Source organism: Telmatherina bonti, assembly GCF_933228915.1.
Source record: "Telmatherina bonti genome assembly, chromosome: 15".
Lineage (NCBI taxonomy): Eukaryota > Metazoa > Chordata > Actinopteri > Atheriniformes > Telmatherinidae > Telmatherina > Telmatherina bonti.
Genome location: NC_136613.1, coordinates 9,089,981 through 9,162,069, shown reverse-complemented (window position 1 = coordinate 9,162,069; position 72,089 = coordinate 9,089,981). Strand labels below are relative to the sequence as shown.

Here is a 72,089-nt window from a genome sequence, read left to right as displayed (position 1 = left end):
GTTGAGGTGGCTCGGGCATCTGGTCAGGATGCCTCCCTGGAACACCTCCCTGGGAAGACCCAGGACACGCTGGAGGGATTATATCTCTCGGCTGGCCTGGGTACGCCTTGGGATCCCCACCACAGAGTTGGAAAATGTGGCTGTGGAGAGGGAAGTCTGGGCTTCCCTGCTTAGGCTGCTGCCACCATGACCCGACCCCGGATAAGCGGCAGAAGATGGAGATGGATAGATGGCATTTAAAGCAAAAAGTTCTTACTTTGCAAAAGCTACAATTCCTCATCCCTCACTGGAAAAGGATGGCAAGTGTTGCTATGGCAACACATTGATGGCCATGTGTACGGCTGCAGTGTTGTGGCTCATGTTGCAAATAGTGCTGCCACATAGAGAAAGCAAAAATATCACTAAGATCACATGACCTGCAAATTTTAATTTTCACACACTTAATAGTGACACACATGAACACCAGTGATGGGAGAGTGCAAATTTTAATTTTCACACACTTAATAGTGACACACATGAACACCAGTGATGGGAGAGAAAGGTTTTATTTGTTTTAATCTTGAATACTGGGTCTGTAACAAAGATGGAATTGAGATTGAGTTGAATTAGTGAACAGCCATCATAAATTTTTCATCACTTTTAGAACTGTGACTCTGATCTCCACTGTCCCTGAAACATCACAACTTCTATCTTTCCATCATTAGTTCCAATTCCAAATTCTAAACTTGGCTTTGTTTATTTTTCCTAAACCCTTTGTGTTTGTCTGTGTGAGGAGCATGGAGGACAGATGAGTGACTTTTGAAAGCAATCTGCCTTTGCACCAGCTACAAAATTCGTCATGAGTGTGTAGACTTGCTTCTTGATAGTCCAACTGACACTCCACACTCAATGGTTTGGGACAGTCCTTAACATGGCAAAGCCTTATTATGAAGAAGGGCTAGTCTGTGAGATGCAGTTTGGGATTGAGCCACTGTCTTATGTAGCGGAATAGGCCTCTACTAATTTATTAATTTATTAATTACCTCGGAGCACCACTCATCACTTTTAATTAACCTAAGATTCAGGCGGATGAGACACCTGAAATACTCTCATTTCAATGAACAGTCTCAATTTAAAGGAGTAAATCCTAAGAATGACATTAACAAGGAACACTGAAATTAATTAAATGAGATGGAGCAGGAAGAAACTGGTTGGAATTAAGTAAATAAATCGGGATGATTATCTTACTTAAATCTTTGATAAGAGCGTGTTCAATAATTCTAAATTTGGATAAGAATTCAAATTTAATTATTTAATTAGAATTTGATGTACTGGTTTGGGACATCACAAATGTCAGAGCGCTATCAGATCCTACTTGAACGCTGAATCTGGAGTGAGGTCGAAGCGGGTGGTTGGTTCCCTATTAGGCGCGTTTCCGGGGGATTGGATCCCTGGAGCGTCAGACGGGTAGGTCTGTGCAGCTACTCTGGGCTTCTGGGTCCGTTCAGCGGAGTTCCAGAGCGGCGTGATGATGATCCAGATTGTCCAAAAAATAGATAGTTCCAGATTTTACGTGTTAAGACGCAGTGGGAAAAGTTAGAGCTACAGTTCTAGTTAATTACTGATCTCGAGGAAAAATACTGGTTACAAATAAACACTTGTTGTACTTTCTCCCGTTCGGAAGAACGGAGAGGTAAAAGCTTATAATGAAATAACTAAAAAGAAAAGAAGGAGAAAGACTAAAGAAACTAAACAGAAGACAAAAGCTTAGACAAAGACAAAAGAAGACAAAAACTGAGAAAGTCAGGCTGCCAGTCTAATTTAAACAGACCCGCCTTTGGAACTTCCAGCCAATCATGAGTTGTTTCTGTCAGAGGCTGACCAACCTTATCCAATCAGGTCAGCTGTAGTTCCTTCCCTCTGCATCTCATTTATGTGAACAGAATACCCACAATTCTTTGCTTTGTTTGACTCCAATACACATCAAGTCACATCCTTTCAGAGTTATGCAGATTCCTCATTTGCTGGGGAAGGAAAGCATTAGCTTATAGTATTACTTTCACACATGAAAAGATTGGCTACATGTATTTTTATTAAAGGTGGATTAACTCTTTCTCCGCCATTGACGAGATATTCCGTCATTCACCTTATAACGCTTCCCCGCCGATGACGAGATCTTCCGGCAATCCGTGTTTTCGCACTTAAAATGTGGGTGGGGCTGCGGCTGATTTAGTAAATAAACACAAATAACTGGTATCATATAGCAACACAGTAAACGACACTATCACACTTATGATTGACAATGCCGGCTCCACAGAAAACGTACTCCGCTACAGAGGCCCTCAAAATGATTATGGACTCTGACAACTCGATCTTTGATTTGTCAGAGGAGACTGACAGTGACAGTGAAGATGAAGATGAGAGGGAGATCGGATGCCGTGATGAGGGAGAAATTGGACACCGAAACGAGAAAGAAGTCGGGGGAAGTGAGAAACGACACAACGGAGGGCACGGACATGGAAGATACGATGATCACAGCCAGACCGAAGTAACTTTTAGGGGACGTGACAGGAAAAGATGAGCGAGGAAAAGACAAGCGTCAGGTGTGGGACAAGACGAAGCGCACCTACTCGTCGTCGTGATGACAGTGGCAGTTCAGGTGATGACATGGAGTGGAGGGCCTCAAGGCAGAGATCTCAATCTGGGCTGCCAAATGCCAGAGGCTCAAGAAGTAAGACATTGTTTTCTTTAGCATTTGAATAAATCAATGTATTCTGTTGTTTCCGCTGATTTTCGCCTTGATTTGAATTATGTGGCTGAAACAGTGATGCGGCTAATTTATATATTTTTACGGAATTAGGGAGTCATTTTGTGCTTCATGCACACACCTTCATCATGAAAAACATATGATATGATCAAAACAGCCTTCAAGAGGCAATCGATCTGGCTGCTGGAAAAGGAAAAAGAGCTGCTGCGCTCAGTGCGGCTTTTATTTAGTTGCGCTCTATGGCCAGACAGAGACAGACAGACAGACAGATAGATATTTGTGCTAATAAATATGTTCACATATTCACACACACACACACATATATATATATATATATATATATATATATATATATATATATATATATATATATATATATATATATATATATATATATATATATATACATATATATATATATATATATATATATATATATATATATATACACACACACACACACACACACACACACATATGTATAGATAAATAGATTTTCTTCCTTCCTATTATTTATATTATTTATAGATTGAAATCAAAGGACAAGGACGTGTTCATATTTTTTTGTTCAATTTTTGCAGTGCTTGCTTGAAGAAAGAGAATAAGATGTTTTTAAAAAAAATGTTTTGTTTTGTTTTGTTTTTTTTTTTACAAAAATGACCAATATTCAACAGTTGATAACTCAAGAATGAATAAAGATAGAAAAATAGTTTCTTCATTATTTGAAAGATCAGATTCTCTTCTTTCTTTTGATAAATGCAGTGTTAACATACTTCAAAAACAACATTTTCAGCCGGCCTTCAAAGATTGCTGGATATTATCAAAATGCCTGGCGCTGGCTAGCAACTAATTCACAGTTGTCTGGCGGGGAAAGAGTTAATTAATTGTCATGACTCGTCCTCATCGGGTAATCCTAAAAAGGAAAACTCACATTTTATTCATTCACATTAGTAGCTTAAGAGAAGTCTGAAGCTTGGAAAGCATAATCAACAATTATTTAATGCAGTGTTTATGATTAATATGCGTGTGTGATCAGTTCAAAGAATTAAATCACATATCAAGATAAAATAATGGAAAAGAAGAAATTCAATCAAGAACAATTAACCACAGTCATTTAGACGAAGTTAAATCATTTGGACCATTTGAAGAATAAGATCATGAGGTTAAGCATCTAAAGTTTCCTTCAATTGGGGAAAGAAGTTTTGATTCCTTTTCAGTCTTCTTCTCAGTCAGGGGAGGGGTTGTTCTGGTGCCATGAAGTCTGGTACTTTGATGAAAGGTGTCATTTTTGACAAGAACCAGGGTTTGGTCAGATGCAACTCTCGGCATCCCCCGACCTGCAACTATAAATTGTTAGATGTTTCACTTAGAAATTCTCTTTGTTGATACAGCCGCCTTCTGTAGAGAAGGCGGCTATATATATATATATATATATATATATATATGTATATATATATATATATATATATATATATATATATATGATGTGAATGTGCTTTTAAATGCCGTTACTCCTAACACTTTTTAGGGCCCTTGCAAAACCTCAAAAAAGCAGCACCACTGGCAACCATGGAGGCAGTGTTGAGCTTTTTAGCTGATGTGCAAGAAAAAATTATATCAAATTGATTTTTTTATAGGTACAGTATAGGCACACTAGAAATATTGAATTCAATATCTTGACTGGCAGATAGCGAGGTATCAACTCCAGGCTATTGTTATGCTCATCCCAGGCCCCAACCAAAAATTTTTCACATTCACATTTCCCCAAATGAAGCGAAATTTCCGAACAAACTGACTGGGATTCCAATCAATAATGCTTATGTGAATGGAGCGTGTGTAAGGAATAGGGTGGGTAGGGTGGGAGTGTGTGTGTGAGTGTGGGTGTGTGTGTGTGTATGTGGCGCACTGGGGTGCAGGCATGGCTGCCACTTGGTGGCAGTTCGGGGGTCCTGGCTCTCCGTTGGCAAGGGCTGTGCCCTCTGCCTGTGGGGGTGGGTGGTTGCTTATGGGTTCTTGGGGTTCCTTGTCTAAAATGAGCATCTGGTGCCCTCCCCTCTGCCACCTCCTGGGTGGGTGCACAGTTGGCTCCGGAGTGGGGTGGAGGGTCTGTGCTTGGGGGTGGGTGCTGGTTGCTGGGACTTGGGTTCCTCCTGGTCTGCCTCTTGCCTTTGTGTAATTGGGATCACATTGGCATGATCACTCTTCTCTAAACACGTTCCGCTCTGTATGTTTTGCATGTGACACAGTCACTGAGTTATCCTGCAGGTTTATTCATCAACAGCAGCTAGTTTTCTTTCTGTGTTTCTCATTTATATTTAACATGTTAATTTCTGGTGCGCCTGACAGTTGTTGGCTTTGGCCTCACACAGGGGGACCATGAATCTGCGATTGGCTTGTGTGGGTGTGTGTGTTTCTACATGCATATATATATATGTGTGTGTGTAGAAGCGTATGTATATGCATATCTCTGCAGGTCTCTTTCTTCTCTCTCTTTACGTACAGGGTGTTTCCTATGTTTTCTCTTCTTTTTCAGTTCTCTTTCTATCCTGTTTCTATCCTCTTCGGTCCGGTCCAGCAGTATTATGCTAACTCTGTAATACAAACAGTTATAAGAATCCAATATCCAATATCAAGGGGATCATTATGTCTATAAAGTTCACCTCGGTAAAGTAAATTTGCACAGCAGAACACAGCATCCAGACGATTATTGTGCTTGATTAAGACAAGACGAAAAAAAGAGAAATTTTTTTTTAAAAAAGGCTGATGTGAATGTGCCCTTAAACTACGCTTGGTTGGTGTAACGGGGCTCAAATTGTGCCAAGAAAATTTCCACAAACCCTTTACCAGCATCCAGCCTGAACTGTTAACATAGGCAGGATGGATACATGTTTTATTGTTGTCTGTGTCAAATTCTGACACTACCATCTGAATGTTGTAGCTTACTTTAATGCTCACCAGCCCAGGCAATGTTTCTACAATCTTCTCCACCCAGCACCAGCCAGCTAAGAAGACGGTTTCGCGCAACTTCTGATCAACATTGTGATTCTGTTAATCGGTTAATCTTTTTCCATGAGGTCAAAAACTGTTTACATAAAAAGTCCCTCCACAGTCCATACCTGCATATTCCACTTCAGGGTTGCAGAGCTTATTCTGACACAGTCTCCATTCCATCATCTAGAGCAGGGGTGTCCAGCTTGGTCCTTGAGGGCCACAATCATGCAGGTTTTATGTTTCCCTGTTCCAACACACCTGGCTCAAATTAATCTGTCATTGTTCAGAACTTAAGTTGTTGGATCCATGTAATGTAAGCCAGATGTGTTGGAGCAGGGATACATTAAAAGCCTGCAAGACAGCAGCCCTTGAGGACTAAATTTGGACACCCCTGATCTAGAGACAAGGGATTTTCACAATCTCCAGTTAACTAAGAGAAGAAAAAAAAACATATATTACTACTACTGGAGACACACAACTGAGACAAGGTTTAGAGACTAAATCGACAATGGTGCAAAGCAGCCTTATCATGACTTCATTATGACACCCCTTCAGATTATTCTGTGAAGTTGCTGCACGTTGTCTGGTACCTGCAGCAGACAGTATTCAAGACACATTGATCAGAGTTGGCCTCAAAGTCATTAACTTTTCTGAGTTTGAGTTAAGTATAGTCAAAATCTGGTATGTGTTAGATGTTTAAACATTGTACAGAGTTTGGGCTAAAGCTCATGGAAGAAAAACAAAACTGGGTAGTGGTAGAGCTGAGAGGAGGGCTGTGAGTGTAGATGATTGACATCTATCAAACTCTGACTTGTCGTTAACTAAGAGCTAACTGAGCTAACTCATAGGTAAAAGAAACTAACCAGCTGTGACAAGGCTGCGTTGTCACAGATGCCCACGCCCACACCCACACCCACCTACCTGACTGTGTCCCGGGTCGTCCGGTCCCCAGCAAATCTCACGCAGTCCCATATAGCTACTTTAGTGCGGTCATGCCACCTGTCAGGTAGCAGACTGGTAAGGGTGCACACTTAATGTTTTTGTTGCAATAATTCTTGGGGCTTGGTGTTTTTAAGATGCTCATTCAGAGCAGAATGGGGTGGAAAGTGAGGAGTTAATCAGAGAAGGATTTGTGTGAGTACTAACGGAGAGAGTAATTGATGGTTTGCAGAGTGGGCAGCCATTGTCAATACAAACTTGTAAATAGTGTAAATATTTGGCTGGTCACTGTAAATATTGCTGCACTGTGGAGATTGAAAAGCACAAGAAAAACCACCTCAGAAAAGGAGCCACGACTTTGCCACACCATTGTACAGCATACAGAACCCCATCACAGGTGGTGGCAGCGGTGGGATGGCAAGTCAAGGATGGAGGATGGTGCGGCCTCCGAGGAGAACAGGACTGCGATCCCAGGTGGGACACAGTCTGGATCAGGCAGTCGCTGCAGCGGAGGGAGAGAACGGGCAGTGGAGGACCAAGGGGCCGTCTGAGGAAGAGTAGGTTGCCAATTGGCCAGTTCCAGGGACGTCGAGAGTGGAGACTGGCCCTGTAGCCATGGTGAGGACCTTCCTAGAAGCCCAGTAAAGACAGGACGAGGGCCTACAACAGGAACTGTGGGATCTCCGGGTGTCACTCTGAACCATCTTCCCAGCTGCAAGCATCTCACACTGGAGTGGTAGAAGCAGCGAATCGACACAAAATGGACTTGATCTACCACACCCAGCCAAAGCTTCCCCCATACCAGGCAGGTGAGCACATCGAAAATGACCTGTTACAATTTGAAAGAATAGCTAGAACCTGGAAATGGCCAGAGACTGAGTGGACCTGCAGATTGGTGCTACTCCTGTTGGGAAAAGCCTTGGAGGTGTACACGTCCATGGACGAGGACCAAGCACACTCATACAAGGAGCTGAAAACTGCTTTATTGGCTAAGTATGACATTTCAACAGAAACATACTGGCAGAAGTTTCGCTACACATCGGTGTCACTCGCGCCCACGGAGACGTAATATCGCCTGAGAGGGCTCTACCACCATTGGATCCAGCCGGAGCAGCGCAGCAAGGAGGAGATTGGGGAGATCATCATTCTGGGGCAGCTCCTTTGGGTCCTCTATCCGGAGGTGCAGACCTGGGTGAAAGAAAACAATCCAGAGGACGGGTTACAAGTGGCAAAGTTGGCGCTGCAGTACCTCAACACGAGGAAGGGGTGAGTGTTATCATGGACAACCACCATGGCTCGTTTCGTTGAGGATGTATGTCTTGTCAGCATCACCTGCTTCATCAGCGTGGACCAGACGAGGAGCAGTGGTGTGTCCTCCGCCAGGTATCACCAGCACCGTGACTAAACAGCCAGCATCCAGTAAGATGCTGATTTGTTTCTATTGCCAGCAGGCAGGTCACAAAGCGTCTGTGTGTCCAATACAAAAAACTAAAATCACTGACACATGTTACGAGCCTAGACATGAATTTGATCCAGCTGAAAATGAAGAACAAAGAAAACGAGTGCATACATCTGTAACTGTGAACAATAATACTCTTATTGCACCCATAGACCGTGGGAGCTTTACCTCCCTCATTCTTAAAAAGAACTGGTTCCAGTCGATGATTGGGATTAAATTGTGTGTATGCACAAGGATAAGCATGCATACCCACAAGCAGAGGTGACTGTGTATGTGGATGACCAGCCGTATTTGCTCACTGTTGGCGTAGTGGATAACCTGCCCATGGCCCTTTTGCTTGGCAGAGATCTCCAGGTGTTAACAGACATATTACAAACTACGGATGCTAATTGCGTCACTGGGACTTATCAACGCTATGTTGATAATGCTGTTGATACTAATGTTAATGATGGTGCTGATGCTAATGTTAATGACTGTGTAGTAGGTCCAGTGGTTACCCGGGCCCAGGCAAAAGCTGGAGTGATGCCTCTCCCGGTCTTAAATTATAACCTGTACGAAGGCAACATCAGGGGCCCAAAAAAGGATATGATGGAATTGCAAAAATATAATGATACCTTTCAATTACTCTTTAAGAAAGTGTAGGAAGGTAGGGATATTCAATATATGGAGAAAGACTGTTTTTTCATTAAGAATGAGCTCTTGTATATATGAAATAAAAACCAGAAATGTCTTGTGGCAGCTGGGTATCACGCCCATCAAGACTACACCTTACCATCCGCAGACTGGTGGGTAAGTAAAACGATTCAACCAGACCTTGAAATTGATGCTGTCACATCAGCTAATGGAGATAGGTGGGTGAAAGCAAAGTCATGCTTTTAACCAGCTTAAAACGTGGTTGTGCTGCACGCTGCCTTCATGCAGCCGAACATCAGGAAGCTGTCTTCAAAAGGACACTTTCCAAAATATGCCAAAAAATAAATCTGATCCCCTCACAGTTGTCATGAAGGTAAACCTGACCTATTGAACCTAAAATGTTTTTATGTACCAGACTGTAAACATGTTTATTTCTGCAGTGAAGTTTGTCTTTTTGACATGGGAGTCTACGCGGATTTGCTGTTTTGGATCCTGTAATGTGTTTTCCTAGACCTTTTTTTTTTTTTTTTACAGAGTAAAAAAAAAAATGTCTCTGAGCAAGGTCACCTACCCCAGCTTTAAGTAGAAAACGCCTCATTTTTTTATTTTATATACTAGGTCTTGCAAGTACTCTGTGAAACTAATGTTATGAAGCTCTCTATCAATAAAACAAGAGAAAAATAAAAAACATTGGTATTCAGTAAACCAAGTACAAAACTGGACTTGTTGTTATGCCAGTAAGAACATGATTCATGACTCTTGTGAAAAAGTAACCTTTTCCACCTTGACCTTAGTGCATATTTAAAGGCCTAGAATTTAATAACTAAGGGGTTTAAAGACATGGCACCAGCTGTTGCAGAAAACCCCTGACCTGAGCTTTTGAGTAATAATTTACCTGTTATATCCACCAAGTGCTGTCAAATATCTCTTTCAAAACAAAATCATATTACTGCAACAAATAAGATAAAATACCTTTATACCTATTTAAAAATTAGCTTATTAAGACCTGAATCCACAGTTGTGTTCACCTTCCATTAAAACCATGTTATGTTGTCAATTCAATACTAAAATCTTTAAATTTAAAGCAAAAAGCTCCTGTTTTGCAAAAGCTACAATTCCTCTTCCCTCACCAGAAAAAGGAAGGCAAGGGTTACCATGGCAACACATAGATGGCCCAAGCGGCAACCTCTGGCGGTTAAAAGTGACTTAGCTTTAGCCCGCTTACCTCCGTTAGCTGTTTAGCTCCCGTTAATTCGGGTTTAGCTCAGTTAGCTCTTAGCTACAGAAAGCTTGGAGTTCCCTCGATGTCAATCATCCACCATGACGCTCACAGCCCCCGTCTCACAGCCCCTCTCCACCTCTTTTCCCATATATCTATTTTCTGGGAGAGATGACATGCATGACGCTGCCAAGATGGCAATGGTAGGAACCGCCCACCGAGCTTCAATTCAGCTCTTCAGAAACCTGTGGGTGACGTCACGGAGACTTAGTCCATCTCTTTATATACAGTCTATGAGATGGCCATGTTGTTATGTTCTCGAAACAACACACCGGCCTCCAGGTCGAACATCCGTTCAATCTTCATCCTCTTATCAGTCATAACATACAACTTCAGGAACTCACAACTTGCACTCCCCTCTTTTCCTCTTCCTCTCCCCACTTCCTGCCGCACACCCCTATTTACACCATCCTAAATCACCAACTAGTGGTGCTAGGTAACTGTACAAGTCAGTAGACACAACATCTCCTCTCTCTTTAAGGGAACACTTCACCGTTGCAGGGGGTGTAAACCTGGGGTGAGCTTTGGCAACATGATGTGGTTTCCTTATTCTCACCCTCTCTCCCGGCAGAAAAGGAGGCTTTTGTGCGCCACATTTCGGATCTGTGTAGCGCTGCATGTTTTCCTGTCGGGTACTAGCTGTGTAACATGCAAAGTCATCCTGTGGAGGCAAGGGGAGGATATCTAACTTAGTACGCATCTTTCGACCATACAAAAGTTCATAGGGAGAAGTGGCAGTCGTCGCATGTGGCGTTGCACGGTAGACTTGAAGCCAGTTCATGACTGTCTCCTTCCATGGCAGAGACTGTTGGATTGAAGTTTGAATGCAGGTCCGGAGGACACGATGAAACCTCTCTACGACTCCATTTGCAGTCGGGTAATACACAGGCGTTCTGTTATGAGATATGCCTCTCTGGAGAAGAAAGGAGGCAAAAGCCGCTGAGGTGAACTGGGTACCATTGTCCGTAACAATGTTTTCTGGGTTGCCATGGCGACTGAAAACAGAAGACAGAAACTGTATAACATCACTGGACGTAGCAGTGGGTGAAAAAGCAAGTTCAGGCCACTTCGAATAATAATCAGTCAAGAGTGATTGCAAATCGGCAGGCAGGGTCAGCAGTATCAAAAGGTCAGACAATATCCAGACCAAGTTTCTTCCAAGGTCCAGCTGGCAGTTGAACTGGCTGAAGAGGTGCAGGATACGTACGAGCAGTTTTGTCGTTAGACTGGCAAATAACACAGGAAGCTATGCAAGAGTGGACTTCAATGCCTAACTTTGGCCACCAATAGAGGTCTCTTAAGTGTTGCTTTGTGCGAACAACTCCTTGATGACCCTCATGAGCTAAAGCGATGAGGGTAGGACTCACTTTAAGTGGTGCAATAAGCCTGGAGCCTCTGAGAACATAGTTATCCACTGTCGAAAGTTCATCTCTGAGTTTGTAGTAGGGAGCAAGTGTGTTAGAGACGGATTTAATGGAGGAGGCCAGCCCTTTTCAATCTGGGAGCGCAAAGCAGTCAGTTCTGGGCAAGAAGAACAAGCAGAGTCAAAGTCTGCTACTGGCAGAGAAGACAAGGTTGCCGAAATCAGGCTCTGGGTTCAAAGTGGAGTCTGGGAACACAGGTAAAGGGAGACGAGAAAGGCAGTCAGCTGTATGGTTCTGTGAACCCGGGCGGTAGATAACTTCGTAATCAAAACACAGCAGGCGTGCAGACCAGCGGGCAATACGCATCCCAGCTCGACCAATGCCCTTTGAGCTCAGGAGCGTTATCAGCGCTTGGTGGTCTGTACGGAGAGTAAATCATCGTCCCCACAAGTATGTTCGCCATTTCTCTGTAGCCCACACGCAAGCCAGGGCTTCCTTTTCAACCATTGAATACTTTCGCTCAGCAGTGGCCAGCGTACGGGAAGCAAAGGCCACTGGTTTCTCTGAACCACCGGGTTGCACTTGGGCCAGCACAGCGCCAAGGCCGTAGTCACTTGCGTCCGTAGATATGACGACATGCAGTGAAGGATCAAAGAGCACCAGTGCAGGACTGTTCACAAGGAGCTGCTTAACCTCTTCAAAACTAGCTTGTGCTGCAGGGGTCCATGTAAAACCGTCCTCATCAGCAGCGCAAGCACGCATCGGGGCCACGACAGTTGCAAAGTTGGGCAAAAATTTTGAGTACCAAGAGACCAGGCCCAGGAAAGATCGTAGAGCCCCAGCATCTGAAGGGGAAGGGGCTTTCAGAACAGCATCAACATGCTCTTGATCAGGGAGAAGGCCATCTGCCGTGACAACATGACCTAGAAAACGCAGGGATGGTCGTCTGAAATGACATTTTTCATCATTGAGCACCAGTCCAGCTTCCTTGAGTTTCTGGAGAACAGCACTGAGATTCTGGTCATGCTCAAAGGAGGTTTTGCCATAAACAATGAGGTCATCCAGATAATTTTGGACACCTGGGAGGCCCCTGAGGATTTCAGCCATCATTTTCCGAAAGGCTGAGGGGGCAGAGGCAAGTCCATATGGAACCCTACAGAATCTAAAGAGTCCCTCGTGTGTGATGAATGCTGTAAGATCTCTGCTATCTTCATGGAGAGGAAGCTGGTAGTACGCATTAGCAAGATCAATTGTGGAGAACATCTTTGCGGTTTACAGGCAGCCTTAATAGCAGGGCACTGGGGAAAACTACCAAGGTGTTTATCCGATCCACAACGAAAACAGCTTTGTCCAGGTTTAGGAGCAACGAAAGTGGTACTCTTACCAGACGAATATTTGTACTTCTGTTTTGCACGCCGTGGTTTAGGATGCACAGCTTGGACTGAAGCACTGCAGTCTGATGCTATTGCTTTAGCTTGGCAAACTGCAGATTCAATTTGTGTTGCAAGAGTAATAGCTTTATCCAGCGTTAAATCAGGTTCAAGCAAAAGTCTCTCTCTTATGCTGGAGCTAGAGACATGTTCAATCAACTGGTCACGGATCATTTCTTCTGTTTTATCTTCAAAGCCACATTTGGACGCAAGGTCGCGTAACGCAGCCACATACTGAATAATAGTCTCACTGGATGCCTGTGTGCGCTTTATAAAAGCATGTCGTTCCACAACGACGTTCACTTTGGGCGAAAAGTGCTTCTCCAGAGCAGCAACAGCAGAAGCAAAATTGTCACCTGTATCCGGTAAGGAGTAGAAAATGCGTTGTCCCTCTGTTCCCAAGCAGTGAAGTAACGTCGCCCTTTTTCGCGCTTCAGGCCAGGCATTCCCCGATGCATTAATAACAAGCAAGTAGTTGTTGAACATACGCATCCACATGCTGAAGGGTAACGCTGGTTCACCGGGACACAGTAAAAACACGGGCGGCGGATGGACGTTCACGGCCATGTTTCGTCAGTTGTAGAAAAATGCCCGGTGGAACAAAAGAACGTGGGATCACTCGTCGCCAAAATTGTTATGTTCTCGAAATAACACACCGGCCTCTAGGTCAAACATCCGTTTAATCTTCATCCTCTTATCAGTCATAAAATACAACTTCAGGAACTCACAACTCGCACTCCCCTCTTTTCCTCTTCCTCTCCCCACTTCCTGCCGCACACCCCTATTTACACCATCCTACATCACCACTAGTGGTGCTAGGTAACTGTACAAGTCAGTAGACACAACACATGTTTACGGCTGCAGTGTTGTGGCTCATGTTGCAAAGATTGCTGCCGCATACAGAAAGCAATAATGTCACTAAGGTCACATGACCTGTAAACTTTAATTTTTACACAGTTAATAGTGACACACATGAACACAAGTAATGGGAGAGAGAGGTTTTATTTATTTTAATCTTGAATACTGAGTCTGTAACAAAGATGGAATTGAGATTGAGTTGAATTAGTGAAACGGCGATCGTAAAACTGTCAGAGCTGTGCCAGCTCCCTCTGATCTCCACTGTCCCTGAAACACCACAAGTTGTATCTTTCCATGGCTAGTTCCAATCAAACAAATAAATTCCAAACTTGGCATATTTATTCTTCTTAAGCCTTTTGTGTTTGTCCATCAGTGTGAGGAGCATGCAGAACAGATGAGAAAGGGATTTTTGAAAGCTGTTTTGTATAATCTGCCTTTGCACCAGCTGCAAAATTCATTGTGCGTGCTTCTTTAGGGTCCATTTGCCCTCCATACTAAATGGTTTGGGATGACCCTTAATACGGCAAAGCCTCATTATGAAGAAGGGCTAGTATGTAAAATGCAGTTTGGGATTGAGCTGCTGTCTTAACTCCAAACAATGAGTCCATTGGAGGACTAAAGACTTGAGCAAATTAGTATACAACAGGATTTCAAGAACAAAGTTGATTATATGGGTTTGCTATCATATTGCATCTGTTACCTCTGCTGAAGAGGTCTCAAAAACTCATATCTCAAGTCTGATACTTTTTATGTTAGGAGGTCATAAAAATCATATTGCTTTCAAGATAAAATCAACTTACTGCAACATAATTTTCATGACATCAATGACTGAAAGGGTTGGTAGAAATGTTAACAGCCTTCACAGTAGATGCAAATATCACCTTTTTAATTTAGCCTGATCAGCACACATTTTACTATTTGTTGCTGAACAACCGTTTTGTTTACCGAATGTTACACGCTAACCACCCCTCCTCACAGAAAACAACATGTTTACTTTATGCTTCATTCTCACATGTGGGTCTCCATAGAATTTCATGTCAGATGACAGTGAACTAGTCAAATAAAATGGATAAAAGCCTACGCTTAGAGTTCTCTGTCTCATTTCTGAAGGTGAACACCAGAGACAAGCTGCTGTTTGAAATCATTATCAAGACTGTGTGTCATTTTTTCGCTCTTTGCCAATTCATCTGCTTTTTCTGCATATTAACATTAATTTAATCACGGTCTTAATGGATGATGAATTTAATGGGACATTTATAGCACTTAGTGGACATATAGAAGTGCACAGGTACAGATTTCTCTATTTTGTGACCATGTTTGTAATATACACTACTCACAAAAAGTTAGGGATATTCAGCTTTTGGGTGAAATTTCACAACAAGCCTAAAATGCATTCAAACCTGTACAGGTGAACTTAATGTGATCTTCTCTAAGCTTTTAAATGCACATGTCCAACTGTTAAATGTTTCAATAAATTTTGCACAAGTTGCTGTTCTCTAACAAGGAGCTTAATGGCAAAAATCACGGCAGGTGTGTGATCCTTGAATTGACCAATAAATGTCCTGGTTCAATTAGAGCTGGTGTTTAAACAGTTGTCCTCATCATGCTGTTCACATTTTGACATCATGAGACCAAGACGACACCTAACAATGGAACAACAGTCCCTTGCCATTGCGATGCTTCAAACAGGACGTTCTCAGACAGAAGTGGCCACTGAGCTTGGAGTGTCACAGAGTGTCATCAGCAGGTTGCAACAGAGATATCCAGAGACTGGAAGAGTCACAGAAAGGCCTAGAAGTGGCGTCCTTTGGCCACATCCCGTGCTGATGACCGCTACATTGTGAACACTGCCCTGAGAAACCGGATGATGAATGCCACTCAACTCCAGGCACGTTTAAGAGAGGTGAGAGGCACCCAAGTGTCATGTCAGACCATTCGAAACCGTTTACATCAGCATGGTCTGCGTGCTAGACAACCTGCACGGGTACCTGACCACACCACCAGGCACAGGCATCATCGTCTTGCATGGGCCAGGGAGCATTTACGCTGGACGAGGAACCAGTGGGCCTCAGTGCTGTTCTCTGATGAAAGTCGATTCACACTGAGCAGAAATGATGGCCGGCAACGATGTTGGAGACGTCAGGGAGAGCGCTATGCATCAGCCACTGTTGTCACCAGGCGAGCTTTTGGTGGTGGCGGTGTTACAGTGTGGGCAGGGGTGTCCACTTGGTACAGAACTGCCCTACACTTTGTGAATGGTACAGTGACAAGCCCATACTACCTGAATAACATCATTAATCCAGTGATTGTGCCCCTACATGAACAGCACAGGCCTAATTTCATCTTCATGGACGACAATGCTCCTGCTCATCGAGGCCGCATCATCAGGGAACGGCTGTTGGAGACTGGTGTACCTCAAATGGAACGGCCTGCACTCTCTCCAGACCTGAATCCCATTGAAAACCTGTGGGATCAGCTGAGCCGTCGTGTAGAGGCTCGAAACCCTGCACCCCAGAACCTCAATGACCTGAGGGCTGCCCTTCAAGAAGAGTGGGATGCCATGCCTCAGCAGGCAATAAGTTGCCTTGTGAACAGCATGAGACGTCGTTGTCAAGCTGTAATTGATGCTCAAGGGCACAAGACGAGATATTGAGACGTTCAAATTTTTTGTTGTGGTGTAACTACCATTGTTGTTACCTTTTGTGTTGAATGAATTTTTTGAGATGAGGAAATCAGTAGTGCATCTGTTACAGGCCTCTGTTGAGTCCTGTATATTTTTGCAGGAAGGAAAAGACGCGTGAGCTGTGATCTGTTGGCAGGCAGGCTCTGGTCTGCATTTATTAGCAATCAATTTTCCTATCAAACATTCCTCATTACAAAATGCAGACATTTGTTCAGAATTCTTATGTATACAATCTTACTTAAAACACCGAAAAACCTATGTGCAGTACACTAGCTTTTCTTTAGCACAGTGATTTTGAGCATTTGTCTAACTCAAAGATATTTCAGTTTCCATTACAAAATACTGAAGCAGCACAACATGCTATATTTCACCTGCATCTTTTCTCGATTTTGTAAGTACAAGAACACATATAAACAGTAACATCTCAGTAACAGTCTAAGAAAATAATCACATGTATCCTACTGTTTAAACAATTAGTATAACTTAAGGCCATTTGCAAATAAAATCCAAATAAAAGTCACACTCCGGGAGCTATACATTACACTTAACGATCCACGTGAAGGTCCGCCATCTTAACTTGGAAAACGTGCAACATAACTACTGCTTTGAAACTCAGGGCTCAATTTATATAGTTGTATCATTCAAACAAAGAAAATTCTGACATAACAATTACCAGTTTAATTGTAAATGATTACATTTAGCTTCACGATACATACAAGTCCAAGAAAAACATATAACCAACCTGTATATTTTTGCAGGAAGGAAAAGACGCGTGAGCTGTGATCTGTTGGCAGGCAGGCTCTGGTCTGAGCATGCGCTGCTTCTCAGCAGACCACCACACCCAGCGCTCACCTTGACCCAGACGCCCTCTGCTGTCCTAATATCGCAATTGCACTTACAACAACAGGACTAAAACAGGTGTATTTTTGATGAGCTGAGACCTTCTTCTTAATAAAAAAAACAAATTAAATCACATTTGTGATCCTACATTTGTAGGCGTCACACATCCTTCTACTTAAATGTCTTACTTTTATGATATTATATCACTGTAGCATGAACATATTGCATTTTCCATAAATTTCACCTGAAAGCCAAATATCCCTAACTTTTTGTGAGTAGTGTATACTCTAATTCTCTGCAGTAACTCAACCATCATTTGCCTTGTTTGGATGCACAAAAACCTTCATGAGCCTATGTATGTTTTTATTGCAGCTTTGTTACTGAATTCTATTCTTTACAGCACGACTATCTACCCGAAGCTTTTAATTGACTTTATATCTGAAAAACAAATCATAACCTATTCAACCTGTCTGTTTCAATGCTTTTTATATTACTCTTTAAATGGTGCAGAATTCTTACTCTTGGCAGCCATGGCCTATGACAGGTATGTATCCATATGTAAACCTCTGCAATATGTAACAATTATGGGAAAAAGAACTGTTTCTGAGCTTGGCTTGGTTTGTGCCTGCTTGCCAGATCGCTGTGCCGGTTGCACTGAGTGCAAATGTGAAACTCTGCAACTTTTCTTTGAAAGGAATCTTTTGCAACAATTCAATTTACAAACTTCACTGCACGAGTTCAGTAATACTGTCTGTGTATGGTGTGATTGTCCTTATAAACGTTACTGTAATCCCCGTGCTTTTCATACTTTTTACTTACATGAAGATATTTATCATAACCTACCGAAGCTCCAGGGAAATGAAGAAAAAAGCTGCACAGACTTGTTTTCCTCACCTGCTGGTTTTGATCAATTACACCTGTTTAGTTGCTTATGATGTCATCATTGTAAAACTGGAATATGATTTTCCAAATGCTCTTCGTTTAACAATGAGCCTACAAGTCATTGTATGTCACCCTCTTTTTAATCCAATCATATATGGACTGAAAATGAAAGAAATTTCCATATGCATAAAGAGAATTTTCTGCCAGGAAAAAGGAAGTCAACATGATACATGAGCAGTTATTCCCCTGTGACATGTCTGCAGGGATGCGATCACATGAACTGTTATCATATTTTCTGACAAATTATTATTATTTTGCTTTTTTTTAAAAATGGTTGTTTATGGTTTATTCGGTCGTATATGTACAACATATGTATTAGGACTTGTTAGGATTAATTTATTTTGGAATTGAAGACTTTTTGTTGTTAGACAAAGTATTTAAATTTACGTTTTAATATGTTAAAAAAAAATGGACGAAATTGCAGCCAACACTAGTTGTGGAACTGTTACACAAATACAACCTTACAATTCCCCAGATGACTTTAAAGCTTCCTTTAAACTTGTGCTGCATTACATTAGTGTCCAAGAATCAACTCTTACATTTGAACATCTTTAACACGAAACGTGTATGCAGATGGGTGGGGGTGTGTATGTGGGGTTATGTTGGTGGTACGGGGGAGTGACTGGGTGGGTGTACAATGAGGAGTGTGAATGTGAATAGAGGGGTGTAAGGAGGTATGTGTGTGTGTAGAGTGGGGTATGCATATATGGAATAATGGGTGATTATAGATGGAGCAGGGATGTGTGTGTGAGGGGGTGTGTGAGTATAAAGAACGGGGTAGGAGAGTGTGAGTTTGAGCGTGTGTAAGAGAATGGGTGTATAGGGTGTGCCTAAGGAGGAAGTGTGGATGCGTGTGGGTGTGGGTGGGGGTGGGTGGGTGGGTGCATGTGTGTGTGTGTGTGTGTGTGTGTGTGTGTGTGTGTGTGTGTGTGTGTGTGCGCGCGCGCGCGTGTGTGTGTGTGTGTGTGTGTGTGTGTGTGTGTGTGTGTGTGTGTGCGTGCGTGCGTGCGGGGAGGGTCTTGGTGCTCGGGGAGCGCTGCTGGTGCACTGGGGTGCGGCCTGGCTGCCGCTCGGTGGCGGTCTGGGGATCCCGGCCCTCCATCGGTGTGGGCTGGGCCCTCTGCCTGCGGGGGTGGGGGGTTGTTTCCGGGCTCTTGGGGCCATGGGGCCCACGCTCTGTCTGCCCTGGGTGGCCGGTGCCCGGCGGGGCTGGTCCTCGCTGGTCCGGGCCTGCTGGGGCCTGTTCCCCCTGACTGCGGGGGACTCTGGCTGGGACCCCCCTCTGCCGCCTCCTGGGTCGGTGCATGGCTGGCTCCGGGGTGGGGCGGTTGGGTTCTGCACCTGGGGGTGGCTGCCGATGGCCCGGGTCTCGGGGGTACTCCTGGCGTGCCTCTTGCCTTTGTGTGGGAGGGGTCACACTGGCATGATCACCTTTTCCGGAACACGTTCCACTCTGCATGTTCTGCATGTGACACAGTCACCGAGTCGTCTGCAGGTTTATTCACTAACAGCAGCTAGTTTTCTCATTTCTGTTTGTTTCTCATTTATATTTAACTTTTTAGATTCATAGTTTAGTTACTATGATCTAAAGTTGGCTTGTATGTGTATGTATGTGTGTTAATACTGGTGAGTGCGTATATGTTGTACGTATGTATGTGTGTGTGTGTGTGTGTGTGTGCATAAAGGTGTGTGTGTATATGTATGTAAGTGTATATGTATATGTGTATATATAAATACGTGTATACATATGTGTGTATATATATGTATGTGTATGTATGCGTGTGTATGTGTGTGTATACGTATGTATGTGTTGTTTTCTTTCTTTTTGTTTTTCGGTTATTTTTTAGTTTGTTTTTTTTCTCTCCCTTTCCTCTCCCTTTATCTCTTTCACTTTTCTTATGAGGTGTTTTTTCTCCTCTCTCTTTCTGTTTTTTGTCTGTCCTCTCTGGTCCAGCAGTACAAACTGTACAATTGAAACAATAATACAAAATAAATATAGAAATAAAATAAAAATTCAGAAAGTCAAGGGGATCATTATATCTATAAAGCTTCCCTTGGCAGAGAAAATTTGCTCAGCAGAACACAGCATCCAGACCATCATTCTGCTTGCCTAAATGCTGGACAAGACAAAAAAAAAAAAAAAAAAAAAAAAAACACGAAACATATACATTTGATTGTCATTAACAGAATACATTCCAAAATATTAGTGTTTTATCGTGACATTTGTAATCATTCAATAAAAAAGTATGTTTTTTCCTGTGATTTGTTCATATTGAACATAAAGTTTAATAAAGGATTTAAAAAAAAGTTTGTGTGTGTTGTGTCAATATCAGTGATCAGCCGGATACTAATACATGAATGTATCTGTTCAGGTGGCGCTGAACTAGTATTTAGTAAAAGAGAAAACAAGACCTGCGTGAAGACAAAAACTGTGTTTCCTCCACTTGCAAGTTAAACATGGAAACAAAACTATTTATGTTTTTAGTTTTATATTTTGTCTTATGCAAGTATACTTCAGAAATAAACTGTAACAATGGATTATTGACAGATGAGGCAAAGGACTCTTAACGCGATCGCTATGTATTTACCCACAATGCAATGCCACGCCAATGCAGGAGGAGAATTGTTTTTGTAGTCCGCTTCCTGTATTTGGTCCTGCATTTGTCGGAGGACCGGGTCCGCTTCTTTGGTCCAAAACAAAATTTGTTTGGTGCATTCACATTTTCCCAAACGAAGTGGACTTTCTGAGCAAACGGGATAGAATTTGAATTTGTGAACACAGTATAGGGAAACTCAAAATATTGATTTCAATTTCTTGACTGGCAGAAAGCGAAGTATCAACTCCAGAGTATTGTTATGCTCATCCCAGGCCCCGACAATTTAGTAAACCAATAATTTTGCACATTCACATTTCCCCAAAAGCAAACAAACTAGGATTCCAATCAATACGGCTGATGTGAATGGAGCGTGTGTAAGTGATGGGGTGGGTAGGGAAGGAGTATGTGTGCGTGAGTGTTGGTGTGTATGTTTATGTGGCTGGGGGTGTGTGGGTCTGGTGCTCAGGAAACATGGCTGGTGCACTTGGGTGCAGACCTGGCTGCCACTGAGTGGCGGTCTGGGGGTCCTGGCTCTCCGTTGGCATGGGCTGTGCCCTCTTCCTGTGGGGGTGTGTGGTTGCTTTTGGCTTCTTGAGGTTCCTGGTCTGGCATGAGCATCCGATGCCCCGCAGTGTCGGGCTTTGCCGGGCAGGGCCTGCTGGGTGTTTTTCCCCCTGAATGCAGGAGGACTCTAACTGGGGGCCCCCTTTGCCACCTCCTGGGTGGGTGCACAGTTGGCTCCAGAGTGGGATGGAGGGTCTGTGCTTGGGGTTGGGTGCTGATAGCGGGGTCTTGGGATCTTCCTGCTCTGCCTCTTGCCTTTGTGTAATTGAGATCACATTGTCATGATCACTTTACTCCAAACACGTTCCACTCTGTATGTTCTCACCGAGTCGTTCTGCAGGGTTATTCTCCAACAGCAGCTAGATTTTTACTCCACATGAGTCCTTGACATTGGACCTGAAGCCATCATGCCAGCTCCACCATCCAAACCCCCCCCCCCCATCACAACTCTGGCTTAACGGAGGTTTATGTTAGGTTTTATGTTTTTTTTGTGGGTTTTCTGATGGTTAGCGACATGTCATTTTTTCCCCATGTCTTAAATTCTTGTTATAGTCTCCAGTCTGGTCTTTGTGATGTACTAGTGCTGATTTCTACTCTTTGAACACCTAGTTTCAATTAGCTAATTACTATATCTGATGCTACTTTGACACTCCTGCAGGTTTTTCATGTATGTGCTTTCGATAAGAGTCATTGTGGAGAATTTTGTTGGCTGATGGATCCATTTTATCTATGCCAGGTGTGTTGGAACCATCTCCATCTCCATCTTCTGCCGCTTATCTGGGGTCGGGTGGTGGGGGCAGCAGCCTAAGCAGGGAAGCCAAGAGTTCCCTCTCCCCAGCCACATTTGCAAACCCTGCGGGGGTATCCCAGAGCGTTTGCAGGCCAGCCGAGAGCTATAATCCCTCCAGCGTGTCCTTGGTCTTCCTACAGGGTCTCCTCCCAGAGGTACGTGCCTTGAATACCTCACTAGGGAGGTGTTCCAGGGAAGCATCCTGACCAGATGCCTGAGCCACCTCAACTGGTTCCTCTCGATGGAGCAACTGTACTCTGAGCCCCTCCCAGGTGACCGAGCTCCTCACCCTATCTCTAAGGGAGAGCCCAGCCACCCTGCGGAGGAAACTCATTTCAGCCACCTGTATATGAGATCTCGTTCTTTCAGTCACGACCCACAGCTCATGACCATAGGTGAGGGTAGGAACGTAGATCGACTGGTAAATTGAGAGCTTCACCTTCTGGCTCAGCTCCTTCTTCACCACAACAGACCCGTGCAGAGTCTGCATTACTGCAGATGTTGCACCCCTGTAATGGGGAATAACGGCAAAGACACAGACACGGTGTTGCTGCCGTCACGTCCAGTCTTGGAAAGTATTTCTCTCATATATCAGCAATACATCTTTACATGAACAACAGACATTAATAGAAAAACCCATCTAACAGAATAAACAGCCTGATGACTTCCACTGTTCAAGTCAGCATCACGTTATTAACTAAACAATATTATATTACGGATCACGGTGGTTGAATTAAAAAAAACTAACGTTGCACACAGAAAATACAGTCATATCCCTCATGGCGCAACCTGTTCGACACGATACAGCTAGCAAGAAAATTCTAGCAGTTCAAACTTAGATGAGATTAGTTCTGTGGACGGATTTCACTTCCGACTCATCTTTTGAATAACAGAGAACATAAATACAGATGTAGAATGATTAAAAGAAAACAGAGATTTTACCTGTAAAGGGGAATAATGACAAAGACACAGACACGGTGTTGCTTCCCCTACGTTATCTTAGACATCAATTGAGAGACAATCAGTAGATAAAACTCTCAAAACACAAACTTTAAAGGAAACACTCTATGAAATCAGTGTTCAGTTAAACAATAAAAACAATAATCTGGCCATGGCATATTTAACATGTTATGCTAAAGCACCCTTTTCATAGCTGTTTTTATATTACATGACCGAAGTAGTCGAACACAGATAACTTGATCGGTAATAAGAACATTCACCAAACATTTCTACAAAAAGTGGTTGCTTAAGGATCTTTTTTCCTTTTTCCTTATTACCATTATGAATGAAAGCAACTTGCTTTTTACCATATAATATTACAATTATTATGAATAAAAGCACCTTACTTTTTATCATATAATATTATAGTTCCATTTTACTCCATCAATCCATTCTATCCATTACACAGACGTTGCACTGACCCGTCCGTCGATCTGACACTCCATCCTTCCCTCACTCGTGAAGAAGACCCCAAGATATTTAAGCTCCACCACTTAAGGCAGGACCTGACTCCCAACCCGGAAAGGGCAATCCACCCTATTCCAGCTGAGGACCATGGTCTCAGATTTGGAGGTGCTGATTCTCATCCCAGCCGCTTCACACTCGACTGCAAATCGCTCAAGCGAGAGCTGGCTATCATGGTCAGATAAAACCAACAGGACCACATCATCCACAAAAAGACACAATCCTGAGGCCACCAAGCCAGATCTCCTCAACACCTCGGCTGTACCCGGAAATTCTGTCCATATAAGTTATGAACAGAATCTGTGATAAAAGGCAGCCTTGGCAGAGTCCAACCCTCACCGGAAATGAATCCAACTTACTACCGGCAATGCAGACCATGCTCTGACACCTGTCGTACAGGGCCCGGACAGCTTGTACAAGGGGGTCCGGTACCCCATACTCCCAGAGTACCCCCCACAGGAGCCCCCGGGGGACACAGTCGAACGCCTTCTCCAGATCCACAAAGCACATGTAGACTGGTTGGGCAAACTTCCATGCTCCCTCCAGGACCCCAAAGAGGGTATAGAGCTGGTCCACTGTTCCACGACCAGGATGAAAACCACACTGCTCCTCCTCAATCCGAGATTCGACTATCCGACGAACCCTCCTCTCCAGGACCCCTGAACAGACCTTACCAGGGAGGCTGAGGAGTGTGATTCCCCTGTAATTGAAACACACCCTCCGGTCCCCTTTCTTAAAAAGAGGGACTAACACCCCAGTCTGCCAGTCCAGAGGCAATGTCCATGTGACGCTGCAGAGACATGTCAGCCAGGATAGCCCCATAGCATCCTTAGCCTTAAGGAACTCTGGGCGGATCTCATCCACCCCCGGGGCCCTGCCGCCAAGGAGCTTTTTAACCATCTCAGCAAATTCAACCCTAGAGATAGGAGAGTCCACCCCTGAGTCCCCCGGGTCTGCTTCCTCATCGGAAGATGTGTTGGTAGGATTGAGGAGGTATTCCTTTCACCGACCCACAACATCCCCAGGTGAGGTCAACAGCTCCCTATCTCCACTGTACACAGTATTGATGGAGCACTGCTTACCCCTCCTGAGCCGCTGGATGGTGGACCCGAATCATCTGGAAGCTGTCCGGAAGTCCTTCTCCATGGCCTCGCCGAACTCCTCCCAAGCTTGAAGGTATCCCTCAGTGCTGGTGTTCAACAATGAGTTCTGGCATTACCACCACGACAGGCACCAACAACCTTACGGCCACAGCTCCGGCTGGCCGCCTCAACAATGGAGGCATTGAACATGGCCCATTCGGACTCAATGTCCCCGACCTCACTTGGGACATGTTTAAAGCTCTGCTGAAGGTGGGAACTGAAGCTCGCTCTGATTGGGGACTCTGCTAGATGTTCCCAGAAGACCCTCACAAAACGTTTGGGCCTGCCAGATCTGACCGGCTTCCTCCCCCACCATCTGAGCCAACTCATCACCAAGTGGTGATCAGTTGACAGCTGTGTCCCCCTCTTCATCCGAGTGTCCAAGGCATGCGGCTGCAAGTCCGATGATACGACTACAAAATCAATCATCGAACTGCGGCCCAGGGAGTCCTGATGCTAAGTGTAAATATGGACACTCTTGTGTTTGAACATGGTGTTCGTTATGGACAATAACAAAACACTATTACAGTGAGGAACCATGCCTCCCAATCACTCCCCTCCAGGTCTCACTGTCATTGCCCACATGAGCATTGAAGTCCCCCACCAGAATAATGGTGTCCCCAGAAGGAGCACCCTCCAAGTACTCCAGAAAGGGTGGGTACTCTGCTGCTGTTTCGTGCATAAGCACAGATAACAGTCAGAATCCATCCCAACACCTGAAGGCGGAGGGAAACTACCCTTTCATCCACTGGGGTAAACCCCAACGTGCAAGCACCAAGCCGGGGGCTACTGAGAATACCCACACCTGCTCGGCGGCTCTCACCATGAGCAACTACAGAGTGGAAGAAGTTCCAGCCCCTCTCGAGGGTACTGGTTCCAGAGCCCATGCCATTCATCAAGGTGAGTCCAACTCACCTCGGTGAGTTGGACTCACCTTGATGAAGTTGGACTCACCAACTTGAAGTTGGATGAAGTTGGATAAAGGTGAGTCTAGCCGGAACTGCTCAACCTCGTGCACAAGCTCAGGTTCCTTCCTCACCAGAGAGGTGACATTCTATGTCCCTCAGAGCCAATTTCTGCAGCCGGGGACTGGTCCGCCAGAGTCCCTGCCTCTTGCTGCTGCCCAGCTTATATTGCACCCGACCCCTATGGCTCCTCGCGTGGATGGTGAGCCCATGGGAGGTGGGGCCCATGTAACCCTTTCAGGCTGAGCCCGAACATATTGGAACCATAGACATAGAAGATGGACAAAGCCTCTGTGACGTCAACCATAGGCTCGATTGAAGCTTAGCAGGTTTACACATGCCTTAGCTCATTGAAGAAATACAAAAATGGGCAGAAGTAGAGCTGAGAGGGTGACTGTGAGTGTGGGGTTGGATGATTGACATCTATCAAACTCTGACCTCCTTGTAACTATGAGCTAACTGAGCTAACTCAATGGTAACAGGAACTAACCAGCTAATGGAAATAGGTGGGTTAAAGCTAAGTCATGCTTTTAACCGGCTAAAAACATGGTTGTGCTGCACTCTGCCTTCTTGCAGCCGAACATCAGGAAGCTGCCATAAAAGGACACACTCCCCTCACAGTTGTCATGAAGGCAAACCTGACTATTAAACCTAAAATGTTTTTTGGACCAGGCTGTAAACATGTATTTTTTTGCTGTGAAGTCAGCCTTTTTAACATGGGAGTCTATGTGGATTTACTCTGTATTGGTACCCCAGGCGGATGAGGGGGGGAACTGCAATTTTTGGCACTTCTGCATAGACTTCACTTTTAACCGCTAGAGGCTGCTGCTTGGTTGACAAAGTATAAACCAAAAACCTGTTACTCACTGACCAAAAATAAATTCTACTATAGTAGATGTTTATCAGACAATAATATTACAAAATTTAAACAATCAATTGAATCAATTTTTTCACATCTACCATGTGTTAGCATGACTGAGAGTCCCCCTTTAAGCCTTACTCCTGCTCAGATTGATCAACATGCTGATACTATAACAGCTTCAATGCGTACAACCTTGGATAATGTTGCTCCCCTAAAGAAGAAGAAATTAGGTAAGATTATGAAGGCTCCCTGGTTTAATTCCCAGCTTCGAGCTCTAAAACAGGCATCAAGGCGTTTGGAAAACAGATGGCGTTCATCAGGACTAGAGGAGTCTCACTTAACCTGGAAGGAAAGTTTAATCGTATACAAAAAAAGCCTTACGTACGGCAAGAACAGCTTATTATTCATCATTGATAGAGGAAAACAAAAACAACCCTCGGTTTCTTTTCAGCACTGTAGCTAGGCGTACTAGGAGCCGGAGCGCTGTGGAGCCATGTATTCCTTTCTCACTTAGCTGTGATGATTTCATGTATTTTTTCAGGAATAAAATTGACACTATTAGAGATCAAATTCACAATACTCTTCCTTCTACCTATAATGTTGAGCCTGTTGTGGTCTCCGAAGCATCCTTAGAACCAGGATCTGACTTGTGTCTAAATAGTTTCTGTCCTGTCCAACCCTCTGAATTAACTAAAATAATTGCTTCATCTAAACCATCCACCTGTATCTTAGACCCTCTCCCAACGAGCCTCTTTAAGGACATTTTCCCTTTAATTAATACATCACTACTAAATCTTATCAATATGTCTTTAGTGACAGGATATGTACCACAATCATTTAAAACTGCTGTAATCAAGCCTTTACTTAAAAAGCAATCTCTGGATCCAGAGGTGATAGCAAATTATAGACCTATATCTAACCTCCCATTTATGTCCAAAATTCTGGAGAAAATAGTTTCCGCTCAGCTACATGCCCACCTGAGCAGAAATAATTTATGCGAGGAGTTTCAGTCAGGATTTAGAGCTCATCATAGTACTGAGACAGCATTGGTGAAAGTTACTAATGACCTTCTTATGGCCTCAGACAAAGGACTTGTGTCCGTACTTATCTTGCTTGATCTTAGTGCTGCATTTGATACAGTCGATCATAACATTCTGTTACAAAGACTAGAACAGGTGATTGGAATTACAGGTACAGCGTTAAGCTGGTTTAAATCATATTTATCTGATAGACTTCAGTTCGTTCATGTAAATGACAAGTCCTCCTCCCAAACTACAGTAAGTCATGGAGTTCCTCAAGGTTCTGTACTTGGACCAATACTCTTCACGCTATATATGCTCCCTTTAGGCAAAATTATTAGACAGCATGGAATAAACTTTCATTGTTATGCAGATGATACTCAACTATACTTATCCTTTAAACCAGATGAAACAAATCAGCCCAATAGGCTACAAAATTGTCTCATAGACATAAAGACTTGGATGTCTAGAAATGTTCTCCTCTTAAACTCAGATAAGACTGAAGTAATTCTCGTTGGATCTGAAAAACTCAGAGCTAAATTTTCCGGTTTTGTAATGAACCTGGATGGCATTACTTTAGCTTCCAGTGCTACAGTGAGAAACCTTGGAGTAATATTTGACCCTGACCTGTCCTTTGGCCCACATATTAAGCAGGTTACTAAAACAGCCTTCTTTCATTTACGTAATTTAGCCAAAATTAGGGACATTCTGTCTCGGAGTGATGCAGAAAAACTGGTTCACGCTTTTGTTACTTCGAGACTAGATTACTGTAACTCTCTATTACTGGGCTGTCCTAAATATGCCCTGAAAAGCCTTCAGCTGATCCAGAATTCTGCAGCCAGAGTCCTGACCAGAACCAGCATGAGAGATCATATTTCTCCAGTTTTAGCCTCTCTTCATTGGCTGCCTGTTGAATCTAGAATAGAATTTAAAATCCTTCTCCTTACATATAAAGCCCTCCACAACCAGGCACCACTATATATCAAAGACCTCATTGTTCCTTATATACCAAGTAGAGTACTTCCTTCGCAGACTGCAGGCTTACTTGTGGTTCCTAGAGTCTCAAAGAGCCGAGCAGGAGGCAGAGCCTTTGGTTATCAGGCCCCTCTCTTATGGAATAAGCTCCCAGTTAGTGTTAGGGAAGCAGACACCCTCCCCACCTTTAAGACTAGGCTGAAGACTTATCTTTTTGATAAGTCCTATAGCTAGGGATGGTTAGCATCCCTTAGTTATGCTGCTATAGGTTTAGACTGCTGAGGGACATTTCCTGATACACTGAGCTTCTTCCTTTTTCAATAACAGTGTTGCATCATTAACATGTATGTCTCCTGTCTCAGCAGGTCTCCCTGGCCGGAAGCAGCAGTTCCTGTTGTCTGTTGTCTTTCTGTCCTCTTCCCCCCACACAGCAGAGGCAGATGGCTGCCTGTCCTGAGCCGGGTTCTGCCGGAGGTTTCCTTCCTGTTAAAAGGGAGTTTTTTCCTTCCCACTGTTGCCAGTGTGCTTGCTCAGGATGGGAGATTGAGTTGGACTCAACTCAATCTGTTGGTTTCCTTATATAGACTATTATGAATTGGCCTTCATTATGTTTTCCCCTCTGTCCGTAAAGCGTCTTGAGATGGCATTGCCGTGATTTGACACTATATAAATAAAGTTGAATTGAAAATTGAATTGAATTGAAGAGCAGCCCATTGATGACCTACTTTGGACACCCCTGCCCTACAGGTTTTGAGCGGTATGTGGCTGTGAAAAACCACAGAGCATATCAGAAAGGTGAAAATAACTCCCATAAATAAACCAGTGGAAAGAAACATTAACGATGATATCTGAATGTAGCTTATACGAGTATGAAGAAATATAAAAACATTAGCTGTTTGTCTCTTGTGTTGGCCCTGCGATGAACTGGCGACCTGTCCAGGGTGTACCCCGCCTCTCGCCGAACACTGCTGGGATAGGCTCCAGTTTCTCCACAACCCTTAAGTGGATGAGGCTGTTCGGACAATAAATGAATGAACGAACATTAGCTTCTATGTTTAATAGATTGAATATAGTTTTAGATAAAACTTTGTAATGACTTCCATCTATGTCATCATGCCTCTAGGGTTTGATGCAAAACGGTGTGGAGGGTTTAATTAGGTCCATCAGGATGGCAAAGTCTGATAAAAACAGTCCATCCTCTGAACTCCGAAGACAAACATCTAAAGTCTGTGTGTGTTAAATGTCAACTGATCAGATCAATTTGAGTGAGAACTTGTTGTACTTTATCTTATCCTCTTATCCTCAATCAAATATACAAAGCTGTTTGATTTGGTTATATCTAGTCTTTATTTTAATGGATGCTAGATTAAATGTGACATTTATAACTCTTGGTGGACATGTAGAAGTGCACAGATACAGATATCTTTATTTTCTGATCATGCTAACTGCATATATTTTAATAATATTTTTTAATGCCTCTATTGTATGTCTTATTGTGATTAACAAAAACCTCCATGAGCCAATGTACACTTTTATTGCAGCTCTGTTAATCAACTCTGTTCTTTTCAGCACCAACATCTACCCAAAGCTTTTGGTTGACTTTTTATCAGAAAAGCAGATCATATCCTACTCAGCCTGTCTACTGCAGATCTTTACATTTTACTCCCTAAGCTGTTCCGAGTTTTTACTGCTCGCAGCCATGGCTGTAGACAGATATGTGTCTATATGCAAACCTCTGCAATATCCAATCATCATGACCAAAACTGCTGTAAGTATTTTGCTGCTTTTAGCTTGGGTTGTGCCTGCTGGACACGTTGCAGTGCCTGTTATCCTGAATATTAATAACAAACTTTGCACTTACACTTTAAAAGGAATTTTTTGCAACAATGCAGCTTATAATCTCTACTGTGTGACTTCTAGATTTCTATCTCTTTATGGTGTAGTTGTTCTGTTTAATGTTGGCATTTTTCCAATGCTCTTTATAGTTTTTACATACACAAAGATACTCGTCATAGCCTATCAGAGTCGCAGAGAAGTCAGAAAAAAAGCTGCGCAGACCTGCTTACCTCACCTGCTTGTTTTGATCAACTACGCGGTTTTGTTAACTTATGATGTTGTTATAATCAAACTAGAATCTAGTTTTCCAGAGGTTGCACGTGTTGTGATGACGCTTCAAATAGTTATATATAATCCTATTTTTAATCCACTCATATATGGACTAAAAATGAAAGAAATCTCTAACCATCTGAAGAGGCTATTATGCCAAAGCAAATACAACTGAAATTATTTATGTGAAAGATGAAGCCACTCACAGTCATTTTCCAGTCAATTCTTTACAAGGCCTGGCTGAAATCCACTGGAAAAAGCAGGCCTCTGACTGGGAGATTCTCTTCTAAGTGTCTCCAACTTCATCCAGTGAAAGCACTGACAAACCTACAACAGAATTATGTTTAATGTTGTTACTTTTCTGCATTCTTACCCCTTTACCGTCCCAAATGAGCTAATTATTAAACATCTAGCAGAAACTATATGACAAAACAAGCGTCATCGCCCGTAGTTGTAATGGATAAAAGCTCTAAATTTGAATGAAGATCTGTTTTTTTTTTCTTTTTTTTTTTCAAGAAAAGAAAAAAAAAGAAAGAGTTTGAATGTTTTTTTTATATTGTATTTTGGCACAGTATCCATACATGTCTTTTACTGGGATCATGCAGCCATGATCAACTGGATCTGTAAAAATGCATCAGCATTTTTATTATAGTATTTATTCAAAAGTTGGGCCCATTGTTAATGCGTGTAGTAACAATAAAATCATTTTCATTAGGTGTGCTGTTCCCTCTGATAAGGCTTCTTAATGAAAAAGAATAAAACATTCTCATAAATGTTTGATAAAAAAAACTACAACATAAAGCCTTTAATGTGATTTTGTTGCTATGTGTATCAATCTCGACCTTGTGTAAGTTTCTACCTTTCTTGGATTCTTATTTTCAGACAAATGAATTAACATTTAATGACATCTTTGCTGCTTTTTATTCTGACAAAAACTATTTAAATAAATTGTATTTCACTTGTAATTAAATTGTAATTAAAGACTTAAAAGATCTCAAAAGGATGGTCTGTCTGGGCAACGTGTATATATTCATTTACAAACATTTTCATTGTCTGAATTTAGAAAAGATGAGTTGTTTAGTTTTGTGGAAAGTCCATAAGTCGTTATTTCTGTAAAAAGTGATGGTATCAGATCTAACACTGTAATTGTAATGAAAACTATTGTAATATCACCAATTTTTTGTTATTTTATCAGAGACATTTTTATATTAATATCTGGTTAAATAAAACTATTGCAGATCTTGACATCTGTTTTTTTGGCTTCTTTTTCACTTCACTGATCAGTCAGATAACACACATTATAGGCAGCAAGTAGGTTTCCTCATTTTAACCTTGATTTGGAGGGATTCTAGTCAGGTGTTGCTAAATGCTTCTGAGGAGTGAATGTGATCATTAATGGTTTTCTGTAACTGTGTTAGTGGCCCTTTTACACTTTAAAAACATTTCTTTTTTCATGTTTCTGAACATGAAATCTGAATATTTATTATTGAATTACTAAATATTATTCATATTTATTTTAATTAATTATTTTATTGTGAGTTTTGTTATTTGATACTACATTCTAAAGCTTTCAATCCTTTTTTCACAGCATCTATAAAGCTTTTATGTTCTGTGCAAAGCACTTTGAATAGTTTCATATGAAGTATGGTCAACAAATGAACTTGTCTTTACTTAATCCTGCATGGTTTTCATTGTATCCCTGCTCCAACACGCCAGATGAATGAGACATTGTGCAGAGGTTTAACCAAAAGTAAACAAATAAAGAAATAAATGAACATCTGGCTCGCCGCACCATGAGGAAATGATATACTGTCACACCAGGTTCCAACCCACCCACGACCGCTGAGGGCATGTCCACTGGAACAGCCACAACTAGACCCTGATCCATGCCCCAGTCAAAGCCATTCCAGTTTGCCCAGTGAATTTGACTGCCCAGTCAAAAGCCATCCCCATGGCAACGACCAGTCAAAAGCCATCCCATGGCAATGACCAGTCAAAAGCCATCCCATGGCAACGACCAGTCAAAAGCCATCCCCATGGCAACGACCAGTCAAAAGCCATCCCCATGAGTGGAGTATGCGTGTATGGAAGAATGGGTGATTATAGATGGAGCAGGGATGTGTGTGTGAGGGGGTGTGTGAGTATAAAGAACGGGGGTAGGAGAGTGAGTTTGAGCGTGTGTAAGAGAATGGGTGGATAGGGTGTGCCTAAGGAGGAAGTGTGGATGCGTGTGGGTGTGTGTGTGGGTGTGCGTGCGTGTGTGTGTGTGTGTGTGTGTTTGTGTGTGTGTGTGTTTGTGTGTGTGCATGCGTGCGTGCGTGCGGGGAGGGTCTTGGTGCTCGGGGGACGCTGCTGGTGCACTGGGGTGCGGCCTGGCTGCCGCTCGGTGGCGGTCTGGGGATCTCGACCCTCCGTCGGTGTGGGCTGGGCCCTCTGCCTGCGGGGGTGGGGGGTTGTTTCCGGGCTCTTGGGGCCGTGGGGCCCGCGCTCTGTCTGCCCTGGGTGGCCGGTGCCCGGCGGGGCCGGTCCTCGCTGGTCCGAGCCTGCTGGGGCCTGTTCCCCCTGACTGCGGGGGACTCTGGCTGGGACCCCCCTCTGACTCCAGGGTGGGGCGGTTGAGGTCTGTGCCTGGGGATGGCTGCCGATGGCCCGGGTCTCGGGGGTACTCCTGGCGAGCCTTTGTGTGGGAGGGGTCACACTGGCATGATCACCTTTTCCGGAACACGTTCCACTCTGCATGTTCTGGATGTGACACAGTCACCGAGTCGTCTGCAGGTTTATTCACTAACAGCAGCTAGTTTTCTCATTTCTGTTTGTTTCTCATTTATTTTTAACTTTTTAGATTCATAGTTTAGTTACTATGATCTAAAGTTGGCTTGTATGTGTATGTATGTGTGTTAATACTGGCAAGTGCGTATATGTTTGTACGTATGTATGTGTGTGTGTGTGTGTGTGTGTGTGTGTGTGTGTGTGTGCATAGAGGTGTGTGTGTATATGTATGTATGTGTATATGTATATGTGTACATATGTATATAAATGTGTATATATATATATATATATATGTGTGTATACATGTGTGTGTATATGTATGTGTATGTATGCGTGTGTATGCGTGTGTATACGTATGTGTGTGTATGTATGTGTGTATATGTATACATCTGTAGGTTGTTTTTTTTTCTTTTTGTTTTTGGGTTATTTTTTAGTTTGTTTTTTTTCTCTCCCTTTTCTCTCCCTTTATCTCTTTCACTTTTCTTATGAGGTGTTTTTTCTCCTTTCTCTTTCTGTCTTTCGTCTGTCCTCTCCGGTCCAGCAGTACAAACTCTACAATTCAAACAATAATACAAAATAAATATAGAAATAAAATAAAAACTCAGAAAGTCAAGGGGATCATTATATCTATAAAGCTTCCCTTGGCAGAGAAAATTTGCTCAGCAGAACACGGCATCCAGACCATCATTCTGCCTGCCTAAATGCTGGACAAGACAAAAAAAAAAAAAAAAAAAAAAAAAAAAGCCATCCCCATGGCAACGACCAGTCAAAAGTCATCCCCATGGCATCAAGACCAATAAAAAGCAGATAAAAATCAGATAAACATAAGAATTCTTAAAAAAAACAAACAATAAAAAAAAAGGAGACAATAAAAAGAAACATAAAATCTACTCAAGTGAATGACATTAAAATATTTTAGTAATTACATATTTAAAACAATGAAGTTAAAAAATATGGTGAAAATACAAAGGTGAGTAAAAGTGGAACAACGATGCCAACGATAAATAATTTCGACATGGATTTAAAACCAGATAAGATAATTTAAAAGTTAAAGTGAAAAGGTGAGTCATGAGCCTGATAACAGCTACTTTCAGTTATCAGATAATTCAGTTCGCTGTTTGATGCAGACATCCAGAGTTTGATGTGTTTCTACGTTACTGTACGAGTTTAATTAGGTCCACTGAGTACAAAGCAGGTTTATAAAAGATTCAGACCACTTACTCTGAATCAAAGATATGAACATGTGTTTAGTTCAATGTGGTACCAGCTCAGATAAGTATAAACTGTCACAATCAGCCTTGCTTCCTCCAGCATTGCTGCTTGCCACACCCCTAATCAGTTCACTGCGCTCACCTGCCTCTGCCACCTGTTCACAATCCCCATCAGTTCAGCCTGCGCATATATGCAGCCTCCACCATTCACTCACTGCCAGATTGTCATTGCTCTCATGCCTGACCTTCCAGCACTCCGACCGCAATTGCCTGCCCGTTACCGACCTGATCTGTCCCCGACTTCCGCTTCCTGCCTTGCCCTTGGAGCCTGCTCCCCAGTGGTTACTGGGTTTCTGTCCTGGAGGACCCCCAACCGTGAGTTGTGGATCTTCACTCACCTTGTTGTGCTAGGTGTCCACTCTGTCAGCCCAGAGGAAAGTTACTCTGCCCTGCTCTGCTCTACTCATTGGGAACCAAAGTTCAACTCCAGCACTGAACCTCACCAAGTGGCTGAAATAAAAACTGTTTATCTGCCCAGATCTCTTGTGCTGCTTTTGGGTCCTTTCTCCGATCATTTCATAAACAATTATATTAAATCTGTCTCATGGTCAAAGATATATCTTTTCTTTTTTTATCTGTTGTGTTATGTGTTGGTTTTATAATTATGTATAAAATCTTGATGGATGCTGAACTAAATGTAACATATATAACTCTTGATGGGCATATTCAAGTTAAGCAATATAAATATCTATATTTTTTTATATTATTTACAGTATATGTCCTCATACTCTGCTGTAATCTAACTATTATATTCCTCATTGTGTTCCAGAGAAGCCTCCATGAGCCGATGTACATTTTTATTGCAGCCTTGTTTTTAAACTCTGTGATGTTCAGTACCCTCGTCTACCCAAAGCTTCTGATTGACTTTTTATCTGAGAAACAGATCATTTCCTTTCCAGCTTTTTTCTTCCAGAATTTCCTTTTATACAGTTCAGGTGGTTCAGAATTCTTACTGTTAACAGCGATGTCTTATGACAGATATGTGTCTGTATGTAAACCTCTGCAGTATCCAGCCATCATGAGGAAAAGGAGCATCATTATTCTGTTGGTTTTAGGTTGGATCGTACCTGTTTTTCACTTCAGTGTGTTTTATTTGGTCATACTGAATTTAAACAGAAAAATGTGCAGCTTTACTCTTAAGGGTATTTTCTGTAACGGCACACTTTTCCATCTTCTGTGTGTGCACTCCAACACTCTAGCTATACTGACTATAACAATAATGGTTAATATCTCTCTTCTTCCTGTGCTTTTCATTGTTTTTACGTACACCAGGATTGTTATAATTTTATACCGAAGTTGTAAAGAAGTCAGGAAAAAAGCTGCACAGACCTGTTTGCCTCACTTGTTGGTTTTAATCAGTTTTACTTGTTTGGGTTCATTTGATGTCATTATATTTTCACTGGAGTCTGAAATTTCAAAAACTTTGCATTTGATAATGACTTTACAAATAATAATATACCACCCGCTCTTCAACCCGATCATATACGGGCTAAAAATGAAGGAGATTTCTAAACACCTCAAGAAGCTGCTCCACAGAATAAAAATGAACTAATGTCTCTACAGTTGACTCATCATGATTTTATCCCAGTTTAAGATGTTCATTCATTGTTATTTAATCTCAATTTCTACAGTTAACTCATCATTATTTAATATCAGTACAGTGAACTCGTCACAATTTAATCCCAGTTTTTACAGTTAGCTCATCATGATTTAATTGCATCTTCAGCAGTTAATTTATCATGATTCAAGTTTCTACAGTTGATTCATCATTATTTAATCCCAGTTTCCACCATAATTTAACATGATTTAATCCCAGCTTCACCAGTTAGCACATCATGATCTAATTCCAGTGTAAACAGTGAAACTCCTCTCTGATGTAATCCATTATGTCAGAATATATTTCAACAGCAAACTCACATTAAGGTTTGTAAAAGTTTTTTTTTTATATACATCATCTTTTCTATTTGGAACTGATGCATCATTATTCATGTCATCTGTGAGGGTTAGTCGGCTGCATGTGTATGTTGGTCCACAGCTGGTGCACATTTTAGCTGCCAGGGGAGGCAGTGAAAAAAGCTAACAGTGTAAGGCTAAGCCATCATATCAGCATAGCAGAACTCCTCATGCTAACAAACAGTAACTTTAGGCATTCCCTGAAAGGTTGCCCTGAGCTGGAGTAGCATCCACCCAACACATAATCAGGAGGAACTAAAGTAGTTAACCAACTGTTTCTCACTGGGATGGGCATTTAGTTGGTTTTTTAAGTCGATTGGCAACCTGACCACGGTGTACCCTGCTTCTTGCCCAGTGATTGCTGGGAAGGGCTCCAGCTTCCGGCAACCCTGAACTGGACTAAGCTGTTAAGAAATTGGATGGATGGATGGATGGATGGATGGACTAGTCCGGCCTTTCAGAATACATTGGTCAAGTAGTTGTAAGGTCATAATGATGTTACCAATAATGAAATTAAATGAGATGTTAATTGTATAATGAGTGTGTTCCATACACACACATTTTTTTTTTTTTTTTTAACTTTGTTACATATTTAACATTTTGAAGGTCCTGAGAAAGTGGGTCCAGGAGACGTCGGGAATGAATCTGGACTGGCTGTGTTCATGGGACAGCCGCTTTGCCAGGTGATCTAAACTCGAAGGAGTGTTCAGCGTCAACTCAAACCAGTCCTTTTCCTCGTCTTCCCATCTGGACTGAAGCGCACGGTGCTGTAAACAGCACCACGTCTCTGCACGATGAAACAAAACTCATCCAAACGTTTAACAGAGAAAAAACTCAGTTGACTTTGTGTGACATTTTAGCTAGTCGATTAGTCGTACACAGTTTTATTGTGACTTGTATTTACAATGTAAACACTCATATTGTCTGGATATGATTTCAAATGAAATCCATCCCAGTTTTTTTTTATCTTCAATTTTTTTTGTATATTTCATATAAACTGTAAATTGATATAATGGTGTCATTTCCGTTGTCATTTTCATTTTGACTAGTTTCCGGATTGTTACAAAAATAAAAAGTTAGTTACTTGTTACTCGTTACTGCTGTCCATTGTAATGAGATTACTTTCAAAAGTTATGTTATTACTTTTCCCTTTTTTAATCAAATCAAACTTTATTTATAAAGCACTTTTCCAACAATAAAATGTAACACAAAGTGCTTTGCACATTATAAAAGCACTGCAAAGAATAATCCATCAGCCTCACCACACACTCAAACACACACATACACACACACTCACCCAACACCCATTTCTAACACCAATCCTAATCATCACACATACACCGTGTAAATAGGATGAAAGAGGCTGTAATGAAGTCACACAGTGCTGATACCATCGGGACGATCTTTTAACACTTTCCTGTAAGAACCGCACCCCATTTAGATCTCTTTTTACTGAGTGCATTAAAGGAAATTCTATTTGTTATGAAATAATATCTTGTAGCCATCAGCGTTCTCAGATCACTGATAGTGGTATAATTTCACACAGAGGCTTATCGATCAGACTGATTGATCAGCTTCTTATCATCTGAGTTTCTCTTATCAGCTGAGTAGTTCATCCGGAAAGACAAATCAACAAATTTCACTAATATAAAAACTCCAGTGAGTTTCTAAAGTTAACTCATCATGGTTTAATCCCAGTAGAAAAACACACACTCACACACACAGGCAGGGCATGCAGGCAGCACTTAAACACATCAGAACGTCACACACAGCATCTGTAATACAGAAAAGCACATTACTACAGTATAGGGAAGTAATTACTTTTCTTTGTTACCCAAAAAAGTTATATCAATACTGTAACATGTTCCTTTGTAACCTGTGACCCCCAACACTGAAATCTGTTCTTTTACATGGTCATTACTTTCAGGTGTGAATGGTATGTGGCCTTGAAGTGACTAGCATGTTCAGAGGATAACAGTATGCAACACACTGCTGACTGTTTAAGGAAGTGTAAAGAAAGCTTTCTGCGTTTTTTTTCATTTGGATTAAAAGAAAATTTATCAGACTATTTTCAAAAGTTCCAATATGAGTCGCATATGGCTAAAAAACAGGAATCGGGCTGCAGTGTGACCAGCGCCTGATATTATATTTTACTCAGCAGGGACTGGGCTGTCCCCTTCAAAAGACACATCTACAGGTGCATTTCTATTTCACCTAGAATAGCACAGAAACTACGTATTGCAATAAAAAAAAAGACACTAAGAGAAACATCTAATATTCGAAAAGTCTCAGATATCACTAAAAGGTTTTGACGCTCTAATGAGGTGTTTTTTTCCAGTCGTATTGATATAAAAATATATCGCAAAAGTGTGATGAAAGCACTATTTTCACATTTACGTGTCTCCAGATGTGACGTCGGGGCTGTGACCAGTTCATTTCCAGGAAAGATGGTGTGGAACGAACAGTGAATATTAGAGTTTTAGAAAAGAAAATGAGGGAAAAAAGCCTAAAAAAGCTGTAGCAAATTCTCCACAACAAGTAGACTATAAAAATAGTTCTAATTACTGCAGATGTTCTCACTACAGTGTTATTAACAGTGGAAGCAAGGATTAGCTTTTCAGCACACATCATGATTTGAGGTGGACTCTGCACCAGTCTGCAGTGGTGAGGTGAGCTGAGTTGAGCCAGAAGGCAGAATTCTCAGTCCAATGGTTAATCTATGATCCTACACTCACATATGTGTCACGAGCTGTGGACCAAAGACCGAGACTGTGAATACAAGCAGCTGAAATGAGCTTCCTCCACACGGTGGCCAGGTTTTCCATTAGAGAGACTCATCCAGGCGGCCTCAGAGTAGAGCTGCTGCTCCTCTGCATCAAGAGGAGCCAGTCGAGGTGGCTAAGGCATCTGGCTAAGATGCCTCCTGGACGCCTACCAGATGAGGTGTTTTAGGCACATCCCTGTGACCCCAAGGAAGATCCAGGACACTTTGAAGGGATCATATCTCTTGACTGGCATAGGATCGCCTTGGGATTCCCCCTGAAAGAGCTGGCAAATGTGGCTGGGGAGAGAGAGGTCTGGGTTTCCCTGCTTAGGCTGCTGCCCCCACAACCCAACCCCAGATAAGTGGCAGAAAATGGATGAATGGCGCTATGCTAATGGTCTACGTGCATTTACAGAAGGTCAGTCATCCGGGAGGGCCTCAGATTAAAGCCACTGCTCCTCGACATCTCTGCGCTTACACATAAAATTGTGAATTGACGTTTTACTCTCAGCGCTGGTTAATGTTCTCACCTGCTGCTGGTAAGGTTTACACAATTTCAAACACCCTTCATTTGAGGAAAAACATCAACATTCACTCCTGGTTGTGATGGCATACAAAGTGAAATAGTCTGAGGGCTGCTACTGGATAATTTAGTGTTTAACAGTGTCTTATGATCTTGATTGTGTTAGGTTAGGAAGGCACTTTCCTGCCTACGTATAAAAATGATTATTTGTGTGTCCAGGGCAGTGTGCGACTGCCTGCCTACCTAACCCCAGAGCTCACGACTTGGGCCTGCCTTTAGATTCTTGTCATTATTTACCAGACTCCATTAACATGAATAAGTAAACAATTACGCCTTTATAGTTTCATGAAATATCTGATTTTGCTCTTTTTTTTTCTCAATTTTAGTAGTTTATAAGTTTTGCAGACTTTTGGAAGCATCTCCGTCTACTGACCAGAATCTGGTATTCCTGTCATGGTTGTGGTGGAGGTGTGGACCCAAATGCAGAGACGGGAGCCAGAGATGCAGAAACTGGACGTTTTATTCAAAAAGGTAACTTAACCGAGGGCAAGCAGACACACGAGGCTGACAGAACTAATCACAACGGACCAGCAAACAGAACTGAAACCAACGGTTATAAATACAGACAGAAAGCAAAGAAGACACAGGTGTAACGAATAAACTAACAAGACCAGGTGAATCTAACAAACAGGAACAAAGGCTGCACCGGAAACAAGACAAGGGAACTAAACAGGTACAACGTACAAAATAATACAGAAATCTGGAACTTAAAAAAACCCATAAAACAACAAGACATGACCCTTCTTAAACATTTTAGCTCAAATGTGCTGATTTAAAGCCTGTTTTTGATGCAGCCACCCAGCCTTTCAGGTGTTTCTAAGTTACTGTGCGAGGTCATGTTAATTAGGTCCAGTCAGGGTGAAACTGCATTATAAAAGTATTCAGACCACTTCGGTGCAGCACTGGGTCAGGTACATCAACAGGGTCAAGGTAGCTATTTAACAACTGGTCCTGTATATTTTGATCGTTGATCGATAATATTTAATGTTTGAAAATCTTGATGGAGTATGGCACGAACATAACCTATATAACGCTTGATGGGTATATTAATGTGAACAAATACAGATATCTTTATTTTGTGATCATGTTTACAGCATACGTGCTCATACTCTGCTGTAATCTAACTATTATATCCCCCATTGTGTTGCAGAGAAGCCTCCATGAGCCGATGTACATTTTTATTGCAGCTTTGCTGCTGAACTCTGTGATGTTCAGCACCGTCGTCTACCCAAAGCTTCTGATTGACTTTTTATCTGAGAGACAGATCATTTCTTATTCAGCTTGTGTCTTTCAGCAGTTCATGTTTTACACTAAAGGTGGATCAGATTTTTTACTGTTGGGAGCCATGGCTTATGACAGATATCTGGCTATATGTAAACCGCTGCAATATCCATCTATCATGAGGAAAAGGACAGTCACTATACTGCTGGTGTCAGCTTGGATTGTCCCTGCTTTTCACCTCAGCGTGTTTAAGAGGACTGTACTCAGCTTAAATAAAGAACTGTGCAGCTTTACACTGAAGGGGATTTTTTTGTAACAGCACACTTTACAAGCTTCTGTGTGTTTATTCACAAGCATTAATTGTTGTGACCGTAATAATTCTGATGAATGTTGCGTTTCTTCCCGTTGTTTTAATACTCTTTTCATATACCAAGATAATTATTGTATCATATCGAAGTTCTAAAGAAGTCAGGAGAAAAGCTGCACAGACCTGTTTACCTCATTTATTAGTACTTGTCAGCTTTTCGTGCTTGTGTGCATTTGATGTTATTGTAACGACACTCAAATAGGAGAGAATTAATGGCAATGAATCAATGTAGAAAAAATGTCATTGTGACTTTAATTTGTATGGCGTTAATCTAGTAAAAATATGACAACATAAGTCTGATAGTTATGGAGAGATAAATCGAACTGCCATGTAACAAAAACCATAAACGAGATGAGGCCGCTTTACTGTCTTCTGCATGTATGCTCAAAAGCAATTATTGTATTTACAATGATACTCTCACACTCTTCCCTGTGTTTTTCATTGTTTTTACTTACACCCAGATAATTATAATATAATAATTAAGTCAGAGGCTCGAACCTCTAATTTGTTAGAAATAATTTAACTATTTATGCTTTTACTGGATTCGAAAATGAATGTTTTAGGCCCCTTTTTATGCAATAATGTATGGGGTGAAAATGAAGGAAATTTCTAAACTCTTCAAAAAGCTGCTTTGCAGAATGAAAAAGAAATTATATTTAAACATGCAAAATCACCATTTTTTTTATTTTCTTTGCAGTCAGAAAGCAGCTACTTAAAATAAATGTGTCCCATACCACAATATATTTCTGCATCTGGTGTTCTTTGACAACTGACACCACCATCATGCTTGAGGCTCATCGATGTTATCCTCCATTTCTCTCTCTCTCTCTCTCTCTCTCTCTCTCTCTCTCTCTCTCTCTCACTCTCTTTAATAGCAACAGGATATGAAAATGTACATGCATGACATCATGAGCAATATGGGACCTGGACTGCAACTTACAACTTGTGCATTTACATTGAATTAATGCACTAAAGTGGCTTTAAACAATGTTGTTGTTTTTTTTTTCTAAAAAAAGTACAGAGATCTGCACAAGTGATTGTTTGGGGGTGGGAAAACTTTATTCGCTTGACAAAAATCACAATAAGGTGGAAACTTCTTTTCCAGTGTTAAATCACTAAGGCACATGAAGTTGAAAAAAAATGCATGTGATAAATGTCTGAAATTACATCATAAAATGTTTATTATCTTATAATCACATTCTGGTCTTTTGGCATTTTACCCAATACTTGAGGCACAACAGGTCATCCCATAAAGACCCAGTCCATAAAACATTATCATGGATCCAATTTTCTTGAGATGAGGTCTTGATTTGAAGTATTTCTTTTTTAGGGATATTGACCATCTTGTACATTTTAAAAGTGTAATCTGCTGCTTTCTGGTGTTCATTAAAAGGCAGAGGACCAGAATTAAATTGTGTTCCATAGGATTTTTAGCTAAGTTCATTCCATAAAGTGATGCAAAATGTCTCAGAAACTATATGTATCATGTGAGTCATGCTGGATTCTTCTCAGTTAAAACATACACAACACTATCCTACATTTATTTTACAGTTTCACCTAGAGAAAAGCAGAAAAAACTTTATACATGTAGAAGACTGTGGCTGATAATGACAGGTTTGATGTGATGTTTATAATTTATTAATAAAACATGGTCATCATGCTATGTCTGTATCTTGCTATGTTATGTAACACGGGAAGTATATTATGGCATACTCTTTAATAGGCATGCAGGTTAAATTACCTGTCAACAAAAATAACTTATCTGCCCATTACATAACAGCAACTTAGTGTCATTTGGGTTGTTGGTTTTTAATATTTCAGAAACTGTTGACCTCTTGGGTTTACAGATAATTGTTCTAAAAAAAAAGATTGAGTATCCAATGATCAGCTGCTGTCTGAACAAAATACCTTGTTGATGTCAGAGGTCAGAGAGTTTTAGACTGGTTGGAGATCACAAAAAGGCCCACACTTACTCAAATAAACTCTGGTTCCAACCCAGATATGAAGACTAGCATCTCTGATCACGACATGTCTCAGTCCCAGTCTCGATGAAGATGGCTTACAGCAGCAACAGACTGTCATGGTTTCTGCTCTGCCCTGAATGTGCTGCACTCTTCCCCTGCCCGATTGCTGATTGTCCTCCTGCTGCTCTGTTTAAACACCTGCTCTTGTCTTTCCCACTGCCTTCAAGCCTGTTTCATAGTGATTTCCTGGTCTTGACCCTGCCTGTTCCCCTACCACTGCCTTTGCTACGCCCTTGTTGGTATGAGAATGGACCTCCTGTTGCTGAACCTTGCCTGATCCTGACCCTGCCTCTAGTTTGCTCTTTGGATTTTTTCCCTCATTTGAGTCCTTCTTGTATGTACCCTGGACTCCTTTTGGACCTTGACATTTTGGATTGTGGAAACTTTTTTCTCTGCTCTTGAGGAGTATTCTAAAGATGCCCATTCCCCCAGCTCCTGGTAAATGTTTTCTTAATTCATCCCATCCCTGCTTTTGGTTTACAGCTGCTTTTTTTGTTCCAGACCTCCAGCAAGACCACCTCTGATACCATTATTATTCTAATAAATCTGTATAACTTCCCCTTTTGAGTTTTAGGTTCTGCCTCCGTGACAGAAGACCACACTCCTGCCAGCTATAACAGGAAACTGAGGCTGCTATAGTAGATGGAAAAAACGTTGTCTGGTCTTAGTCATACATGGCCGAACTCGACTGAGGTAAGGTACAGAGACTTCCAAGCCCAATCAGTCTGAAAGTTGCTTGGGGCATTGGGACTGACAGGAAATGAGAGGAAGAAGCAGTGCAGAGAATGGGGCAGGTCACAGAATAAAAGCCACCATGTGGATTTGGAGCAAGAAAAATGAGGCAAGATGGAAGCTGGAAGGAGTGAGTAGCAGCTGGCCATCTCCACTGATGCACGAGCAGAGGGTGGTATGGTTAAGGGTCGAAACACCCCCGTGACTGCTGGTAACCACCTGATGATACAACCTCCACCCTAAAGGTTGCAGTTATTAAGACTGAAAGAAGAAGTATACAGGTTTGCACTAAACTATAACATTAAAGATCTTAAGATTTGTTATCATCTTGTAAACAGTGGCTGTGGCTCAGGTGGTAGAGCTGCTTGTCTTGTAACTTGACGGTCTGTAATTTAAGCCCTACTCCCTTTCGTTGCTGCAGTCCAGACGGGAACACGATTGTTCTCTCTTTATTTATCCGGGATTGGGACCAGCCCACAGAGGGTTGCATCAGGAGGGGCAATCGACCTAAAACATGTCAATTCACCTGTAGGATGATTTGCTGTGGCGACCCCTTCAGAGGGACAAGCCGAAAGGGAAACAACAACATTATTGTATAGTATTTTAACAGTTAAAAAGCTTTATTGACAGAAATATTCAATTAGAAGGAGATAAAAGGAGTTTCTGGCTGGTTTAAGGCTAAAACAACATAAAAAGCTGCTGTAGAACACATTAATCCCAGCCTGATCCCTTCATACTCATATTTACATAATTACAGCAGGAAACATGACATTCATGAAAATGCACCAAAATCTCAGATCAATGCCACAAATAGCTAATGGAACTGGAACCAAAAGGGGCTCCAACCTAGTACCAACACCTCAGTGTCAAGCCGTATGTTCATTCTCAGATGTTTATTACACATAAAGATGTTTCAAATAAAGAGGAAAAAAACTTGAATTTAGGGCACATGTTTTTTCATATACACTGCTCAAAAAATAAAAGGAACACTAAAGTAACACCTAGATATGAATGAATGAAATATGTTTATTAAATACTTTGTTCTTTTCATAGTTGAATAGTTTGCAACAAAGTCGCACAAAGTCACACAATGTAACTTGGAGTTATATTGTGTTGTTTAAGTATTCCCTTTATTTTTTGAGCAGTGTATAATACATACATACATATATATATATATATATATATATATATATATATATATATATATATATATATATATATATATATATATATATATATATATATATATATATATATATATATATATATACATGGTCCCTGCAGAGAACAAAACCATTGACTGTCAAGAAACCAAAACCTAATAAGTTCAATCAGAATGACAGAAAGAGAGGTACCTGCTGTTAATGAATAAACTTGCTGGATGACTCAGTGACTGTGACACATGCAGAACATTCAGAGTGGAACGTGTTCAGAGAAGAGGCATCATGCCAATGTGACCCCGCCCACCCATAGGCAAGAGGCAGGCCAGGAGAACCCAGAGACCCGGGAAACCGGCAGTCACCCCCAAGCACAGACCCCAACCGCCCCACTCCAGAGCCAGCAATGCATCCGCCCAGGAGGTGCCGAAGGAGGGCCCCAACCAGACACCCCCGCAGTCAGGGGGAACAGGCCCCACCAGCCCCACTGGGCACCAGCCGCCCAGGGCAGACAGAGTGCAGGCCCTAAAAAGCCTGAAAGCAGTCCCTCGCCCCCTCAGGCAGAGGGCGCAGCCCACACCGATAGAGGGCCAGGATCCCCAGACCACCACCTAGCAGCAGCCAGGCCGCATCCCAGAGCACCAGCTGCGCTCCCCAGGCACAAGAACCCCCCCAAAACCGCACACACATATACATGCACACACTCCTTCCCTCCCCCGGCACATACTCCCCTCTCTACCCCATCCACACACCCCTCCCCAATCCACACACATGCCCCATCACATGCATCAGCATGTGATAGGGCAAATGCAGAAGGCCAAATCAGGACCCTGTACCAAGGGTACAGTGGTACGGAAAGCAGCAAGCCCTGAGTGGGTCCCCTGGGAGAGTGCACACCATACAGATGTAATAATTTTCATCCCCAATCACTGATCATTCACAATAATTATTCCTTTTCCTGGGACCTGCAAACTTACCACCTGGCAATCCACAAGAATATAACCCTCGTCGGTAATGCTTAGTCCATTTGCAGCCCACAGGGTCAGCCAGGGTGATTCATCCATCCTTGCTACACATGTTCCTTCTGAATGTTTTCTGAACATGTTCTGATTTAATAAGGTGACCTGTGACCCAGTATCTAGAACAAAGGCTATAGAGTGTCCACTAATGTTTAAAATAACTTCAGGGCACTCACCTACCAGAGTGGAGTGATGCCTGATTTTTGGCCCCTTATGTTTGGTGGGTGTCTCTACTGTCCCTCAGTGTAGAGGACTTCAAAAATCCTGATCTCAAGATTGTCCCTGTGGCCAGAAACGTTAAATGTGACCTGCAGTACAACATTATTACATGCTAGATTAAAATCACAGGCCTTCACTGTTCTTTTTATTTAGTGCTAATTAATTTAATCATGCAGAGTGACCCAACCAAGCATGTGGGTTTTAACACAGTCTAACAACAGTTGGAGCTCAATGCTGCAGTATTTGCACTTGAGAAGTAAATGTGAGTTACTAATCTGAAAGATAAGGCAGGGGTTAAATTCAAAAGATTGGCTAAAGTTCTGTTTTTAAAAATGGTTTGCTTTGTTTTCGGTTATCGGTTACTGCTTTTACCTGAATAATAATTTAAGACAAAGCTGGAAATGTTGACCACTTTGTTGGTCAAAAATAGATAAATCAGTCCAGTATGTTTTATGTTGGCCTCTAGAGTTGCATGTGTTTATAGTCTACTATAGACAAACAGATTAATTAAGTCCATGGAGAGTGAAACAGTTCAATATATAAGTCTAACTATTCACTATGAACCAAACACATGAACGTTGTTATGTGCAGTACTGCGTTAGATTAGTTTCAACGACACTAAATAAGTCACATCCAGCATTTGTTCAAAGGTATTCATAGCTTTTCATTTTCCTGCTGTTACATTTTGCTTTAATTCATTCATATTTCCTGTGTGATTAGTCTAATGGATGTCAATCTGAATGAAACATATATCATTCTAGATGGGTATGTTCTAGTGCATAGATACAGATATCTTTATTTTGTGATCATGTTCACAGTTTATATCTTAATACTCTGCTTCAATTCCATTATTGCATTCCTCATTGTGTGTCAGAAAAGCCTCCATGAGCCTATGTACATTTTTATTGCAGCTTTGCTGCTGAACTCTGTGATGTTCAGTACTGTTGTCTACCCAAAGCTTCTGATTGACTTGTTATCTGAGCAGCAGGTCATTTCTTATTCAGATTGTTACTTTCAGCACTTCATGTTTTACACTTTGGCTTCTTCAGAATTCTTACTGTTGGGAGCCATGGCTTATGACAGATATGTGTCCATATGTAAACCTCTGCATTATCCAGCCATCATGAGTCAAAGGACAGTCTGGATTCTTTTGGTTTTAACTTGGATAATACCTGCTGTCCACTTCACTGTGTTCACATTTTCTGTTTTTTACTGCAACTCACAGCCGTTTAGCTTCACTTTTAGTGAGATCTTTTGCAAAAGTCCATTTTTTAATTTTATTTGTATTCAGTCACCATTTATTGTCATAATGGCAATAATAATACTGTTCAATATTGCACTTCTTCCTGTGATTTTAATAATATTTTCATATACCAGGATAATCATGCTATCATATAGAAGTTGTAAAGAAGTCAGGAGAAAAGCTGCACAGACCTGTTTACCTCATTTATTAGTTTTATTTAGTTTCACGAGTTTAACCTCATTTGATGTTATTGTAGTTTTACTTGAATCTTACGTTTCAAAGACTGTAAGATTTATAATGACTTTGCAATTAGTAATATACCAGCCACTTCTTAATCCAGTCATTTATGGGCTTAAAGTGAAGAAAATTTCTGAAAAACTTACAAGGCTGTTGTGTCGAATTAAATTTAAATAATATTTCAATGCTATTACCTGTCTTTTTTTTCCTTTCGTGACAGCTAAAGTCTTGAAATGATGCTTACTGTTAGAACTTGTTTCCACAATTAATTCAGTGTAATGACAATTGTTTGTTTCATCAGCAGTGTAATGATACTTTTTCCCTAGTCCCCTAATCAGGTGTGTGGTTGCTGGATCTGGACGTGCTGACGTTGCGGTAACGTATTGTGTCATTTCCTGTTTCCCTAGCGTGTGTCACTGCGGATTGCTACGAGCCGTTGGCTCCTTTAACTTCTAACTTCTATTTATTGTTAACCAACCACTCACTTTAGCGCACAATATCTTCCCAAACCACTGTTCTATATATTGCATTTATTTTTGGGATCTTTGGCTTTCTGTTTACTGACTTAAACAGCTCAAGCACTCGGTTTTAGCATGGCTGCTAGCTCTCTTCCCACACCCCGGTCCCCTGCCTTTTCTTGCTCGGTGTGTCTGATGTTTAGCTATCCTCCGCCTCCTTTAGTGATAACGGTAGGTGTATTAAGTGTAGCAGCTTGGCAGCTTTGGAGGCGAGGCTCTGTGAGTTAGAAGCCCAGCTCCGCACTCAGTTAGGGAAGCAGTTAGTCAGCAAGCCCCCATTAGCCAGTGCGGAGCTACCAGCCAGGGCAGCCATCCCGAGCCGTCCCTCAGCAGTTCCCGCGCAGCCGGGAGCCGAGGCGGGCTGGACGACAGTCAGGCGGAAGCGTAGCCCCAAACCAAAACCCACTGGCCACCACCAACCTGTTCACGTTTCTAACAGATTTTCCCCGCTCGGCGACACACCCGCTGAGGCAGAAACCCTGATTATAGGTAGTTCCATAGTCAGAAACGTGGCTCTAGAGACACCGGGGACCATAGTCAAATGCATTCCTGGGGCCAGAGCGGGCGACGTCGAATCGTATTTGAAACTGCTGGCTAAGGCTAAACGTAAATACCGTAAGATTGTAATTCACGTCGGCGGTAACGACACCCGGTTACGCCAATCGGAGGTCACTAAAATTAATGTTGCTTCGGTGTGTAACTTTGCCAAGAGCATGTCGGACTCCGTAGTTTTCTCTGGTCCCTTGCCAAATTTAATCAGCGATGACATGTTTAGCCGCATGTCATCCTTCAACCGCTGGTTGTCTAGGTGGTGTCCCGATAACAACGTGGGTTTTATAGATAATTGGAGCGCTTTTTGGGGAAAGCCTGGTCTTATTAGGAGAGATGGCATCCATCCCACGTTGGATGGAGCCACTCTCTTATCTAGCAATATGGACTCTTTTATTAGTCAGCTAAATTGACAACTCAGGGTTGGGACCAGGAGGCAGAATTGTAGTCCTACACACTTTTCTGCAGCTTCCTGCCTGCCGCCGCCGCCCACCCAAAACCCCATTCCGACCTTATACAACTTCCCAGCAGTAAGAATTAAACAACACAAAAACACTTCTGGGGTTAATCGTGAAAACCTCATAAAAATAAAAACAATGGATCTAATAAAATCTGAAAATAAGACAATAAAGTGTGGCCTACTGAATATTAGATCCCTCCCAAATAAGTCTTTATTAGTCAATGACTTGATAGGTGATCACCACATTGATTTATTCTGTCTTACGGAAACCTGGTTACAGCAAGAGGATTATGTTAGCGTAATATTCCTGCACTTAGGCAGAGGTCCCGGCAGAATGAATAAGGAGGCAAAAAGGTAATACGAACACAACCTTTATTTTGTATAGTTCATAAGGCAACCAGTCTCAGACCTGTATGGGATTCGATAGATAGCAGTTCGATAGCAGTTGTATTCGAGCCAGTCACTTGCTCCCTTGAGTGCACGGCCACAATGGGAGGAGCCACAAGGCAACGCCTCAAACCCACCCACGCCACAACACAGCACTACAACCGAAGGTCCCCACTTTTACACCCACACAGCAAACTCACCAATACGGAGGGAACTCTTAGGACCCACCCATCCCTGGTCTCACCGTAGGGCAAGCCGCGGCAGCATCCAACTCCTAATTTAATAACCCCAACACGTCCAATACTGGGTGCAAACAACACCATTAAAACTTTCCTACACTCACACAACACCTTCATACAATTTATAGAATTAAAAAGACTACTTAGCTTTACCCTGGGTCGAGACCCTCCCACGGGGTCTGAGCTTTGGCGCTGGTCCGACCAATTAGCTGTCACAGGCAGATGCCGGCCCAGCGCAATGAGGCCTCCACTGACGGCAGGAGTACCTCTCCTCTGGCTGGGGAGTGGAAGAGCGTGCTCCTAGATATTTCCCTGACTCCTCCTATCCCTGCCTGGATGGGGAACTCACCCTACAGTCCCCCTAACTGTCTTCGCCGCCGGCAGCCCTACACAGCTGCGATCGGCACCCTCCCACCAGGCCCACTGAGCACTAGACGATTGCTTGGCTGGGTAATCACCCGATAGCAGTCACCAAGCTCCTCTCAGTCCTTCTGTCACCTCTGCTTGCTCTACCCCAGGTGCTGCCACTCGCCTAATCAACAGAGCTGCTCCGAATCACCTAATCACCAGAGCAGCTCCCGCTCACTACATTAGTATTAATGAAGCTACGCCAGCTAACTAGTTAAACTTTCACATTCCTAGAACTACAGGCAGAGGAGGAGGTGTTGCAGCTATCTTTAAGTCAGAATTTTTAATTAATCCTAAGCACAAAACTAACTATAAAACCTTTGAATTCCTGACATTAAATTTATCTCATCCAAAATGGAATTCAGAGAAACCGCTCCTTTTAGCATTAGTGTATCGCCCACCTGGACCTTACTCCGAGTTTCTGACCGAATTCTCTGATCTCTTGTCTGAGTTAGTGCTGACTACTGATAAGGTCATTGTACTAGGTGATTTTAATATTCATGTTGACGATGAAAATGATAGTTTAAACATTTCCTTTAGCTCTATTCTAAACTCAATTGGGTTTTCACAAAATGTCAATGGAGCCACTCACTCTCATGGCCATACTCTTGATCTTGTTCTAACATATGGTATTGAGACTGATAAGCTCAAAGTATTTCCTCAAAACCCTGTCTTGTCCGATCACTTCTTATTAACCTTTGAATTCACTTTATTTGATTACTCACTGACCAAAAATAAATTCTACTATAGTAGATGTTTATCAGACAATAATATTACAAAATTTAAACAATCAATTGAATCAATTTTTTCACATTTACCATGTGTTAGCATGACTGAGAGTCCCCCTTTAAGCCTTACTCCTGCTCAGATTGATCAACATGCTGATACTATAACAGCTTCAATGCGTACAACCTTGGATAATGTTGCTCCCCTAAAGAAGAAGAAATTAGGTAAGATTATGAAGGCTCCCTGGTTTAATTCCCAGCTTCGAGCTCTAAAACAGGCATCAAGGCGTTTGGAAAACAGATGGCGTTCATCAGGACTAGAGGAGTCTCACTTAACCTGGAAAGAAAGTTTAATCGTATACAAAAAAGCCTTACGTACAGCAAGAACAGCTTATTATTCATCATTGATAGAGGAAAACAAAAACAACCCTCGGTTTCTTTTCAGCACTGTAGCTAGGCTTACTAGGAGCCGGAGCGCTGTGGAGCCATGTATTCCTTTCTCACTTAGCTGTGATGATTTCATGTATTTTTTCAGGAATAAAATTGACACTATTAGAGATCAAATTCACAATACTCTTCCTTCTACCTATAATGTTGAGCCTGTTGTGGTCTCCGAAGCATCCTTAGAACCAGGATCTGACTTGTGTCTAAATAGTTTCTGTCCTGTCCAACCCTCTGAATTAACTAAAATAATAGCTTCATCTAAACCATCCACCTGTATCTTAGACCCTCTCCCAACGAGCCTCTTTAAGGACATTTTCCCTTTAATTAATACATCACTACTAAGTCTTATCAGTATGTCTTTAGTGACAGGATATGTACCACAATCATTTAAAACTGCTGTAATCAAGCCTTTACTTAAAAAGCAATCTCTGGATCCAGAGGTGATAGCAAATTATAGACCTATATCTAACCTCCCGTTTATGTCCAAAATTCTGGAGAAAATAGTTTTAGCTCAGCTACATGCCCACCTGAGCAGAAATAATTTATGCGAGGAGTTTCAGTCAGGATTTAGAGCTCATCATAGCACTGAGACAGCATTGGTGAAAGTTACTAATGACCTTCTTATGGCCTCAGACAAAGGACTTGTGTCCGTACTTATCTTGCTTGATCTTAGTGCTGCATTTGATACAGTCGATCATAACATTCTGTTACAAAGACTAGAACAGGTGATTGGAATTACAGGTACAGCGTTAAGCTGGTTTAAATCATATTTATCTGATAGACTTCAGTTCGTTCATGTAAATGACAAGTCCTCCTCCCAAACTACAGTAAGTCATGGAGTTCCTCAAGGTTCTGTACTTGGACCAATACTCTTCACGCTATATATGCTCCCTTTAGGCAAAATTATTAGACAGCATGGAATAAACTTTCATTGTTATGCAGATGATACTCAACTATACTTATCCTTTAAACCAGATGAAACAAATCAGCCCAATAGGCTACAAAATTGTCTCATAGACATAAAGACTTGGATGTCTAGAAATTTTCTCCTCTTAAACTCAGATAAGACTGACGTAATTCTCGTTGGATCTGAAAAACTCAGAGCTAAATTTTCCGGTTTTGTAATGAACCTGGATGGCATTACTTTAGCTTCCAGTGCTACAGTGAGAAACCTTGGAGTAATATTTGACCCTGACCTGTCCTTTGGTCCACATATTAAGCAGGTTACTAAAACAGCCTTCTTTCATTTACGTAATATAGCCAAAATTAGGAACATTCTGTCTCAGAGTGATGCAGAAAAACTGGTTCACGCTTTTGTTACTTCGAGACTAGATTACTGTAACTCTCTATTACTGGGCTGTCCTAAATATGCCCTGAAAAGCCTTCAGCTGATCCAGAATTCTGCAGCCAGAGTCCTGACCAGAACCAGCATGAGAGATCATATTTCTCCAGTTTTAGCCTCTCTTCATTGGCTGCCTGTTGAATCTAGAATAGAATTTAAAATCCTTCTCCTTACATATAAAGCCCTCCACAACCAGGCACCACTATATATCAAAGACCTCATTGTTCCTTATATACCAAGCAGAGTACTTCGTTCGCAGACTGCAGGCTTACTTGTGGTTCCTAGAGTCTCAAAGAGCCGAGCAGGAGGCAGAGCCTTTGGTTATCAGGCCCCTCTCTTATGGAATAAGCTCCCAGTTAGTGTTAGGGAAGCAGACACCCTCCCCACCTTTAAGACTAGGCTGAAGACTTATCTTTTTGATAAGTCCTATAGCTAGGGATGGTTAGCATCCCTTAGTTATGCTGCTATAGGTTTAAACTGCTGAGGGACATTTCCTGATACACTGAGCTTCTTTCTTTTTCTCTTTATCTCTTTCTTTTACCCCCCCATAACAGTGTTGCATCATTAACATGTATGTCTCCTGTCTCAGCAGGTCTCCCTGGCAGGGAGTAGCAGTTCCTGTTGTCTATTGTCTTTCTGTCCTCTTCCCCCCACACAGCAGAGGCAGATGGCTGCCTGTCCTGAGCCGGGTTCTGCCGGAGGTTTCCTTCCTGTTAAAAGGGAGTTTTTTCCTTCCCACTGTTGCCAGTGTTCTTGCTCAGGATGGGAGATTGAGTTGGACTCAACTCAATCTGTTGGTTTCCTTATATAGGCTATTATGAATTGGCCTTCATTATGTTTTCCCCTCTGTCTGTAAAGCGTCTTGAGATGGCATTGCCGTGATTTGACGCTATATAAATAAAGTTGAATTGAATTTTTATTTTATTGAATTATTTTTACTCCCCATGAGTAGGTCTTATCTCTATAATGTAGTGTGTAGATATTTATATTTTCCTTTAATTTAAATAGTAACCAATAAACTTGACCATGTAGCCTTTGTTTCGGAAGATAGTCTGGCAGCATGAGAACTTGGGCTGGGAGGATTGATCCAAATATTGATAGTTTAATACCAAGGACAGAAAACAAGGGAATGTGAATGAGAGCCAATTTGCTTTTGACATTGTTTTTCTCAAACAACTGTGTAATAAAAAGGCAATAATGTTGTTAAACGTTAACATTGTAAAATGTTATTTTATTATTTTGTGACATTCTTGATATTGTTGATTTTATTGTTTACAACCAACAAAGTATAAATTAAAATCTGTTTATCAGTACCTATTCTTAGTCCATTTTTAACAGAGGAGAACGACTCCACGATGATTTTCCTACCACCAATCTAATTGTTCTTGTCAACAAATCCTACACTGACAGCGTGGAAAAATCTGATCAGCTGAAACCCTCTCAACCACACCCAGCTGCTGCTACCTAGCTAGCTGCTAACATTACCAGGATGCTCTAATGGCTTCATTTACCTCTCCATCCCACTCTGGTTGTGTCAGTTGTGTGCACCTGGCTGACAAAAGGGGAGAACTAGAGACACTGATTTCCAATTTGCACCGGATCCAAGAGGCTGAGATCATGATAGATACCATTCTCATCAGCAATCTACAACTGGATTCCCAGGTGCCTGATATTACAGCTCCCTGCCGTACAGCTGTAGATGTCGCAACAGCGTCCCCCGATGAGCCTAAAGATATCAATCACAACTCAGTAACTCTGCTTGATAGTAGTGATTTGTAACAAATGCTGCGGCATTTGCTTTTACAGGATTGGTAGCAGTAGCTCTGCAACTGGTTTAAAAGTGTGGAGAAAATGTAAGGAGCTGTACGATTGACTGAAAGAAAACACACCTGGTTAACGGATGAATCTGTCAATCAGAGTTGTAAATTTGATTGACGGATTTATCAACAAATGGTGACATTCGTTGACCTGCAACATCAGAGGAGTTTCAAAATCCACTGCAGAGATTTGTCTCAGAAATACAGGGATGTGCTCCCTCTGGGGAGTCCCTTGTTCTGCTGGGGAACTTCAATGGTCACGTGGGCAATGACAGTGAGACCTGGAGGGGAATGATTGGGAGGTATGGTCTCCCCCCTCTGAACCCAAATGGTGTTTCATTATTGGACTTCTGTGCTCATCAGGGATTGTCCATAATGAACACCATGTTCAAATGTAAGAGTGTCCATATGTACACCTAGCATCAGGACTCCCTAGGCCGCATTTTGATTTTCAATGTTGTGATTGTATCATCATACCTCCAGCCACATGTCTTGGACACTTGGGTGAAGAGGGGGGTGGAGCTGTCAACTGATCACCACCTGGTGGTGAGTTGACTCAGATGGTGGGGGAGGAAACCAGTAAGATCTGTCAGGCCCAAACGTGTTGTGAGGGTCTGCAGGGAACATCTAGCAGAGTCCCCCATCAGAGCAAGCTTCAACTCCCACCTCCAGCAGAGCTTCGAACATATCCCGAGTGAGGTGGGGGACATTGAGTCGAATGGGCTGTGTTCCGTGCCTCTATTGTTGAGGCGGCCAGCCAGATGTGTGGCCGTAAGGTCGTTGGTGCCTGTCGTGGCAGTAATCCCAGAACTCGTTGGTGGACACCAGCAGTGAGGGATGCCGTCAAGCTGAAGAAGGAGTTCTATCAGGCCTACTTGGCCTGTGGGACTCTGGAGGCAGCTGTAAACACAATAGTTTCTATTAGGGAGAGAGTCTGTAACATTCTTCCCACTATTGATGCTATTTCATCTTGTAGCATACTCAGAGATGTCTTTAGAACCTGATTTTTATTTGGAGTGTTTCTGTCCTGTACAGGTCTCTGAGTTAACTGACATAATAGCTTCATCCAAACCTTCAACCTGTATTTTAGATCCCATCCCAACCAGATTATTAAAGGAAATATGTTTCTACTCAACTCATCTGTACTAAACACGGTCATTTTATCGCTAATAAACAGGATATGTACCTCAATAATTTCAGACAGCTGTAATCAAACGTTTAGGAGTTTCAGCTCATTTTAGACCAGGATCCAACATCCTCTCCCCTCCCTCCCCTCTAAAATTCTTGTGTAAACAGTTTCAACTCAACTATGTTCACATTTCAGCAGAAAAAATCTGTTTGAAGAGCTTCAGTCAGGATTTAGAGAGCATCATAGCACAGAGACACTGGTGAAAGTCACTCAATCTTCTCATGGCCTCAGAAAAATTACTCCTGTCTGTACTTGTCCTTCTAGATCTCAGTGCTGCATTTGACATCACTGATCACAACATTCTGCTACAAAGGCTGGAACATGTTATTGGGATGAAAGGGACCACATTAGGTTGGTTCCAGTCATATTTATCTAATAAACCGACATCCAGCAAAACCGGAAAATGATAAACTTCCCTCAATGGAAGAATAAAGGAATAAAACAGTTAGAACATTTAATAGAAAATGGAAACTTTCTCCCTTTTGATATAATTACTTCACGATATGAAATCAGCAGCACAAAATCTTAGAATACCACCAACTTAAATCTATTATAGGTAAGAAATACACCCCTGATCAATTAAACTTGCAGCTACCTATCAGGGCTGCAGAATTCTTAAATCTCAATGCCCTGAAACTGTTATCCAAAATATATAGATTACTATCAAAGCTAGACGATTCCATATGTCTCCCAACTTCTAAATGGGAAGCAGACTTATCCAGTAACTTTGACCAAAATGAATGGTCACAAATCTGTTCAAATACATTTACAATGACTAAGAATTCAAACATGCATAAATACAATTTAAAATTTTGCATAGAACTCATTATACAGGACACAGGATGTTCAGGATGGGTCTGTCACAATCAAACATCTGTCCACACTGCACTGGCAACACAATTGACAGCTACTACCATGCTTTGTGGTCTTGCCCACCTGTCCAGAAATTCTGGTTTCAGGTATGTAAAGATCTGTCAAATTGCTTCAAATGTAACATCCCTACAAACCCCAAACTGGGCCGACTGGGTCACTTGGGTGAAATTAACATAGAATTTAATTCTGCAAACTTAATCCTCACCAGTTTATGTATCGCAAAGAAAACTATCCTTCTAAACTGGAAAAGCAAACAAAGTCTGTGTATCCAGCAGTTCAGAAATCTCTTATTAGATCAGTATGGAGATGATGTCTGCCTCCTCAAGGGATCAGTCAGCTGAACTTCATTCCCTCTGGTCCCCTGTGATCAGCTCCATCACTTAGTATGGGGGGAGAATGTGACCTTATTGCGCTCGGGGTTGGTGGCCGGTTGGGGGTCTCTCGAGGCTGTGGGTCTGTGGTGGGCTCCTGGGGGGGGATTTTGACTGCTCCACTGCTGGGGTGGCAAGGTTTCTAGCCCTACGGTGGACCTGGATGGGCCAGCAGCTGGAGTTGCCACGCGGCGGCGGGGCGAGGTCGCTGGTGGGTGATGGGTTGGCGGGCTTGGCTCCGTAACGGGCGCCTGTGCCGCCGTGGGGTGGGCTGGGCGGGGTCACGGGCTCCGGTGCCCGGGGTTGTCCCCTGTCTCTTGGCGGTGGGGGGTCGGCTTGTGCCGGGGGGGGAGCTGGGCTGACCTGGACCTGCCACTGCGGCGGCAGGCAGGTACATGCTCTGGTGCCCGGTTGCGACCCTGGGACTTGGGGAGTGGGGGCTGTTTGATAGTGTGGATGGGATGTGTGTGTGTGTGGAGGGGTGTGTGTAGGGGGTGTGTGTTGAGGACTGGTGGCGGTACATAGGTGTGTGGATGTGTGTGGGTAGGGAAGTGTGATGATGTGTGTGTGGGGGGGAGTGGCGGTGGTGCATGTATACGGGTGTGCGTGGGTGTATGTTTGTGGGGGGGTTTTGTGGTGTCTGTGGGGGGGGTAGTGCCGTGTGTGTGGGGGAGTGGGGTGATGCGTGTATGTGGGGAGTGGCGGTAGTGCATGTATACGGGTGTGTGTGTGTGGGGGGGGGGGGGGGGGGGTAGTGCCGTGGCGAAGCATGAATGCGTGTGTGTGGGACGGGGGGGGGATGGGGCAGGGGTGTATGTATGGGGGAGTGGGTGGTGCATGTGTGTGGTGGTTGGTGGATAAGTGTAGATGTGATGGATAGGGGTGGGGGAGATTTGGATGTGACGTGGGGGTCAGGAGGATGGCTTTGAGGGTGGGCTGAATGTGTGGCTGGGTGGACCTGTATGTGTTGGAAAGTGTGTGTGTGTGTGTGTGGCTGTAGGTGTGTGTGCTGAGACAGTGGCGGATGTGCGTGAAAGTGCCGATGTGTGGACAAGGGGGGGCTTCATGTCCCCAGGTGGGGGTGTCCTCTGTGAGTGAAGGGGCGGTGGACAATCGGTCTGGGATTCCCCTTCTGCCGCCCCTCCTCTTCTTTGTCCTCATGCCCCCCTTCTGCGTGTGGTGAGTTGGTCCCCTCTTGGGTCGGTGATGACTCTCTGGTTAGAGTCGCCGAAGGCTCTGGTTATGGGGATGGCTGCCCCTGGCTTGTCCTGGTCCTTGGGAGGCCCTGGGAGTGGGGGGCATGCCTAGTGCTGCGGGCGGCTCACCTTCTGGAGGAAAGCTCACTTTCCTCCAGACTTAAATCCCTCGACCCCTCTTCCTCCCTGCTGCCCAGCACACACAGGCAGGGTATTGGGAGGTGTGCACGTGGTGCTGGATGGTGAGAAAGGCCATCAAGGTGGTCTTGATCGCTGCACCCAGCCTCGGCTCACCTCCCAGTTTTAATTACACTTAGACATCAAAACACCAAAACACTGACACAACTCACATGATTAGGGGGAAGGGCGTGCGGTGTATGGTGGGCGGGGCTGCTGAGGTGGTCCCTCTCCTGACACCGCGTGGCACTTCCCTGAATTTTAATTGCAACTAATACATACTTCACAATCAGTCATAAGCGGGGGGAGGCAGGGGCAATAGGGTCCTCTCATGCCCCTATTCTCGGGGCTTTACTGGGGGAGGGTACGGGTGGGGGAAGAGTGCCATCCATTAGACCTGAGTCTGGGCTGGCCTGGCTGTAGGAGGGTTGTCGCCGGCCCTGGGGGGGGGTGCTGGGCCAGCTGCATCTGTGGAGTGGTGGGCGGTAATTATGGGGGCCCTGATCGGGGCCATCCTGTCCTCTGCCCCCTCTGGGGCATCTCACATGGGACATGATGGAGGGGTGAGGTGAGGATGTGTGGGAGTAGGTGTATGGGGTTACAGACGGATGGTGCGGTGGCTGGGGGGGGGATTATGGTTGGGGATATAGGTTGGTAGGGGGGTGAGGGGATAGGGATGTGTGCGGATGAGTAGATGTGTGTGTGTGTGGGGAGGTGTATGGTGGTGGGTGGGTTGTATGTAATGGGGTGTGCCTGTGTTGGAGGAGTGAGGGTGTCTGTGGGGGGGCTGTGGGTGGTGGAGGGGTGTTTGGTGGGGCATGTGTGGTTGGGTAGAAGTAGAGGGATGGGGTGGCGGAGTGTGAGCGTGTGTGGGGGCGGGGTTGGTTGGGGTTTGTGTGACTTGGTATGGGTGAGTGAGTAGAGGTGGGGTGGGGTTGTGTGTGTGATGGGAGATGTGTGTGGATTGCGGAGGGGTGTGTGGATGGGGGCTGAGAGGGGAGTGCGTGTTGGGGGAGGGAGGGTATGCATGTATATGTGTGTGTAGTTTGGTGGTGGGGGGGTGGTGTCCTGTACCCAGGGAGCGCAGCTGGCGCACTGGGGTGCGACCTGGCTGCCGCTAGGTGGCGGTCTGGGGATCCTGGTCCTCCGTCGGTGGGGGCTGTGCCCTCTGCCTTCGGGGGCGGGGGGCTGCTCTCGGGCTCTTGGGGCCCTGGGGCCTGCGCTCTATCTGCCCTGGGTGGCCGGTGCCCGGTGGGATCGGCCCTTGCGGGCCTGGGCCTGCTGGGGCCTGTTCCCTCTGACGGCGGGGGACTCTGGTTGGGGACCTCCTTCGCCACTCCTGGGCGGATGCATGGCTGGCTCCGGAGCGGGGTGGTTGGGGTCTGTGCCTGGAGGTGACTGTCGGTTACCCGGGTCTCTGGGTTCTCCTGGCCTGCCTCTTGCCCTAGGCGGGCGGGGTCACATTGGCATGATCACTCTTCTCTGAACACGTTCCACTCTAAATGTTCTGCATGAATGTTGTGCATGTGTCACAGTCACTGAGTCATCCAGCAAGTTTATTCATTAGCAGCAGGTAGCTCTCTTTCTGTCTTTTTGATTTAACTTGCTAGTTTCTGGTCCTCCTGATTGTCAATGGTTTTGTTCTCCACAGGGACCATGAATCTAGAGTTGGCTTGGTGGGTGTATATATTTATGTGTGTGGGTGGGTATGTGTGTGTACATATGTATGTATGTATATGTCTGTATGTATGTGTATGGATATGTATGTGTATATGTATGTATATATATGTATATATGTGTGTATATATATATATGTATGCATGTATGTATATCTATCTATATATATGTATGTATGTATGTATGTATGTGTGTATGTATATATGTATATATATACTGTATGTGAGAGTGTATATACATATATATGTAGGTGGGTATGTATGTGCATATACGTGTATGCATTGATCTCTTTTTGTTTTTTATGTTTTCTTTTCTGTTCTCTTTCTGCCCCTTTCCTGTCCTTTCTGGTCAGGTCCAGCAGCATAAACTCTGTAATACAAGCTATTATCCAAAGCAAATAGAAAAATAAAATAAGAATCAAGAAATACAAGGGGATCATTACATCTATAAAAGTTCCCCTTGGCAAAATAAATTTGCTCAGCAGAACACAGCATCCAGAACATCAGTCTGCTTGCTTAAATGCTGGACGAGACAAAAAAAAAAAAAAAAAAAAAAATTATCGAATAGATTTCAGTTTGTAAATGTAAATGATGAGTCTTCCTCACACCACAAGTCATGGAGTTCCTCAGGGTTCTGTACTTGGCCCATGCTTTTCACATTGTACATGCTTCCCTTAGGTAATATTATACAACAGCATGGTATAAACTTTAATTGCTATGTGTGAGATACTCAGATTTACCTTTCCATGAAGCCAGATGAAATCAATCAATTTCTTAGATTACAAAGATTTCCTACAAACACCAAGACCTGGATGACTCTGAATTTTCTTCTTTTAAACTCAGACAAGAAAGAGGTCATGGTCTTCGGGCCTGAAAAACTTAGGACAATACTGTCTAGATGTAATTAATCTGGATGGCATAAATTTGGCTTTCAGTACTACTTTGAGAAACCCTGTTATTCTTGACCAGGATTTGTTCTTTAGCTCACATTTAAAACAGGTTTCTAAAACCGCCTTCTTCCACCTACGTATTATTGCAAAAATCAGAGAGATGCAGAAAAACTGGTCCATCCCTTTGTTACTTCAAGACTTAATTACTGCAAATTTCTTATTTATGGGTTGTGCCAAATATGCCCTGAAAAGTCTCCAGCTAATCCAAAATGTTGCAGTGAGGGTTCTGATGAGAACCCGTGGCAGAGATCATATTCCACTAGTTTTAGCCTCCCTATGCTGGCTTCCTGTTAAATCCAGGAGTTTAAAATTCTTTTCCTCACATATATAGCTCTCCATGACCAAGCTCCATTGTACATCAAAGATATCATAACTCCATATATCCCAAATAGAGCACTTCGCTCTGGTACAAAAAAAACCCCAACATTTTAGGTTTCATAGGTCAGGTTTACCATCATGACAACTGTGGGATGAGTGAATCTTTTTTCTAATTACTCCGTTCAGAAGTAATTTTATCTCAACATTCTGCACAATTGGGGGTGTTCCCTTTTGATTGCAGGTACCCGATCTTCTTCTATAAGAAGGAGTATAGAATAACAGCGGTTTTTAGCTTGTTAGCAGCTTAACTTAGCTTCAGCCAACTTACTCCCATTAGCTGGTTAGTTCCTGTTAGCTTGGTTTGCCTCTTAGTGACAGGCAAGTTGGAGTTCACTAGTTCCACCCCCTCACAGCCCCCCTCTCAGCTCTACCTCTTTGCCATTTTTGTATTTTCTTGGAGACACAACTGCCAAGATGCTGCCAAGATGGCAAGGGTGGGAACTGCCCTGTGAGCATCAATTCAGCTCTACAGAAACCTATAGGTAACGTCACAGAGGCGCCGTCCATCTTTTATGTACAGTCCATGGTCCCAACAGACCCCAAAGGCCCACTTGGACTCTTTCTCCAGCTTGACAGCAAATAAACCGTTGTCCACCAACAGGTTCAGAGATTACCACCAGACACCAGCCACCTTAGGGCCACAACTCCAGTCGGTCACCACAAAGCATTTTTACTCTACCTCAGTGTTCCCCACCTTCGACAGGATGTAGAAAATGTGTCAGAAATTTTAAATTATTTGCTCTGAGTCTAGTTCTCAAGTCAAAGTTTTTTTTAAGAGCAATGTTTTATTTTGTTGTTTACATGCACAATTAATGTCACCGATATTTACTGTTCTTTGTGTTTAGTGTATTGTACTTAATCTAATCATGCAAAGGGAACAACAAGCATGCAGGTGTAAAGCAGTCTCACAAATGTTGGAGCTCAATGCTGCAGTATTTGCACTTGAGAAGTCATATGACGTACTAGTCTGAAACATTAGGCAGGTGTTAATTTCAAAAGATTTGCTTTGTTGAGAAAATTAGTTTTTAAAAGATCTTTGTTTTTCTGTTATCAATTACTGCTTTTATCTAACTTGTTAAAATGAGACAAAATCTCTGCTGAGAATCTGGAAATGTTGACCACTTTGTTGGTCAAAAATAGATAAATCAGTCCAGTATGTTTTATGTCGGCCTCTAGAGTTGCATGTGTTTACAGTCTACTATAGACAAACAGATTAATTAAGTCCATGGAGAGTGACACAGTTCAATATATAAGTCTAACTATTCACTTGGAACCAAAGACGTGAACATTGTTATGTGCAGTACTGCATTAGATTAGTTTCAACGTCACTAAATAAGTCACATCCAGCATCTGTTCAAAGGTATTCATAGCTTTTCATTTTCCTGCTGTTACATTTTGCTTTAATTCATTCATATTTCCTGTGTGATTATTCTAATGGATGTCAATCTGAATGAAACATATATCATTCTAGATGGGTATGTTCTAGTGCATAGATACAGATATCTTTATTTTGTGATCATATTCACAGTTTATATCTTAATACTCTGCTTTAATTCCATTATTGCATTCCTTATTGTGTTTCAGAAAAGCCTCCATGAGCCTATGTACATTTTTATTGCAGCTTTGCTGCTGAACTCTGTGGTGTTCAGTACTGTTGTCTACCCAAAGCTTCTGATTGACTTGTTATCTGAGCAGCAGGTCATTTCTTATTCAGATTGTTACTTTCAGCACTTCATGTTTTACAGTTTAGGTGCTTCAGAATTCTTACTTTTGACAGCCATGTCCTATGACAGATATGTGTCCATATGTAAACCTCTGCATTATCCAGCCATCATGAGTCAAAGGACAGTCTGGATTCTTTTGGTTTTAACTTGGATAATACCTGCTGTCCACCTCACTGTGTTCACATTTTCTGTTTTTTACTGCAACTCACAGCCGTTTAGCTTCACTTTTGGAGAGATCTTTTGTAAAAGTCCACTTTTTCATCATCTCTGTGCTGAATCACCAGTTATAGTTATAATGCCAATAATAATCCTGATCAATATTGCACTTCTTCCTGTGATTTTAATAATATTTTCATACACCAGGATAATCATGGTATCGTATAGAAGTTGTAAAGAAGTCAGGAGAAAAGCTGCACAGACCTGTTTACCTCATTTATTAGTTTTATTCAGTTTCACAAGTTTATTTTCATCTGATATTATTGTGGTTTTACTGGGATCTAACGTTTCCAAGGCTGCAAGATTTATACTGACTTTACAGTTAGTAATATACCAGCCACTCTTTAATCCAGTCATTTATGGGCTGAAAGTGAAGGGAATTTCAGAACAACTCACAAGGCTGTTGTATAGAATTAAACTGAAATAATATGTCAATGCTATTACCTGTCTGTTTTTCTTTTGTTTTGTTGTGTTCAGCTCTTTATAGTTCTTGAAGTAAGTGACTTTGTGTAATGATGCTTAATGTTAGAACAAACAGTTGATTCACTGTAACGACAAATGATCAGTAGGTCTAGTCTTTATAATGTGGTGCATGATTCAAGTGGTGGGACTCAGTTAAAAATTGATCTAATTAATTCTACATGGATTTTTACATGACTTTACTTAGTAATAGACACACATTAATAGTAAGCTCAAACTCTATTATATCTTTGGAAAATACATTTCATTTCATTTTAGTTCTAAACAGTAAAATAGAAATCGAATATATCTCTGGCCAAACATGAACAGACCTAAAGGTAAAATATTATTCTAAATATTTATCTCATAGTTCCAGCTGTTTTCTGATTAACAGTCTTCAACATTTTTACATGATTTTCTTTTTTTTTTTTTTTTGTCTTGTCCAGCATTTAAGCTGGCAGAATGATTTTCTGGATGCTGTGTTCTGCAGGGCAAATTTTCTTTGCCAAGGGAAGCATCATAGATATAACACTTTTTTATTTTACATTTCCTTCCTCAGTCTTCATTAATGGACATTGATATGTGACAGTAAACCAGGTTCTTCAGTTTGGTCATGCAGCAGAGGTGACCACCTCCTGCTTTTACTGCAGCATGAAGCTGAATGCAGCGTGAGGATCAAGTTTCCACTGTGTTCGTCTGGACGGGCGAGGAGCTTATGCATTAGCCGCTGCTGCTATCAGACAGTAAACTACACCTGATGTCATTTTACTCAGAAGAGGCATCGTGAAATATCATGTCTCCAATATCACCTAATAAAGTTTTTGGATGTGTTTGTACTTACTGTTGATTCTCACTTTTTATTTCAATAAAGTCACTATATATGAAAATCTGTAGTTCCTTAGCAAAGCTGCTAGATCATCATCATGTGCATCAATGTACCGGGTGTGCACATGATAATAACGCACTGAAATGTTCCACCTTCTGCAATTAAATGCATCAGTTTTTCTGTAATTAATTAATCATAATTAATTAGCTAAAGTCCCTCTCCTAATCAGTCCAACTATTTTCTTAACCGACAAGTCTAATTCTGGGTTGCGGGAAGCTGCAGTCTATTGCAGCAATCTTTTGTGTGAGAAGCAGGTACACCCTGGACAGGTGTACACAGACAGGGCCAACACAGAGAAATAAACAACCATTCACTCTCCCACTCCCTCCTAGGGACAATTTAATCAATCTAACATGCATGTTATAGTGTAAATCAGCAATTTAACAGTGTCTCTTCATCTGACAACCTAGCAAAGAATGTCATATAAAATTTCTATATTATGTATGAAGATATTTGCCAAAAAGAAGAAGGTGGGAGGAAGCCGCAGTACCTGGAGAGAACCTGTGCGTACATGGGGAGAACACGCAAACTCCACACAAAGACCACTGTTTGAATGTGATAAAAGCGACAATGTAGCCTGATTTGGGCAGATAATCTGGCAGCATGAGACCAGGAATAATGGACAATTCTGGCAAGAAAACACTGTTTGCAGACATTTCAAACCGTAACAATATCCTTGTTTATGTTATTATTTTAACCCTTTATAGTCCTGCCCTAGCATTTGGTAGAATTTGCAGTCTTTTTGATAAATATCTTTAAAAACATTGTGGAAATAAACCTGCCTGAGCATTTCTACCAACTGGTTTAGGTTTCGGTATGTAAAACCCAAACTGTTTGTTATAACGCTGCTTCAACATTTCAGCCATTTTAATGTTGTTACATTATTATGAGGGTTTATTTTTTACACTTCAACCATTTGCTGAAACACATTTAATTTTATTCATTCTTGTCCAAAACAAATGGAAAAACCGAGAAAAACATTTTTCTCTGGCCCTTTTGTTAGTTTGAATGAGACAGTGTGTTTCATCTATTTAAAATAGGGTTTTGGGGGTGGTGGGGGGTGGAGGTGGAGGTTATAATGTATGTGACAGAGAAACATAAGTGATTCTTCTGTGACTGACTGTTTTTACAGGAACAACAATGTATGACTTAGATGAACAGAAAATGTCTTTCATTTTTCACTTCTCCAAAAGCTGTAAATCCTCAAAAAGTTGAAAAATGAGGTGATCCGTCAGCACTGTAAACCTTTCCTTCTTCTCCTTTAATCCCACTGAGGTGATTTTAATCGAAGAATTTGATTCTGTAATTGATACACTGTAAAGAATTGTAGCATTCATAAATAAGTGATAAATCAGTTGTGGTTACAAGTGTTTTATAGAGCATATAATATTTAATGCTGACTTTCTGTGTTTTATGAATCCAAATAAAAACAGATATAAACCAAAGCTGTGACTGAGAAATATTTCTTCTCTATTTCTGCATTAACATGTGTTTAGGTGCACTATGTGGTTTGATTTGTGTGTTAATGTTGCAATGATACACACGATCATAACTTTGGTGTTTCACATGCTGATACTCTCATGAACACTAGTTGTGATTAAAAAAGTTACAGTTCCCTGTATGAACAAATTATATGTGGGGTTGTTGTTTGGGAGAGAAATTCTTTCAGAAGTCATGAAATTTAACTGTGGACATAGTGAGCACTTTACCGCCCCCTGTAGGTTAAAACTACTTTTCACTTCGTGGCCTGAGCTGAACTTGAAGAACAACCCAGAATCAGTCTGAACTCTGGTGTATTTATTCAAATATAACCAACATCTTGGAATAAAACTGTTGGGTAGTATTATTAGGTCTGTCTTATATACCCTTAAGTTCACCCCTATTTGTCAGCTGTAACACTGATTCGTGTCATAAATGGACCCAGCAAACTGTGGCGGTGCACTTCTGGTTGTAACATGTGTGTGTATTTTTTTATAAACTCCTATAAACCTTCATCAATCAATCAATCAGTCAAACTTTATTTATGAAGCGTTTTTCCAACATAACATATGTGACTCAAAACACTTTATATTTTAAAATCAGACATAAAGGAAACACACAGACAGACTCATTACATAAAAAGACACCTCCAACCCCCACCCTCTTTTAAATACATCTAAATGAGAGAGGTAAGTGCAGACGGACCAGTAGTGGAAAAAAAGATTTGGGAAAGTAAATACATGATTTTTATCAAATCAAAATAAATCAAACTTTCTTTGTTAAGCACTTTTCATGCCAGAAGTAACACAAGGTGCTTTACGTGATAAAAACCAAGTCATACAGTTTAAAAATGAAGCAAATCTTCACGATAACATAGCATTAAAAACCATTTTAAAACATCCTCATGTTCTATTTACCATATACACACACAGAAATTAGGTGAGTTGCAGCAGGAAAACGTCTAAAACCTTTAGGAAAGTAACCATTCAGTACTAGAACTGGACATTCTTGCCCTGATTGGTCAGAGCAGCTGCTGGCCATCCTTTTGCGTGCTTCTACGACAGATCTATTCCTTTTAAGATGTAGTTCTCCTCCCATTTGTTGCTTGTTGGACTGTGCATCATCAGTATAGCGAATTAAATCAAAATAAGCTTCATTGTGACAAACAGTCTTTTGATGCAATGAATTTGGATTATATGAAGACAAATGAACTGAACATGTCATAGATGGGAAACAAATCTATACGTAAATGTATGTTTTTGTCTCATCTTGGACGGGTTGTACTGTAACAGAATTTCTCCACTGGGAGATTAATAAAGTTCATTGATTCATTGATTGCTTGAATCATTCATTCATTCCAATCCCTCTTAGAATCAGGCAGAGGATCTTTTGATCAGAAAATGTCAGGACACTTTTTATTTCTTTAAAGAAGCCAGTCCTGCATTCTGCACCTCATAGTCTTTTCCATTAACACTGGAAAAAGGGAATGAGACTGGTTTTTTATTTAAAGAAGCTGCTATTGGGAGCATATACACCAGCTGGTCTACTTTATTCTTCCTGGTTGACAGTCAGTGGTGATGAGAGTCTACCACAAGACTTCAGTCCAGATTTCTGGGAAGCTTCCCACATGTTTCTTCAACTCTATTTTATCCCTTAATGCTGTTTGCAAGCATATTTTGTTATAATTGTGGTGCCCCTCAAACTCTTTATATACTGTCTTTAGACATGTGAACGGTACTCCTGAATGTGGCATACCCTCCAGATTAAACATCAGACAGACCAGATAGCTGGACAGACAGTTACAATCCTGCTTTTGCTGCCCTTATGTTGTTTAACTCTTTGTAACCATCTGTGATAGAAGTTGTTTCTCTTCCAGCAACTGTCTCTGATTGGTTAGGCCTTCCAGCATGGGAATCCAATTAGACTGGTTTCTATTCACATGGCTGTCACTGCAGCAGCTTAAATTCATAATTAAATTTCCACTTTGGGTAGCTGTGAGTTAATATCAGCAGCTCGCCTGTTTCTTTTCTTTTAATCATGTTAAAGGTAACTTGAAGCTCTTATCTCTGTACGTCATTTTAGCTCAATAGTTAACTTGATTGCTTTCTAGAAAGTTGTAGTTGAGGTATTGATCTGTGTAGGCTGGGGCAGGTGTTGTATTAAACTATTAAAGTAGACTGAAAAGAAAGCGCTTCTGCTTGTTGATAGACACTGAGCTTCCATTGATTGTGTATTTGTTAAATCACCGAGTTGTTCACTAAGATTACTCATTTGATCTTTCTTTTTTATTATTATTCTTAAAACAGGAACAGTAAAAAAAGCTTTCAGAATTAGTATTACTGCAAACTTTAATTCAATTATTTCCTGTCCAGCCATGCTGTCTGATTAGATTAGTTTTCTTCTCTCTGCTCCGGCTTAGCTGGATCATCTTACAGCCTCAGCAAAAGGCTTTTGGATTTTGTTGTTTTTGGTTTTTTTTTATCCCCGGCCACCTGATACTTTCCACAAGTTGAGGTCCTCAGAGTGTAAAGAAGTTGTTTACATGTTGGCTGAACAGAGAGAAGAGTTTAATGAGATCCATGGAGAGCAAAGAAGTCTAAATCACACAGCAGATTACAGGTTCGTACTTCGGTTTATCATTCATACGGTTGATAACTTCTTACCGGCGTAGGCATCATAAATGGATGATGAAGTAAATATAACTAGTGTATTTCTTGGTGGGCATGTGGAAGTGGACAAATACAGATATCTTTATTTTGTGATTATTTTTACTATATACCTTCTGATAATATGTAGTAATTCTACTATTGTGTACCTGATATGGATCCATAAAAACCTACATGAGCCGATGTACATATTTATTGCAGCTTTGTTAATCAACGCTGTCTGCTGGAGCACAGTTATATATCCAAAGCTTCTGATTGACTTTTTATCTGACAAGCAGCTCATATCATATCCAGCTTGTCTTGTGCAGTTTCAGATGTTTTACTTTTTAGGCGGTTCAGAGTTCCTGCTGCTGTCAGCCATGGCCTACGACAGGTACGTGTCCATATGTAAACCGCTGCAATATCCAAATATCATGAGGAAAACCACAATCAGTATTCTCTTGATGCTAGCTTGGATTCTGCCGGCCTCTCAGGTAGCCGTGCCGGCCGGGCTGAGCGCCAGTAAAAAACTATGCAGCTCAACTTTAAAAGGAGTTTTTTGCAACAACACGCTTTACAAATTACAATGCGAAGTCTCCAGAGCACAAATCATCCACGACATAGTGGTTCTGCTGAATGTTGCTCTTCTGCCTGTGTTTTTCATCCTCTTTACTTACGCCAGGATACTGATAATAACGTATCGAAGTAGCAGAGAGGTGAGGAAGAAAGCAGCACAGACCTGTTTACCGCATTTAATTGTCTTAATCAACTTTTCCATTTTGTGTGGATTTGATGTCATTACAATCCAGCTGGATTCTAATTTTCCAAAGACTCTGAGTTTAATTATGACTTTACAGTTAATAATGTATCATCCTCTTTTTAATCCAATCATATATGGGCTGAAAATGAAGGAAATTTCTAAGCACCTCAGGAGGCTGTTTTTTCCATCCAAACCAATCTAACGTATTAATACAGAAACAAAGGTTATATTTATATGATTTATTAACTAATGTATTTGTGTAATTTTCAATTCTGGCCCATTTTATTCTGTTGTTTTATGAAGATGGATTTTGGTTCATTTTCAAAGCAATACGTTATAATAATCTATCTCCGGTTCACAGAACATTGTGTTTTCTGAGATTTTTGGTGAAAGTTGTATGTTTAATTGCACACTAAAGGATTTTAATCCACTTTCAGACAACTAGAGTTATTGCAATGATAAAATATTAATCAATTTGTTGCATCTTTTGCCATTATAAATGAATCTGTTTTAAACAGTTTTAACATGCTTTAACAAAAGATGTTTTTCATTTTTCTCATTTTTTTCTTAATCAATTCAGAAGTCCAACTAAATGGAAAGTTTTGTATTTCCTCTGATCATGCTTTATTAAGCACGGTGTGGTGTGTGTGTGTGTGTGTGTGTGTGTGTGTGTGTGTGTGTGTCTGTAAATCCCAAACAGAACTGGTGAAATAAAAATGATGACATTTTTAACTTGTTTAACATAAAGTTAAACAGGTTACTGTAAATCACTGCATCCATGTTACAATGCTGGAGAATAACTTGTGCCGGCCTATGGACATCTTTTTTTTTTCTTTTATTATTTACTCTGTCAATAAAGTTACTACACACTACCACGATGTTTTACCTGATTATTTACAGAGATGCTTTTTGAAGTATTTATTCTATAATGCAAAATTCTTTGTTATTTTATTTCAACCATAAAATGGACGAAACCTGTTGATTATAAACGCAGTGGAGCTAATTCAGTCCTGTAATATAAAAAAAAAGTTTATAATGTAATGAAATTTGTTAAAAGATTTAATACATGAAAATAAAAAGTGTTTATTTTCCCATTATCCCAGAATGTGAATGCAATATTGATTTGAACCCTACAAAGCCCAACATGACACATTTGATACATTATCAGACATTTTCCACCACTGTATGGTAAAATCCTTGCCTTAAAATCCTGTTGAACACAGACTGATACTTGAAGAGTACACAATGACACCACATTGTAATAATTTATAAATATTCCCAAATAAACGTGTAAATTCTTTGGGGTATTTACAAATAACTTGCTGGTTATCAGAAACTACATCATTCAGCATGTGATAAGTCATGGCCTGACAAGTGTGACATGTGCTGACACACTTGTGAAAACCAACATTTTAATTATGTTTTCTTATGAAGATTTTATATCTGTTATCATGGAGGTAAGGATCCAAACAGAGCAAGAGACAACAGGAACAGAGTAAGAGGCAGGTAGGGAATGCTACAGAGAAGTTTTATTCCACATCGTTGCAAAGAACACGAGGGGTGACTGAAAACTAAAAACCAAGCAGTAGATATAAACACAAGATACAGACGGATTGAATGGACTAAACTAAATAAACCCAGCTGAACCAATGAGCAAAAGGCAAAACAAGAAATAAGACATGAGGGAACTAAGAAGGAGGAAAACTTCAAAATAAAACAAGAAACCAGAATGAAGATTATACAGCAAAACTCCACACCATGACAGATATCTATTTCTCTTTTAAGAGATTAGACTAAAGTTATAAGTTCCCAGTACAGGTAGGATCCAACACCGAAGCTGAGTTAGCAGGAGGGGGTGTCACTGGGAAAATTTGTTATTACTTAACTTTAAAAGTTAAGTATCACAATATTACAGAGATACAGAAAATGCAGCTGCCTGACTGGGAGAGAGTCTGGCACCACATCACTCCCATCATTCCTGAGCTTCACTCACCCCCATTAACTTTAGGGTCAA

At 41.9% G+C, this 72,089-nt stretch overlaps 6 protein-coding genes across 6 annotated transcripts; all 6 read left to right on the top strand.

Moving 5' to 3' along the window:
- Window positions 1–13,120: 13,120 nt before the first annotated feature.
- On the top strand, window positions 13,121–18,338 carry LOC306766543 (olfactory receptor 6K3-like; the record flags this gene model as incomplete). The annotated part of the gene is given in 3 exon segments (XM_079254323.1): window positions 13,121–13,199; window positions 17,502–17,829; window positions 17,831–18,338. Coding segments are annotated over 3 exon segments (915 nt in total).
- An 11,558-nt stretch (window positions 18,339–29,896) lies between these two features.
- LOC306767017 (olfactory receptor 13C2-like) lies at window positions 29,897–30,823 on the top strand (the record flags this gene model as incomplete). The annotated part of the gene is made up of 1 exon (XM_079254910.1): window positions 29,897–30,823. The coding sequence occupies one exon, from the start codon at window positions 29,897–29,899 to the stop codon at window positions 30,821–30,823; it is 927 nt and encodes a 308-aa protein (XP_079111036.1).
- A 4,484-nt stretch (window positions 30,824–35,307) lies between these two features.
- LOC306766542 (olfactory receptor 4K3-like) lies at window positions 35,308–36,240 on the top strand (the record flags this gene model as incomplete). Its single annotated transcript, XM_079254322.1, has 1 exon — window positions 35,308–36,240. The coding sequence occupies one exon, from the start codon at window positions 35,308–35,310 to the stop codon at window positions 36,238–36,240; it is 933 nt and encodes a 310-aa protein (XP_079110448.1).
- Window positions 36,241–40,988: 4,748 nt separating this feature from the next.
- On the top strand, window positions 40,989–41,778 carry LOC306766541 (olfactory receptor 4D6-like; the record flags this gene model as incomplete). Its single annotated transcript, XM_079254321.1, is given in 2 exon segments — window positions 40,989–41,516; window positions 41,518–41,778. Coding segments are annotated over 2 exon segments (789 nt in total).
- A 5,757-nt stretch (window positions 41,779–47,535) lies between these two features.
- On the top strand, window positions 47,536–50,399 carry LOC306766539 (olfactory receptor 11H2-like; the record flags this gene model as incomplete). Its single annotated transcript, XM_079254319.1, has 3 exons — window positions 47,536–47,865; window positions 48,019–48,199; window positions 50,371–50,399. 3 exons carry the CDS (start codon window positions 47,536–47,538, stop codon window positions 50,397–50,399), a joined length of 540 nt encoding a protein of 179 aa, XP_079110445.1.
- Window positions 50,400–50,582: 183 nt separating this feature from the next.
- LOC306766538 (olfactory receptor 6N2-like) lies at window positions 50,583–70,277 on the top strand (the record flags this gene model as incomplete). Its single annotated transcript, XM_079254318.1, has 3 exons — window positions 50,583–50,810; window positions 63,491–63,656; window positions 69,667–70,277. The coding sequence occupies 3 exons, from the start codon at window positions 50,583–50,585 to the stop codon at window positions 70,275–70,277; spliced, it is 1,005 nt and encodes a 334-aa protein (XP_079110444.1).
- Window positions 70,278–72,089: the final 1,812 nt, after the last annotated feature.